The sequence below is a fragment of the Erinaceus europaeus genome, chromosome 12, assembly GCF_950295315.1.
Source record: "Erinaceus europaeus chromosome 12, mEriEur2.1, whole genome shotgun sequence".
In the NCBI taxonomy this organism is placed as follows: domain Eukaryota; kingdom Metazoa; phylum Chordata; class Mammalia; order Eulipotyphla; family Erinaceidae; genus Erinaceus; species Erinaceus europaeus.
Window position 1 is genome coordinate 51,554,046 of NC_080173.1, and position 71,795 is coordinate 51,625,840.

Consider the following 71,795-nt stretch of genomic DNA (forward strand, 5'->3'; position numbering starts at 1 on the left):
CACTAGCTCACTGTGGTTCATGACTATTCTGAGGAATGTTACAGTAAACACGAACAAGTGAGGGGCACACAGGTAGGGCTAAGGTAACTGATATCACCCATATCACCATATGCAATTTAGAAGTCAACGATGGGGGAGGGAAGCGTTCTACAAGTGAGAACATTCTCCAGTTTATGACTTACATTACAACCAAAAAAGGAATGAGTTCCTTTGGTAGAGTGTATTTCGGTCAGCGCTACACAGAACTGGTAAAGAGACAGTGCAGAGGATGATGGGCCAGCTGCTCCTGCTCCCTCCCTATTTACTCTAACCAGGCTAGAACCTCAGCCAACTGGCCCATCCCACTTTCTTCCACCACAGCTCCTAAGGGAAACTACTTTTCGTTTGTCTTATAGCCCATTTAACTGAAGAGGAACTGTGCTACAAACTGGGCTGTGACCACAGACATAGATGAACAATGTCTCCGGCAGAGAACAAGGACTATGATGAGGTTGGGTCACACCTCCTCAGCTGCTTTGATTTTGTACCTGAGCAAGTGTCTCCAAAGAAAAGCTGCGTGCTCTCAAGGACACAGGGTTTCTGCCTCCCTCACACAAGCTGTTCTGACATCAGTGAGGTCTCTGCCATGATGACTTTGGGACCCACTTCACTATTCTGATCTTTCAGCACGTAGACATACTTCATAACTAGAAGTTTTGGCCTAGCTCACTGGATAAAAGGATTCTTTGATGCTGCTGGACCATGCAGAAAGTCTCATTTATCTTTCTCATCGCACTGTCTTGCCCTGCATGTGATTCAAAGTGCCATCACTACAGAGCTTCCTAGACCATCTAGTCTTCCCTGGTTTTACTCACTCTGATTTCTGTTAAAGATAACCCTCTCTTGATTCTCTCAACAACAGAGCCACTCACCAACTGCTTCCTTTGTGACAGTCACCTTCGGCCAGCTATCATATAATCCACTCCTGTGTTTTTCACCATATCTAGACCAAAGTCAGGCAAAGAGACACTAAAAAATAACTTTGAAATTACAGGTGACTGAAATGGTTAAAAACAAAAAAGAAATATTCTAGGCAGCTGTATCCCAGCCACTTGAGGATCCAAACAGATTTCGGACTACAGCTCTATAGTACAGGGACACTTTCTGCAAGATGGCAAAGTTAGTCTACATCTTCAAGAGGCAACATTTACAAGTTATGCCCATTTCTGGAATCACAGAATCTTAACACTTTGGTGATACTACTATGACAGCCAAGGAGAGAAAAGGTACTTCCTCTGATAAATTTCAGAGATGGGTTGTGTTTTTGCCACAAAGCTCATTTTCTGGGCCAGCTCCTACAGTCAAATTTCCTCCCTCTTCAGTTATAAGGAGGAAGACTTACAAAAACCTTTCTATACTGAATTTATGGCAGCAGGCCAATGCTTCCAGATGAGGCAGACCTATAAATTACCAAGACCCTGGGGCCTCACCCAAAACCAGAAGGAAACCACAAACCTGACGATATCATTTATCTTTTGAGATGAGGCAGATATTTAAGCATAGAGGAACCAAAAAAGGCAGTCTTATAGAACACTTACTGCAAGAATAATCAAGCCCAAACAGCTCAAATTTCACATCTTAATAGCAAACCTCTCCCCAGAGTAACTCTACATAAAAGCAAATCCATGGTGTTACAGCATTTGATAATGGCTAGCTTCAGAAAAAAATCAAGACCACTGAAAAGCACTGGGGTTTTTCTCTTTCCTCCTCTACCCCCACCTAGAAGACAGGCAACTCTCAAACCAGCATCTGACAGACTTCTCAATGAAAGGAGGGCAATCAGGATCTGACTCAGGGAAGTGGCTGGGTTGCTAGAAAGATCTCAGGAAAATAAGACTCCTTTGCTACATCCCAATCTTGAAGTGAGATGACAATGATAAACTGAGAAACGTGAAATGTGATGGATGCTCTTCTCCTCTCTCAGCTGAAGAATCCCATTAAGGCTGAAGCACTAGAGAGCTTACTCTAGGAAGAGCACAACTACAGTAGCTTTTTTTTCTCGCCTTCCTCCATATTTCCTCTCACTAGATGACATATGGAGGTATGTAACATCGACTCCTAAGCCATGAATTTGGTTTACCATTAAGAATCTGGAAGCATGCTCCAATTACTTTAGCAGTCCATGATTGTGCCGAACTGCTCAGAAGATGAGAAAAACTACAGCCCTGACAGCTGGCAGAAGCAGGAGAAATGATGTTACCATGATCGGAGTGAAATGTACAGTAATCTCCTGGGGTGGGGGGGGTGTGGATGTAGGGAGAACGGGGCTAACTTGAAGTCAGAGAGCTTAGATATTCAGTAAAATTATCCAGTGATGACTCTACAGCCAGGTCTCCATGCCCTCAAAGGTCTCAAGGAGTGATACTTCTCACAGCAGAGGGCATTTGCCAGTTTTGTCAAGAACTCTATTCTAAAGACCACCTACTCTTTCCAGCTCCTTCTGAAGCCATCCATGCAGATACTCATCCCTCAGAAACTCTGCTTGATTTGCACTTTTGATTCCTTCCCCATGGTCAATAGTGACAACTGGCATACTTCTTTGGCACCAACTAAATGACCATCACTGGCAAGATCCCCTCCCATCCTCCATTTTGTACTTGCTCACCCTTTGTACCACGTCAATACAATGGGTACAAACAAACCCCAGCTGCCTTTAAGGTGAATTCTTCATACCAAGAAATATAAATATCCCAAATAAAACTTCTAGGGGAAAAAGAAAGAAAGAAACAGTGTTTAGACTTCTTAAAGTTTTCCAAGGAGCTCATCCAAGATAAAACAAGTGGAGCCCCCACTCAGAGTATGGCTGTGTGCTTCTTCCAAGCCCCAGGGTTTTCAGGGGAACCAAAGTCTTTGCACAGAGAACTATTCTCATTTCCTCTGGTTTTTTGTTTGTTTGTTTTTCACTTCTCTTTTCATAGTAACTTCATTTGGTTCTTCACAACAACTGGAGCTTAGCAACCAAATGCCTATAGAGAGAGAGAGGGAAAAAAAAATTAGAGTGGTTCAACAGAGTGGAACCGGAGTGAAGAGTAGCCTAGTTTCTGGAACTAGAGGAGAACAGCTCAAAAGGAAAAAGAAGTCAGGACAGCTGAACAATGTCATTGGCTGAGGATGGGAGCCTGAGAGCCCACAATTATTTGCACATGATGAAAAAAAAAAGAAGTCCTGAAACAGCTACTAAATGTATCCAACCACACTGCCTAATTTCTTTCTTTTTTTTTTTTTTTTTTTTTTAAGATTTTATTAATGAGAAACATAGGAGGAGAGCAAAAGAACCAGATAGATAGACACCTACAGACCTGCCTCACTGCCTGTGAAGCGACTCCCCTGCAGGTGGGGAGCTGGGGGCTCGAACCGGGATCCTTATACCTGTCCTTGGGCTTTGTGCCACGTGCACTTAACCCGCTGTGCTACCATCCGACTCCCTATTAAGTACTTCTTAAGGCCTTTATAAAACTTTTCTGCTTTGCATTAATCATTTGTTCCTTTAAAAAACATATTTGTATTATTATTGGATAGAGACAGAGAAATTGAGAAGGTAGGGGTAGATAGAGACGGAAAGATAGACACCTGCAGCCCTGCTTCACCACTTATTCCCACAGCAGGTGGGAACCAGGGGCTTGAACCGGGGTCCTTATGTACTGTAACATGTGCTGTGTAATGTGCTAGGTGTGCCACCATCCAGCCCCATTCCTTCCATAAAGTTTGGAGCCTTCCATCATCTTGTGTCTCTCTAATTGTGCTCCTGTTTGTGTGGATTCTTCCTAGAGGATAGTACCTACAACACTTAAGGATCCAAATTAGTCATTTATTTTACTTTATTTTATTGGGAAGTACAACCCCTCATCTCCTCATGATACCTGTCAAGGTGCCTGGGAAACACTTGCTCTCCCAACCTAGGACCCCTCCCCCATCATACACAAGGACTCCACTGTTCCTTCATCCATCCCATTCTCTCCTTCCCTAGAGTCCTTTGATTTGGTGTAATACACCACACCCAGTCCAAGTTTCACCTTACGTTTTCTCTTACTATTCTTTTTTAAGTTCCACCTACAAATGAGATCATTCAGTATTGGTCCTTCTCTTTCTGGCTTATCTCATGCAACATGGTACCTTCAAGCTCTGACCAAGATATTGCACAAGAGATGACCTCATAATGTTTTTTTTTTTAATATTTATTTATTTATTTATTTATTTTCCCTTTTGTTGCCCTCATTATTGTTGTTGTAGTTATTGTTGTTGTTACTGATGTCATCGTTGCTGGATAGGACAGAGAGAAATGGAGATGGGGAACACAGAGAGGGGGTGAAAAAGATAGTCACCTGCAAACCTGCTTCACCGCTTCACCGCCTGTGAAGCAACCCCCCTGCAGGAGCTGGGGGCTCAAACCGGGATCCTTCTGCTGGTCCTTGCGCTTCGTGCCACGTGCGCTTAACTGCTGCGCTACCGCCTGACTCCCAACCTCATAGTTTTTTTTTACATAGGCTTTTAAAATATGTATTTATTTTCCCTTACCGTTTTTTTATTGTTGTTGTTACTGATGCCATCGTTGGTAGATAGGACAGAGAGAAATGCAGAGAGGAGGGGAAGACAGAGTGGGGGAGAGAAAGATAGGTACCTGCTGATCTGCTTCACCGCCTGTGAAGTGACTCTACAGGTGGGGAGCCAGGGGCTTAAACCGGGATCCTTACGCCTTGTGCCATGTGTGTTTAACCCGCTGCGCTACCACCCGACTCCTGACCTCTTAGTTTTTATGGGGACTTCAAGCCAATATGGTGGCAAACTATTGCTCTTGAATGTCACCAACACAACAAAAACTACAGCATATACTGGAAAACCAACACAGAAATGGGTTTGAGGAAGCTGGGCGATGGTGCAGCAGGTTAAGCGCACATGGCATGAAGTGCAAGGACCGGCATAATGATCCAGGTTCGAGCCCCCGGCTCCCCACCTGCAGGGGGTTTGCTTCACAGGCGGTGAAGCAGGTCTGCAGGTGTCTTTCTTTCTCTCCCCATCTTCCCCTCCTCTCTCCATTTCTCTCTGTCCTATCCAACAACAGCAATAACAATAATAATAACAACAGCAATGACAATAAACAAGGACAACACAAGGGGAAAAAAAAAGAATTGTTGCTTAAAAAAAAAAAAAAGAAGTGGGCTTGAAACTCAGACAAATTGGGGGGGGGGGGCAGAATTCTGGTGGCAAAAACGAAGGGAATTTAAACCAAGGTAAAAATTTGCTATGACACTGGGCTTTCAACATGACTGGCTTCTGCAGCTTGCAACCTGCACCACCTCTGCCATGGTCACTCAATGCAAAATGGCTGCATTTGTGGTGGCTACTAGGTTGTGTCCTCTCCTAGTTCCAACCCATCCGCCTCACACCCTACTCTGGCCCATGCCCGACTTCAGATTTTAAGTAGGCCACCTGCTGCCCTCCCAGGTCCAGTCCAGTTGTTATGTTCAATCCCTGTTCAGCCTCTGCCTGGTATAGTTCACCTGGCTTCAGTTAGGCCCCCTGCCTCTATGGCTACTATGTGGTTCCAACTAGAGGCCTGCCACCCACTACACCTCAGGCACCTTTACAGAGAATCAAATATAATGACAAGACAACTAAATTCCCTGCAGTACTGGACCAAGGCAACAGTTCAAACAAAACTCCAAATTTAGTAGCTATATAGACCTCCTGATGAAGATGTCAAAGCTATGACTCTAGAGATGTTTACTAAGATACTCTATGGGAAAATAACTCAGTGTACCAATGGTAGAACGTCTCCTAGATACATTAATTTCCTGGGGCTAGGTGGTGGCGTACCTGGTTGAGCGCACACATTACAATACACAAGGACCTGGGTTCAAGCCCCTGGTCTCCACCTGTGTGGGTGTGTTTGGGACCTTTACGAGTAAAGCAGTGCTTCAGGTGTCTGTCTGTCTTCCTTTCTATCTCCCTCCTTCTTGATTTATGACTGTCTATCAAATAATAAATACGTAAAATTTTAAAAAGGTAATTAAAAATAAAAATTAAGGGAAAAAGGATTTTAAAAGTTCCTCATTTTATTTATTTATTGTAATGATTTTACTTCTCAGTGGCCTGACTGGTTCTCTAAGTAGAAGACAGAGCTGTTTTCCCACATCTCCGTTCCCCACTGTGAGAGAGGACACAGCACTCACTGAAGTGCACGCCTATTGTAATTAAAAGCATGATTGCTTTCCCTTTGGTGAAATTATTCCCCCCTCTGGTTTCCTGTTTTATGTCATTTGAGCAGCATCAGGAAGGTCAGTCACAGTAAGAAGGAAGGCTACATACCTAGCGATACTTATGTGTCTACTTCATTAATCTTATTTAATAATTAGCTTGCATATTGATGGGCAAATATTCTCCCACCTCTTACTTGTCTCTTTTCCCAATTATCTACCACCATCCCTCAATTCCATGGTTTTGTGGCTCTAGGAGTAGATGCCTGGATCAAAGGTACACAAATGGGGTGGGCGGCAGCAGACAAGGCTCAACACATGATGGTAAGTGCCAGGAAGACACTGGCCGAACAGTGAGGCAAAGAGCTCATACCCTTGGTGGTGACCAGCAGGGGCCCCTCGCTACGTGGAGGGCTCCACCTCTTGTTTCTGTTTGGAAATGAGTTGCGCTTCCTTTAGAGACAGGTATACCTCTTCTTGAGGATCATAGTAGTAAAATTTTCGAATATAAGAGATCAGAGGTCTGTGAAAAACACAAAAGAGGTAACACAAAGTGTTATTTATGTAAATTATAAAGAACACCTTTGTTCAACCTTTTCTTCTTTAATCTCTGTCTGACTGAAACTACACCAAGACTCTGAAGACCTAACGAATTCCTGTTTTCTTATTTACATAGAGTTCTAGATAGAACTTTACCCTTTACCATTGCCTCTCCCCACCACTCAAGAGACTGTAGAAGGCAGGCATACATACAAATACTCCCCTTCTAGCTGCCATGTGACAGTTGTAGAGCTAGATGCTAAGACACAGGAGAAGTGAAGGATGATGCCACTGGATATTGTCAGGCTTTGCTTGTGCAATCCAAGCACAGGCCTCACTAATAGTTGTTAACTAATGTCCACCCCCTCCTGCCCCAGTGCCAATGATGCCACTGTACTTAGGCAGTGGGAGATCTGGGATGTGATCAATCCGGACGAGCTGTCGAATTCGGAATCTGCAAAGGTGCTGGAGTGATTTGACATTGCTGAATCGGGACACTGGATAGAGCAGCTGAACTGGAGTTGGTGGCAGTCCTTCAAGAAAATCAAAATAAATATTCAGAGGGAACAATGTAACTAACTACAAATTTCCTTCTGTAGAGAATCCAGGGAAGAAAAAGAAATAAAAAGGATCTTTTCTTGTAGTTCATATACGTGCTCTGCAAAACTCCTTTCAAAAGGACTGATGATTTCTATTTGCAGAAGCATCACTGCCATATTTCACCTTCAAGGGAATCTATTTTCTCCTGCTGAGGACCTCCCCAGCATCACTCTTTTTTTTTTTAATATTTATTTATTTATTCCCTTTTGTTGCCCTTGTTTTTATTGTTGTAGTTATTCTTATTGTCGTCGTTGTTGGATAGGATGGAGAGAAATGGAGAGAGAAGGGGAAGACAGAGAGGAGGAGAGAAAGTTAGACACCTGCAGACCTACTTCACCGATTGTGAATCGACTCCCCTGCAGGTGGGGAGCCGGGGGCTCAAACCGGGATCCTTAAGCCGGACCTTGTGCTTTGCACCACATGCACTTAACTGGCTGCGCTACTGCCTGACTCCCCCCAGCATCACTCTTAACAGCTGAGTCTTGCATTTCAGAAAACCCAGTGAAAAATGCCAATTTGGAGATATTGCAAGTGACCAGCCATGGGCCAAAGGCTTTCAGTGAAGAATCAAAAGCAGCCTTGTTGAGAATGGGAGATACCTGCTCAGCACATCTAGCAATGCTGATGTGAAGGTGAAAAGATAAATCAATTCCTGCTAAGAGGATGGTAAATACAAGATAATTGAGATCAAGTTTATCTGCCATTTACTTAAAACCATAGGCTGTGGTCTGGGAAGTAGATAAAACATTAGACTCTCAAGCATGAGGTCCTGAGTTCAATCCCCAGCAGCACATGTACCAGAGTGATGTCTGGTTCTTTGTCTCTCTCTCTCTCTCCTCCTACCTTTTTCATAAATAAAATCTTTAAAAAAAAAAAGAGTTGATACTCACATGATTAAAGCCATAGGCTTTAAATAAAACAAGCCAGTCTAGCCATCTCTTATTTCCTACCCACTGTCCTCATTAGTAACCTTCTAGCTTCTGAAATTTTAGGCTGGGTATAGGCACACACAAACACAAACACAAAAATGACGCTCTTAAAAGACAAACAAACAAAACTCACTGCCTTCTGTACCCCAAAAGGAATTTTGGTTTATACTCCCAGGGGGGAGAAATGTTAGAGAAAGATGACTCTGAACCCCAATTTCATCAGGATCCTAAGAAAGAAGAAAAATGGATGGAAACCTGGAAGTAGTAGTAATAGATGTAGGTGTGACTTAGAAAGGAAGAGAAGGCAGGATCATGGGGAAAAAATGGGCAAAGATATATATATGGAGAGAGAGAGAGAGAGAGAGAGAGAAGAAAAAGGAGGAGGAGAGCTAGAGAAATAATAGTCAACTCATATCTGTGACCTTGGGAGAAGTACTGCAGTTTCCAATAGAGGGAATGGGGACACAGGACTCTGGTGATGGGAACGGTGTGGAATTATACCTGTTTATCTTATAATCTTGTAAACCAATATTAAATCACTAATGAAAGAGACAAAGTAAGAAAGAAACCTCACTGTAACTTGTTGGGCTAGTTGGAATTAGTACTACCCAGGGCAACTGACGCTAGCCAAGCCCAATGGTAGCCCCAGGCCCTCATGTTACCCTCAATATCAGCAGGCTCTGTAAGCAGGCTCTGTGCTAAGAAATTCTAGCCCTTTAAGATCAACACCACATAATGGAGACACCCAGCATGGCCTAAACACTGGAACTGGTTCACAGGAACAAGGATATCCTGGTTTCAAGAAACAAAGAGGCTATAGAAGGTAAACTGGCCTCCAAAAATATGTAAGTTGCCAAATCTTTGGAAGAATTCCCTTCTCAGCCATTATCATATCAAAAAAATTAATTTTTTTAAAAATATTTTATTATTTTTTTCTTTTTTCTTTATTTCCTTTTGTTGCCCTTGTTTTATTGTTGTAGTTATGACTGATGTCATTGTTGGATAGGACAGAGAGAAATGGAGAGAGGAGGGGAAGACAGAGAGGGGGAGAGAAAGACAGACACCTGCAGACCTGCTTCACCGCTTGTGAAGTGACTCCCCTGCAGGTGGGGAGCCTGGGGCTTGAACAGGGATCCTTATGCCGGTCCTTGTACTTAGCGCCACCTGTGCTTAACCCACTGTGCTACCACCTGACTCCCCCGCCCCCCCAAAAAAAATCTCTGTAGACAAAATTGTTGGGGGAAAAAGTATCTCCTATTTTTGGAACTTAATTTCAGTTTCTATACTTTTATGAAGGCATAAAAAGAAAAAAAATAAAGCTCACAAGTTACCTCCCAATAATTTGTCAGAGTCACTGATAATTGACTTTCTCCATTAAAAAATTTTTTTTTTAAATTTTAGTGAGATAAACACAGAGAAACAGGAAGGAAGGGCAGCACCTGGTGGTGGTGTACCTGGTTGAGTGCACATGTTACAACGCATGAGGACCCAGGTTCAAGTCCCTAGATCCCACATGCAGGGGGAAAGCTTCACAAGTGGTGAAGCAGTGCTACAAGTGTCTCTCTCCCTATCTTCCCCCCTCCTCTTAATTTCTAGCTGTCTCTATCCAATAAATAAATAAATAAATATAATTTTTAAAAATTTAAAAAAGAGAAAGAAACAGAGAGGGAGCACAAGACCAGAGCACTGCCTAGCCCTGGCTTATGGTGGTGCTGGGAACAACTGAACCTTGGACCTTGCAAGTTGGAGACATGAAAATCTTTTGCACAAGCCATTATGCTATCTCTCCAGCTCGACTTTCTTAATTTTTTTTTTCTTTCTTGTGACAGGTAAAGGTGTGTCTTAAGTGTAATGGCACTGGAGCTCTGGTAATAGGCATGGTCATACACAGATATATAGGTGTGAAACTCCACATCTAAATTTTTAATTTCTTTTTTTCTTTTCTTTTTGTTTTTTTACCTCCAGGGTTACTGCTGGGGCTTGGTGCCTACACCACAAATCCACTGCTCCTGGAGGCTTTTTTCCCTTCTTGTTTTAAACCGTGGTGGTTATTATTATTGTTGTTGTTATTGCTGTCGTTGCTGGATAGGACCGAGAGAAATAGAGACAGGATGGGAAGACAGAGGGGGAGAGAAAGATACACATCTACAGACCTGCTTCACCACCCGTGAAGTGATCCCCCCTGCAGGTGGTGAGCCGGGGGTTCGAACTGGGATCCTTATGCCGGTCCTTGCACTTCACACCATGTGCGCTTAACCACTGCGCTACCAGCAGACTCCCAACATATTTAGTCTTAGGATTTATACTTTAAGGTAGTTCATGTGAAGAATATGAGGATTATTTAGTTTAGGAAGCTTGCTTCTGCTTCAGGTTCAGCAAAGCTAGCCTGTCTGGAACACTAGCTATGTCTGAGGAAGAGCTCAGTCCAGAGAATCTTTTGTTGGGGGGGGGGGTCACCACAGAGAACCCACCCCTCTCACTGTCTGACAGGGAGGCTGTTTAGAACAGTCATAGCGCTCTGATTCATGATCAGCCTCTTAGCTTCTCCATCTCACTCCCACCGCTTCAAGCCTAAGGCAGATATTTTGAAGCACAGTAAACAGCCGCACTGCGTGGTTGATTCTCTCCTCATATACCATCAAAAAAGAATTCACACATGGATTTCTCTCTTGACTATATTTAAATTGAAGTTGTTTTAAAAAATGATTTAAGGTTCAAATGCCTTTTTGAATAAACCCTTTCATTATTTTTTTTTTTTAAATTTCTTTAGTAAATTAAACCATGGCAAACAGAAAGCATTTGGATTGGTGCACTGCATCAAAGTAAAAGACTCTGGGGTGGGGGTGGCGGGTTCAGGTCCTGGAACATGATGGCAGAGGAAGACCTAGTGGGGATTGTATTGATGTGGAAATGTTATATACATGTACAAACTATTGTATTTTACAGTTGAAAAATTGTAAACCATTAATCCCCCAATAATGAAATTTAAAAAAAAAAAGCTTTTGGAATTGGATTTAATATTGCTGAATTCAAGATGATGGTTCAGAGATAAAAGTAAATTATTTTGAGGCCTGGTGGTGGCACACCTGGTTGAGCACTCATATTACAATGCACAAGGACCCAAGTTCTAGCCCCAAGTCCACACCAGTAGGGGGAAAGCTTTGCAAGTGGTAAAGCAGTGCTGTAGGCGTCTTTCTTCCCCCCTCTTTTTTAAAAAATATTTTATTTATTTATTAATGAGAGGGATAGGAGGAGAGAGAGAAAGAACCAGACATCACTCTGGTACATGTGCTACCAGGGATTGAACTCAGGACCTCATAGCCCGAGAATTCAACACTTTATCCACTGTGCCACCTCCCAGACCACTCTTTCCCCCTCTCTATCATCACTTCCCTCTCAATTTCTATCTATCTCTATCCAATAAATAAATAAAGATAATTTTTAAAAAGCAATTTATCTCTTAATTATTCATTCCTAAAAGCACTGTACTATAGGACTTAAGCTTAAAGAGATCAGGACAATTAGCTACTTACAATTATCTGTTTACCTGCTTGAATTTTAGTGACTATATATACTTGCCTAAGTAACTGTGTTACTTTAGCTTTAGGTTCACAAATAGTGATCTGAAAGCTGCTACTTCTCTGGTATCCCCTCACCATTTACTGTTTGCTCCAAATACAGCAAATGATTGGGGCTCTGATATCCAGATCATGTTAACATGAGAGGTTAGAAATAGAAATAAAGGGAGTCGGGCAGTAGTGCAGTGGGCTAAGCGCACATAGCGCAAAGCTCAAGGACTGGAGTAAGGATCCCGGTTCAAGCCCCCGGCTCCCCACCTGCTGGGGAGTCGCTTCACAGGTGGTGAAGCAGGTCTGCAGCTGTCTATCTTTCTCTCCCCCTCTCTGTCTTCCCCTCCTCTCTCCAATTCTCTGTCCTATCTAACGATGACATCAATAACCACAACAATAAAAGAACAAGGGCAACAAAAGGGAAAATAAATAAATCTTTTTAAAAAGAAAAACAAAATAGAACTAAAGCCAAGATAAGGCACAGGGAAGCTGAAAGATCTAAAAGTTATGAATTTCACAGAACAGTGACCATTAGGAACTTTCCCCTGGTCTTTATGCCAGGAATCCTGGGCACAAATTCAGTTTTCAGTCACTTCACTATTTACCTCAATAGGGACTAAGTTAGGTATAACACTTTTCTTCCATATCTGAAAACTAACATCTTTTTTCACACAAAACTGCTGAAGACCAGAATTATGGATCCCAAAATGTTACTAGTGCTGAGCTGAAAAACCCTGGGATACAGAGAAGACATGTCACTGAGTAAGTTATTACAAGCTTAGTTTTGGTTATAAAAGAGAATGGTCCAAGTTCTTTAGAGTTGTCTGATTCAAAGTGTGATTAAAGTACTCAGGGAAGAGGCTTAGTACATAGAGCACATGCTTGTGGAAACCCAAGTGCCTAAGCTCAATAACCAGTACTGCATATGGCCACAGTGGTGTTCTGATTTCTCTCAGGCACCATCATATGCCAGATCCGAGCAGTACTCTGGTAAATAATAACAACAATAAATTAAATGAATAATACTTGGCATTCAGTAATCATCATCCTAAAACCTGAACAAACAGGCTTCCTTTAGAATCTACTACATTAAAATCCTCTTATTCCTCTTGCCAATTCTCTCCCCCAATAACATCAACCTCATACTTTAGGTCTTTGTGGTAAGCAAAGGATAAAGCAATAAACAATGATGGAAAAGAGGGGGGTTGGGTGATGGCCCACCCAGTAGAGTGCACACATTACCAAGCAGGAGGGCCCAGGGTCAAGCACCCAATCCCCACCTGCAAAGGGGAAGCTCCAAAACCAGCAAATCAGTGCTATAGGTATCTCTCTCCTGCTCTCTTGTCTCTCTCTCACTGTCATTACTAAAGAAGAAAGAAAAAGAATGGCTGCTGTAACAGTGGAGTCATGAAGGTAGTAAGCACTGCTTCATCACTCATGAAGCTTTTGCCCTGCAGGTGGAGAATAGGGGCTTGAACCTGGGTCCTGTGAATAGTAATGTGAACGCTGAACCAGATGCACCACTCTCAGGTCCCCAATAGTATTAATTTTTGATGTTGAGTCATAAAATAAATGTTTGCTAAATAAATATCCCTCCAAATCCAAAAACTTTATAATTTTTTAAAAATTTTTATTTATTTTTCAGGAAGATAGAAGGAGAGAGAGATAAAGAACCAGATATCATTCGGATACATGTGCTACTGGGGACTGAACTCAGGACCTCATGCTTGAGAATTCAATGCTTTATCCACTACCACCTCCCAGAACACAAACTTTAATTTTTTTAAAGCAGAGTCAACTCCTCCAAGAAATAATCCTAACTTTTCCCTTTAATCAAGTCAAGTGCAGGAGACCCAACTGTGTTGACAGCACCAAGGCAAATACTAAATGAAGTGAAAATTAATACAGTTCACACCCTGTCATGCCTTATTTAAATCACCAAGATTATAAATCACATTCCTGTAACCTGGCTCAATCCTGTTACTGATGTTCTGCCTGAGGCTTTGCTGTGATTTCTTTTTAGTGCAATTTCTTGGCACCCTGTTTAAGACTTTTAATTTGAGTCAATGGGAAAGCATGAAGTCCTAAATTTAGGTTCTATTTGTACCTTACAAATCCCTTAGTTAATATGATTTCTATTTTACTTTTCCCAACACTATAAACATATCCCTCCAAACCATCCCTTGTCTCCTTTTACATCTATTTTTACTTTTTCTATTTTTGTTTGTTTGTTTTGGATAGAGACAGCGAAGTTGAGAGGGACAGGGAGATAGAAGAGAGCAGGGAGAGACAGCTGCAGCACTTTCCCCTGCAGGTAGGAACCCAGAGCTTTCACTGGGTCTCTGCATACTGTAATGTGTGCACTCAACCAGGTGCAACATCGCCTAGCCCCCCCTTGTCTCCTTTTAATAGACAGTATACAGATACCTCTACAGTTAGTGCGAAGACCAGATAACCACATTGAAACATGGGAATTGGCCATTGTTCCCAAATTGAAAAAAGTCTCTATGCTCAACACTGGTAGGGATATGTGATACAATTTATCTGTCTTTAATAGCAAACTTATTATGACATGGACTAAATCCAAAGCAGACTGCCAGCCTCACTGACATTTATCAGTGCCTTCCTTTATATTATTATTTTAAATATGGAACACTTCATGAATTTGCATATTGTAATTGAGCAGGGGCCATGCTAATCTTCTCTGTATCATTCCGATTTTAGTATATGTGCTGCCAAAGCGAGCACCATCATTGCCTTTCTACTGAATATTCTTTTATTTCACCATGCCCTGTGGAAATGACCTGAAAGTCCTAACCTCTTTGTTTCACACATTTGTGTGAGGTGCCTGTATCAGGGACAAGAAAACATCTCTAAACGCTAAATAGTCACATGATACGTAGGCATTAAAAGCTGAATCAGTTTTTCCATTCATGTCATCAAAAAGATTCCTTTTTAATATCGTAAAGGACTAATGTACATGGGCAGGGGATTAACCACAGGACTCTAGGAAAGGTGAGTACTATGAAACTCAGGGGAAAAAAAGTCTCAAGAAAACATTGTGGGGGCTGGGCAGTAGCACAGCGGGCTAAGCACACATGGCGTGAAGTGCATGAACCGGCTCAAGCCCCCAGCTCTCCACCTGCAGAGGGGGTTGCTTCACAAATGGTGAAGCAGGTCTGCAGGTGTCTTTCTCTCCCCCTTTCTGCCTTCCCCTGTCCTCTCAATTTCTCTCTCTTATCCAACAACAACAACAGTAATAACAACAATAATAATATAATAACAACAAGGCAACAAGGGCAACAAAAATGAAAAAAAAAAAAAAAGGCCTCCAGGTGTAGCGGATTGATAGTGCAGGCACCAAACCCCAGCAATAATTCTGGGGGCAAGAGGGAAGAGAAGAGAGGAGAAGGGAGGGAAAAGGAGGGGAGGGGAGGAGAGGAGGGGAGGGGAGAGGAGGGGAGGAGGGGAGGAGGGGAAGAGGGGAAGAGGGGAAGAGGGGAGGGGAGGGGAGGGGAGGATAGGAAGAGGGGAGGGGAGGATAGGAAGAGGGGAGGGGAGGGGAGGATAGGAGAGGAGAGGATAGGAAGAGGGGAGGGGAGGGGAGGGGAGGGGAGGGGAGGGGAGGGGAGGGGAGGGGAGGGGAGGGGAGGAGAGGAGAGGAGAGGAGAGGAGAGGAGAGGAGAGGAGAGGAGAGGAGAGGAGAGGAGAGGAAGAGGGGAAGGGGAAGGGGAAGGGAAGAAAACATTGCTTAGATGGTGGAGCTAGGGGCACACAGTATGAGACTATCTTGAGCCATACAGTAGTACAGTAACTAATTAATGTAACTACAAACTTACCTGGAACTCTGGACCTCAAGAAATAAAGGAACTTCCCATTCTTGGAGTGCATGATGGCTCTCTTAATGAATTCTACCACTGATTGACAACGATCCTCAAACTTAGGATGACACCACAGGCTGAAGGTTCCTGGCATAGAAAATTAAGAAGAGTTAAGTCTGCAAAACTTAATTAGATCCAAGATGGTGGTTTGAACATTTTAATGATTTTTAACTTTTTGGAGGGCAGTTTGTGGGCAAGCTGAATTAGATGATGGTTCCCAGAGGTTACCTATGCCTGCTTGTTCCACAATTAATTAAAACATAGATCAGAATATCGCTACAGAAAGGGGCCAAGTGGTGGTGCACATATGTTACCATGTGAAAGGCCCAGAAGTTATAAAGACCCTGGGCCCTACCTGTGGGGAGGTAAGAAGGGGAGATCTTAGTCAGCAGTGAAGCAGTGCTCCTGGGTGTCTGCCTCTCTCCAACTCTATCCCCCCATTTCCCTTTTGACTTCTGTCTCTCTAAGATACAGACAGACACCTAGATAGGCAGACTGTCATAACAAAAAAAAAAATTAAGTAGTATCCCCTCAAAAAATATGTAGTTCAGGGCCTGAGGGAGGAAGATACTACCTGTCTCCAATGACCAGGTGAGCGAAATATAAGGCAGGGCTAGGGGGCTGGGTACCTGGTGAGCACACACATTACCATGTGCAAAGACCATACTCAAGCACCCAATCCACACCTGTAGGAGGTAAGCTTCATGAGTAGTGAAGCAGTGCTGTAGATGTCTCTCTCCATCTCTCTCTTTTTTTTAACTGATTTTTAAAAATCTTTATTTCATGAGGCACCCAGAAATTAAGAGGGAGACAAGACACCTGCAGCAATGCTTCACCGCCCCCTGTAGGTGGGGACAAGGGACTTCAATCCGGGTCCTTGCTCATGCGCTCAGGTGTACCACCACCCAGTCCTGTCTCTTTCCATTTCTATCTCCCTCTTGCCTCTCAATTTCTATCCATCCTATCTTAAGAAAAAAAAAAAAAAAGGCTACCAGGTGCACAAAATTTATAGTGCTGGCACCGAGCCCCAAGAATAATGCCAATGGCAGTAAGAAATTTTTTTAATTAATTTTTATTTCTTTAGGCAGTAATTTTTTTTTTTCTTAAAGATGTAGGTCTTCAAGTATTCGTAGAATAGTAGAGAAAAAGCAGAACTAGGAGGCAGGGCTATGGAGCAGCAGCGGTGTTTCTCTTCTCTCCTCTCCCAGGTCAACTAGGAATAACAAAGGAGACCACTTGGGACAGCAACAAGACAGGACTAGAACAACTTCAGGAACCCACCAAATCACCGGTGAGTGCAAACACATGTGGCTCGTGGACAGAGAGGAGCCTAGGGAGAGATTAAGTGGCTGGTAACAGTCCAGCAGTTTACCAGTTGAGACACCATCATCAGTCTGTTTCACCAACAAGAAGACAACTGAAGGGAGGAGAGGACTCCCTTGAGATTCACCAAGTGCAAATGTGAGTCTCCATAGCTACAGCCCTCAATCTGGAGCAGTGGCAGGGAGGCCCTATGCTGACACCAGGGGACAGAGAACTAACGAAGAAACTCACTAGAAGATCTATACCCTGGTGGCCAGTGGTGGGGCTGTGAGAGTCTCTTTGCATAACCACTGGATTATCTCTACCTCATGCTGCTTTATCTCTTGGTCAGGAGTCAGTGATTAAGCTAAGAAGCCTACTTATAGTTTAAAAGCCCTCAGGCTCCCATAGCCTACAGGGAAGAAAAAGCACAAAAGAGGCTTTTAAGGCAATGAGCTACAACTCAGGGATTAAAATACTATTGAAATAACTGTCAATTTCCACAACTGTGAACCGTTTTACTACCTTACTTGGACACAGGTCAATGCAGGCAAGAGTGATCAGTAATTTGAGGGGTACCGAGAGAGGGACCTCATAACATACTCTATAAAATGGTTAAACCAACAAAAAGAAATATTGGAGAAATGAACCAGAACAAGAGCCCAGCTAAATGCCCCCCCAAAAGCTTGAAGCACAAAAAGCCCCCCCCCCAAAGGCTGAAGCACAAAATAAGCTGAAAGATGAAATAGCTAAGAACATAACTAGCTGAACAAGCTAAATCAGTATAAGAACAGGGTAACAAAATAGATGAACTCCAGAAAACAGTACAGGAACGAAAGAATAGAATAAATGAGGCTGAAGATAGAATTAGCAAGATCAAGGACGAATTAGAGACAACTGAAAAAGAAGTAAGTTATTAAGAGATACTGAAAACAACAGAGACCTAAGGGATGACTTCAAAAGAAATAATATACACATTTGGCTTACCAGAGGAAGAGAGGGAGGGGATGAAAGGATTCTTCAGGATATAATAGCTGAGAACTTCTCTAGTCTGGACAAAAGACATAAAGGTTCAAGAAGCCCAGAGGGTCCCAAACAGAATTAACCCAGACTTAAAGACACCCACCAAGACACATCATATTTAGAATGGAAAAGAATAAGGGTAAAGAAAGGATCCTGAAGGCTGCAGAGAAAAACAAAGAGTCACCTACAGAGGAAAAACCGTAAGATTAGCAGCAGACTTCTCCACATAATCACTACAGGCCAGAAGAGAATGGCAAGATATCTATCGAGTGCTCAATGAGAAAGGCTTTCAACCAAGACTACTGTATCTTGCTAGACTGTCAATCAGACTAGATGGAGGCATAAAAACCTTCTCAGACAAGCAACAGTTGAAAGAATCAACTATGGGGGGAGGGTAGATAGCATAATGGTTATAGAAACAGACTCTCATGCCTGAGGCTCTAAAGTCCCAGGTTCAATCCCCTGCACCACCATAAGTCGGAGCTGAACAGTGCTCTGGTTAAAAAATAAAAAACAAAAAGAAAGAATCAACTTTAACGAGGCCTGCCCTGAAAGAAGTTCTGAAAGGTCTCCTATAAACAGTCAGACCACCATAAATATACCATACATCAGAACACTCTAAAAATCTACAAGAATGCCATTAAAATATCTTCAATCTATGATATCAATACATGTCAATGGCCTGAATTCACCTATGAAATGGCACAGAGTAGGAAGATGGATCAGAAAACACAACCCAACAACATGCTGTCTACAGGAAATCCACCTAACTCAACAAGACAAACACAGACTCAAAGTGAAAGGATGGAAAACTATCATACAAGTCAATGGCCCACAAAAAAGGGCAGGAACAGCTATTCTCATATCTGACAATAGACTTTAAAATCAATAAAATTTAAAAAGATAGGGATGGATACTATTTAATGCTCAATGGATCAGTCAATCAAGAGGACTTAACAATTATTAACATCTATGCACCCAAAGAGAAGCCATCTAAATACATTAAACATCTACTGAAAGAGCTACAGCAATATATTAACATCAACACAGTCATAGTAGGGAACTTCAACACCCCACTCTCTCAACTTGACAGATCATCCAGGCAGAAAATCAATAAAGACATGAGGGAGCTAAATGAAGAGATAAACTAGAACTATTGGATATTTTCAGAGTCATTCATCCCAAGAAGCTGGAATACACATTTTACTCAAGTCCACATGGGTCATTCTCAAGGATAGATCATATGTTAGGCCACAAAGACAGAATAGCAAATTCAAGAGCACTGAAATCATCCCAAGCATCTTATCAAGACCACAGTGGAATTAAACTAACACTTAACAATAAACAAAAGATTAGCAAAAGTTCCAAAATGTGGAAGCTCAACAGTACACTACTTAACAACTACTGGGTCAAAGAGGAAATAAAGGAAGAAATCAAAATGTTTCCAAAGTTCAATGAAAATGAAAACAAAAGCTATCAAAATATTTGGGACACAGCTAAGGCAGTACTGAGAGGGAAGTTCATAGCCATACATACACACTAGGAAAAGAGAAAAAGTACAAATAAACAGCCTGATTGCAGAAGAAGAAGGAGAAGGAGAAGAAAGGAACCCTAAAGCAACCAGAAGGACAGAAATCACTAAAGTTAGGGCAGAAATAAATAACATTGAAAACAAGAAAACCATACAAAAGATCAACAAAACTAAATGTTGGTTCTTCGAAAGAATGAACAAAATCGACAAACCTTTAGCCTGACTCACAAAATAAAAAAAGGGAGAAGGCCCAAATAAATCAGATCATAAATGAAAGAGGAGATATCATTAACAGACACCGCAGAAATTCAACATCTCATGAGAGGCTTCTATGAACAACTATATGCCACCAAGCTAGAGAACCTGAAGAAATGGACAATTTCCTAGATACCTACAAACTTCCAGAACTAAGTAAAGAGGAAGTGGATAACATGAACAGGCCCATCACAGCTAGTAAAATTGAAACAGTTATCAAACATCTTCCCAAAAATAAAAGTCCTGGACCAGATGGTTTTACAAATGTATTAGACAAAAACTCCAAAGAAGAATTAATACCTCGATTCGACTTCCGGAGGCGGAGCTACGAGCAGCAGATCGCTTTCTCTCCTCTCCTCTCCTCTCCTCTCCTCTCCTCTCCTCTCCTCTCCTCTCCTCTCCTCTCCCGGATCAACTAGGAATACCAAAGGAGACCACCCGGACCGAAACAAGACAGGACTAGAATGACCACAGGAACCCAGTAAATCACCCGTGAGTACAAACACGCGTGGCTGGTGACAGAGAGGAGAGAGGGGCCTAAGGAGAGATTAAGTGACTGCTAACAGTTCAACAGTTTATCAGTGGAGACACCACCTCCAGTCTGCTCCACAACAAGGGGACAGCTGAAGGGAGGAAAGGACTCCCCAGAGACTCACCAAGTGCAAATCTGAGTCTCCATTGCTACTACCCTCAGAATCTGGAGCAGCAACAGGGAGGGACACCAGGGGACAGAGATCTAACCGGGAAACTCCGGAGAAGACCTATACCTCGGTGGCATAGCTGAGGGGCTGTGAAAGTCTCTTTGCATAACCACTGGATTATCTCTGCCACACCCTGCTTTATCTCTTGGTCAGGAGTCAGTGACTAAGCTAAGAAGCCTATTGATAGTTTAAAAGCCCTCAGGCTCCCATAGCCTACAGGGAAGAAAAAAAAAGAGGCTTTTACACCACTGAGCTCCAACTCAGGGATTGAAAAAACTGTTAACTTCCACCACGGTAAACCCTTTAATTAAATTACTTAGACACAAGTCAATCCAGGCAATAGTGATCAATAATTTGAAAAGTACTGATAAAGGGAACTCATAACATAATATATAAAATGGTTAAAACACAAGAAAAAATATTGGAGACTCGAACCAGGACAAGAGTCCAGCTAAAAGTCCTCCAGAGGGTGAAGCACAAAACAACGAGTTCAACATCCAAACATTAGCTAAGGAAATAATAACAGGAGTGAGTAAAGAATTTGAAAAAATTGTAATCAGAAATGCAGGAACAACAAATGAGAATATGGAAGAAAATTCTAATAATCTCATGGTTATTAGAGAGCTGAAAGCTGAAATCGCTGAGCTAAGAAGTCAACTAGCTGAACAAGCTAAAACAGTATCAGAGCAGGGCAACAAAATAGATGAAGTCCAGAAAGCAGTAGAGGGCAGAGAGAATAGAATCTATGAGGCTGAAGACAGAATTAGCAAGATTGAGGATGAATTAGAGACAACTAAAAAAGAAGTAAGAAATCTCAAAAAGAGATTAAGAGATGCTGAAAACAACAACAGAGTCCTATGGGATGACTTCAAAAGAAACAATATACGCATTATTGGCTTACCAGAGGAAGAAAGAGAAGGAGAGGAAGAAAGCATTCTCCAGGCCATAATAGCTGAAAATTTCTCTAGTCTAGACAACACCAAAGACATAAAGATTCAAGAAGCCCAGAGGGTCCCAAACAGAATTAACACAGACCTAAAGACACCAAGACATGTCATACTTAGAATGGAAAGGAATAAGGATAAAGAAAGGATCCTCAAGGCTGCAAGAGAAAAACAAAGAGTCACCTACAAAGGAAAACCCATAAGATTAGCAGCAGACTTCTCCATACAAACACTACAGGCCAGAAGAGAATGGCAAGATATCTATCGAGTGCTCAATGAGAAAGGCTTTCAGCCAAGAATACTATATCCTGCTAGACTGTCATTCAGACTAGATGGAAGCATCAAAACCTTCTCAGACAAGCAACAGTTGAAGGAAGCAACCATCACCAAGCCTGCCCTGAAAGAAGTTCTGAAAGGTCTCATATAAACAACCAGACCACCACAAATAGGACATATATCAAAACACTCTAAAACTCTACAAGAATGGCGTTAAAGTATCTTCAATCTTTGATATCAATAAATGTCAATGGCCTGAATTCACCTATTAAAAGACACAGAGTAGGAAGATGGATCAGAAAACACAACCCAACAATATGTTGTCTACAGGAAACTCACCTAACTCAACAAGACAAACACAGACTTAAAGTGAAAGGATGGAAAACTGTCATACAAGCCAATGGCCCACAAAAAAGGGCAGGAGCAGCTATTCTCATATCTGACATGATAGACTTTAAAATAGATAAGATTAAAAAAGATAGGAATGGACACTACTTAATGCTCAGAGGATCAGTCAATCAAGAGGACTTAACAATTATTAATATCTATGCACCCAATGAGAAGCCATCTAAATACATCAAACTTCTACTGAAAGAGCTACAGCAATATATTAACAGTAACACAATCATAGTAGGGGACTTCAACACCCCACTCTCTCAACTTGACAGATCATCCAGGAAGAAAATCAGTAAAGACATAAGGGAGCTAAATGAAGAGATAGATAAACTAGAACTATTAGACATATTCAGAGTCATTCATCCCAAGAAACTGGAATACACATTTTACTCAAATCCACATGGATCATTCTCAAGGATAGACCATATGTTAGGCCACAAAGACAGCATCACCCAATTCAAGAGCACTGAAATCATCCCAAGCATCTTCTCAGACCACAGTGGAATTAAACTAACTCTTAACAATCAACAAAAGATTAGTAACAGTCCCAAAATGTGGAAGCTCAACAGTACAATTCTTAACAATTCTGGGTCAAAGAGGAAATCAAGGAAGAAATCAAAATGTTTCGAGAGTTCAATGAAAATGAAGACACAAGCTGTCAAAATATTTGGGACACAGCTAAAGCAGTCCTAAGAGGGAAGTTCATAGCTATACAAGCACACATTAGGAAAACAAGAAAAGGCACAAATAAACAGCCTGATTGCACATCTTAAAGACCTAGAAGAAGAACAACAAAGGAATCCTAAAGCAACCATAAGGACAGAAATCACTAAAGTTAGGGCAGAAATAAATAACATTGAGAATAGGAAAACCATACAAAAGATCAATGAAAGTAAATGTTGGTTCTTCAAAAGAGTAAACAAAATCGACAAACCTTTAGCCAGACTCACAAAACAAAAAAGGGAGAAGACCCAAATAAATCGGATAGTAAATGAAAGAGGAGATATCACAGCAGACACTGCAGAAATTCAACATATCATGCGAGGCTTCTATGAACAACTATATGCCACCAAGCTAGAGAACCTGGAAGAAATGAATGATTTCCTAGATACCTACCAACTTCCAAAACTAAGTAAAGAGGAAGTGGATAACATGAACAGGCCCATCACAGCTAGTGAAATTGAAACAGTTATCAAAAATCTCCCCAAAAGTAAAAGTCCTGGACCAGATGGTTTTACAAATGAAAAACTTTTAAAGAAGAACTAATACCTCTACTTTTAAAAGTCTTCCAGAAGATTGAAGACACTGGAATACTCCCTGCCAGCTTCTATGAAGCCAACATCACCCTGATACCAAAAGCAGACAGGGACACAACCAAAAAAGAAAACTACAGACCAATATCTCTGATGAACATAGATGCAAAAATATTGAACAAAATTCTAGCCAAATGGATACAGCAGTATATCAAAAGACTGTTCATCATGATCAAGTGGGGTTTATCCCAGGCATGCAAGGTTGGTTTAATATACGTAAATCAATCAATGTGATCCACCACATCAACAAAAGCAAGACCAAAAACCACATGGTCATATCAATAGATGCAGAAAAAGCCTTTGACAAAATACAACATCCCTTTCAAAAAATGGGAATAGATGGAAAATTCCTCAAGATAGTGGAGTCTATATATAGCAAACCTACAGCCAACATCATACTCAATGGTGAAAAACTGGAAGCATTTCCCCTCAGATCAGGTACTAGACAGGGCTGCCCACTATCACCATTACTATTCAACATAGTGTTGGAAGTTCTTGCCATAGCAATCAGGCAGGAGCAAGGAATTAAAGGCATACAGACTGGAAGAGAAGAAGTCAAACTCTCCTTATTTGCAGATGACATGATAGTATACAAGGAAAAACCTAAGGAATCCAGCAAGAAGCTTTTGGAAATCATTAGGCAATACAGTAATGTGTCAGGCTATAAAATTAACATTCAAAAGTCAGTGGCATTCCTCTATGCAAACACTAAGTTAGAAGAAATTGAAATCCAGAAATCAGTTCCTTTTTCTATAGCAACAAAAACAATAAAATATCTAGGAGTAAACCTAACCAAAGAAGTGAAAGACTTGTATACTGAAAATTATGAGTCACTACTCAAAGAAATTGAAAAAGACACAAAGAAGTGGAAAGATATTCCATGTTCATGGGTTGGAAGAATTAATATCATCAAAATGAATATATTACCCAGAGCCATCTACAAATTTAATGCTATCCCCATCAAGATCTCAAGCACATTTTTTAGGAGAATAGAACAAATGCTACAAATGTTTATCTGGAACCAGAAAAGACCTAGAATTGCCAAAACAATCTTGAGAAAAAAGAACAGAACCGGAGGCATCACACTCCCAGATCTCAAACTGTATTATAGGGCCATTGTCATCAAAACTGCTTGGTACTGGAACATGAACAGACACACTGACCAGTGGAATAGAATTGAGAGCCCAGAAATGAGGCCCCACACCTATGGACATCTAATCTTTGACAAAGGGGCCCAGACTATTACATGGGGAAAGCAGAGTCTCTTCAACAAATGGTGTTGGAAACAATGGGTTGAAACATGCAGAAGAATGAAACTGAACCACTGTATTTCACCAAATATAAAAGTAAATTCCAAGTGGATCAAGGACTTGGATGTTAGACCACAAACTATCAAATACTTAGAGGAAAATATTGGCAGGACTTTTTTCCACATAAATTTTAAAGACATTTTCAATGAAACGAATCCAATTATAAAGAAGACTAAGGCAAGTATAAACCTATGGGACTACATCAAACTAAAAAGCTTCTTCACAGCAAAAGAAACCAATAACCAAACCAAGAGACCCCTCACAGAATGGGAGAAGATCTTTACATGCCATACATGAGATAAGAGTTTAATAACCAACATATATAAAGAGCTTGCCAGACTCAACAAGACAACAAATAACCCCATCCAAAAATGGGGGGAGGACTTGGACAGAATATTCACCACAGAAGAGATCCAAAAGGCTGAGAAATACATGAAAAAATGCTCCAAGTCTCTGATTGTCAGGGAAATGCAAATCAAGACAACAATGAGATATCACTTCACTCCTGTGAGAATGTCATACATCAGAAAAGGTAACAACAGCAAATGCTGGAGAGGGTGTGGGGTCAAAGGAACCCTCCTGCACTGCTGGTGGGAATGTCAATTGGTCCAACCTCCATGGAGAACAATCTGGAGAACTCTCAGAAGGCTAGAAATGGACCTACCCTATGACCCTGCAATTCCTCTCCTGGGGATATATCCTTAGGAACCCAACACATCCATCCAAAAAGATCTGTGTACACATATGTTCTTGGCAGCACAATTTGTAATAGCCAAAACCTGGAAGCAACCCAGGTGTCCAACAACAGATGAGTGGCTGAGCAAGTTGTGGTCTATATACACAATGGAATACTACTCAGCTGTAAAAAATGGTGACTTCACCGTTTTCAGCCGATCTTGGATGGACCTTGAAAAAATCATGTTGAGTGAAATAAGTCAGAAACAGAAGGATGAATATGGGATGATCTCACTCTCAGGCCGAAGTTGAAAAACAAGATTAGAAAAGAAAACACAAATCGAACCTGAAATGGAATTGGCGTATTGCACCAAAGTAAAAGATTCTGGGGTGGGTGGGGAGAATACAGGTCCATGAAAGATGATGAATGACATAGTGGGGGTTGTATTGTTAAATGGGAATCTGGGGAATGTTATGCATGTACAAACTATTGTATTTACTGTTGAATGTAAAACATTAATTCCCCAATAAAGAAATAAATTATAAAAAAAAAAAAAGAAAGAAAAAGAAAATGTTACTAGCTTTGTTCTCCAACATTCTTTCAAGCTCTCTCATTTAGGAGACAAGATGCTGAGACTTCTTTAAATGAACACTTAACTCTCCTCTATACCCTCAACCAGTATTCTATAGTGATTGAAGCCAATGCTCAACAGTTGAATGACCCTGAGATTTCTACTCCTATTCAGAAGTCTATCTCTATGAATCTTTCCTATAAAAAAAGTTAGATAGCCAAGATACAGAAAGGCATTGGAGAGAAAAGGTTTTCTTCCAACACTGCACCTCTTACCTCTGTAGTGCTCCATCCTAGTGTGGTGGGTGATACCCTGTGATCGGAAACTGAGGCTCAGGATGTAACGAGGATCAGAGCTGTCCCGTACCAGGAAAGAACCATCTGGTTTTCCTTTCAGCTTCATCTCTGCATCTTCCCAATTCATCGGACCCCAATACCAACCACACTATTAAAGAGAAGAAGTAGTCATAACTAATAGGATAGGAAAATCTCTAAGTTTTCAACACTATCTTACCACAAAAGAAACAACCCCCACCAACTCCCATTTGTTAACACATTTAATAGGTAAAAGCTGCTAAGAGAATCTCAATGATTAGCAGCAAATATCAGAGTCAATATATGTTTAGCCCTTCAAAGTTAATAGAATTCACTACAGTTTCACTACCAAAATCTTACAAAGAGAAGAGGGGCCTTGGTCAGCTAATCTGTCAAAATCAGCTTAGACTATGTAAACATTTATTTGTTATAATATATATATATATGTTATATATATGTTATATATAATATATATATTTTTGACTTCATAATTTTTCTTTTAAAAAAATTTATTGATTGATTGATTCATGAGAAATGATAGGAGAGAAAGAACCAGACATCACTCTGGTACATGTGCTGCTGGGGACTGAATTCAGGACGGCATGCTTGAGAGTCCAATTAATGCTTTATCCACTGCGCTACCTCCCGGACCACAACTTCATAATTTTTCTTCACCCTGTTCAATTATTTTTTCCAAAATTCCACTATGAAATTAATAGCAGTATATGGTTTTGTCTCTAAGTATAAAAGCAAGAACCTAGTCATCCTCTACAAATAATAAAACAAGAGCCTAGAAGGAAAACAGGAGAGGAAGCAAGTCATTAGTAAGTTCTCAGGCACCACCTACCTTCTCCAACTCTCGAAGGCTGGCTGCAAAGCTGCTTGAGTCAGGTCGGTAGAGGGGGCACTGGAGGTGTTGTTGGGGCTGGCTGTGCAGGGATTCAGCTGCTCGGATAGGTGCAATCCGAGGAAATGCATCTGTAGGGCAAGACAGTGTTGGTCACACATTTACCTTCACTGCTCCCAACTACAAGTAGACCCTCCCCACAAAACAGAGATGCTAACTGAGGAGGGCAAGGCATTAGAAGCTAAGCTGGAAGGGGTGGAAGCCAAAGCAGTGGGAAAGAGCTGAATGGGCCAGAACAAAAAGCTGTGTGGGCTCGTGTAAGCTGTGAAGGATGAGTGGGGGCATTAAACCCCAGGAAGGGGGTAGGGGCGCTGCTCACTAACCTGACTAAGGTGACTACTTCAGGGACTTCACCAGCCTAGAGCGATTCCAACTTCTCCCACTTCGAGGTGAAGTGCCGGTAAAGCAGCCTTGGAAATAGTGACTCGCTTACTTGCCCAGGAAGAGTAACGATTTTGCCAGGCAAGCAGAAAAGAATGCCGATTTCACTCATTTTAGTCCTTGGACACTGGAGGCTGGCAAAGCAGGTATGGGCTACTAAATGCTTGGTACTTATTTACAAGGCTGCAGTAAATACTGAAAGTTTAGAAAAACCACAGAACTTTGAAACACCAGCAACATTTTAAACCTCATTACTATCCTGAAATAAAGGCAGTTTCCTAAGTGATATCTACTCAAGTATTGCAAAATGGTCAGCATCAAAGAGAGAGAAAATCAGTAGCTCTTTTATCCCTAATAAAAATCAGGTTCATCTCCATAAAGAAAACAGATTCGAAAAATCAGTTGTCTCATTTCCAAAGAATTCTTGTCCAGACAAGGGAATAAGATTTAAGCTTTCTCTTAAATTCTGTTATTTCCATAAACAGACTTTTCCCATCCTTCAAAAGTTTCCCATTTTGTACTCCCAACGTACAAGTCTTGCTTCTAAACTAAGCTAACCTGGGGCATGGGGTGGAGGAGGCGGAGGTAGGGGGAAAGACTGCAGGGAAGACCCCATCGGAGCCACAAGGACAGATGTAGGCAGCGTCCCACTGATATCATCTAGAAGAAAGAAAAAAGCAAGAGATTCAGAAACATGAGCACAGAATGAAGAAGTTGAGGCAGAGAAGAGGGGAAAGGAACAACTAGCTACCTTCATGGGTAAAGTAGCCTGAACTTCACCATGTCTTCTTGCAAACTGGCCAACACAATCATCTAGTCTGTCTTGCTTTGCTTGAGTGCATTTAAGTAAAGATATTACTGAAGCATTCTGTTAGCAGTAAGTAGACTGGGGGCAAGTAAATACAGATCTAGGGCTAGGGAAATGGCTTATTTGGATAGCACGTTGCTATGTGCATGACCCAGGTTCAAGCATAGCCCTCACCACATTGCAGGAAGCTTCAGTGTTGTGATTTTTTTTATTCTCTCTCCCTCTGCTTCTATCTCACAAATGAAATAATAATAACAACAACAACAGATCTAATTATGGATGATAAGTGTTAGAGTGTGAAGGTGAGAGACTGGTAATACCTTGGGAGATGTCAAGGGTGCTAAAAGGACAACAAAAAACAACTGGGTCATCATTAGAAATCCAAGAGCTCATTTGGTTCCTGGAAAAGAACATCAGGTCCATGGAGGTGAGCTCACCCTCCCACTAGGGCAAAAAGGCAAAGATGGAAGGAGACTATACCTAAGAGGCTGAGGCTTCTTCTTGGAGGAGGAGGGGGAGTTGGAGGGTGTGGAGAGGTCAAACCCCGCTGAGAGATGTCCACATCCACAAGCGACACAGTTTCACCTGAGGAATTCATGGAGCAAGCATGTTACAGAAGGACCTTGCCCAAAGCTAAGGCCAGAAGCAAGGGAAACAAAGGAAAAGCAAGGGATGCTAGAGACCCATAGCTTTCAAAAATGCTCCCCACATCTGGAATCATCCCTAAACATATAAACCCAATCATCTGTTTGCCTTACTTTATAAGGACTGGTCTATTAAATGACAGAGAAACACAGTATTATTCTTTTTAATTTATTATTGGACAGAGACAAAGAGAAATTAAGAGGGGAGGAGAGATCGAGAGACAGAGACATCTGCAGCCCTTCTTCACCACTTGTGAAAACTTTCCCCCTGCAGATGAGGACCAGGGGTTTGAACCTGGGTCCTTGTGCACTGCAGTGTGTGTGCTCAACCAGCTGTGCCACCACCTGGCACCCTAGTGTATTATTCTGACACATGTGATGCTGGGGATTATTTAGGACCTCATGCTTAAGAGTTCAAGGCTTTATCCACAGAAACCACACAGGCTGCTCTTTGCCCTGTTTAAAGGTCAAAGATTCTTTAGGACAAAAACAAGGACTTGACAGTGGAAATGTCAACTTTAATTCAGGTTCTGTCACTGAAAACATAATCTTAAGCAAAGCATCCTTTCTGTTTTTTTAATAGTAAAGAGGAATATATTTTAGCTCTGTAGTTGTTTTTACATTTTTATTTACTTATTATTGGATAGAGACAGAAAGAAATTGAGAGGGGGAGATAAAAAGACACCTGTAGCCCTGCTTCACCACTCATGAAGCTTCCCCCCTTCAGGTAGGGAGGGACCAGGGCTTGAAGCTGGGTCCTTGTGTACTGTAATGTGAGCACTTAACCAGGTACACCACTGCCTGGCCCCTCTGTACTTTTTTTTAAGAATTTATTTTTTTCTATTTATTATTGGATAGAGACACGGGAGAGAGAGAGAGGATGAGGTAGGTAGCATAATGGTTATGCAAAGAGACTTTATGCCTGAGGCTCCAAAATCCCAGGTTTAATCCCTTGTACCACACGCCAGAGTTAAACAGTGTTCTGGTTAAAAAAAAAGGGGGGGGGAGTCGGGTGGTAGCACAACGGGTTAAGTGCACATGGCACAAAGTGCAAGGACCGGTGTAAGTTTGAGTCCCTGGCTCCCCACCTGCGGGGGGGTGTTGCTTCACAAACGGTGAAGCAGGTCTGCAGGTATCTATCTTTCTCCCTCTCTGTCTTCCCCTCCTCTCTTCATTTCTCTCTGTCCTATATAACAATGACGACAACAATAATAACTACAGCAACAATAAAAAAAAAACAAGGGCAACAAAAGGGAAAATAAATTAAAAAAAATTTTTTTAAAAGAGAGACAGAGACAGAGAGACACCCACAGCCTGCTTTACCACTTTTCCTCATGCAGGTGGTACCAGGGGCTTGAACTCAGATCCTCGCAGACTATGTGTGCTTAACCAGGTGTGCCACTGTCTGGCCCCTTCTGTATTTTTTTTTTTATGGCATGAAATTATATTCGTTTTAGGTGTACAACAATTTTATATTTTTATGTTACAAATTGATTGCTAGAGTAAGTCTAGTTAATATCTATCAACATAGAAACAGCCTAGTAATGAGGACTTTTTTTCCCCCTTTTGTTGTCCTTGTTTTTTTTTTTTTTTTGTAGTTATTGTTGTTACTGATGTCATCATTGTTAGATAGGACAGAGAGAAATGGAGAGAGGAGGGGAAGACAGAGAGGGGGAGAGAAAGATAGACACCTGCAGACCTGCTTCACTGCCTGTGAAGCAACTCCCCTGCAGGTGGGGACCTGGGGGCTTGAACTGGCATCCTTAGGCCAGTCCTTGCGCTTCGCGCCACGTGCACTTAACCCACTGCACTATTTGCCAGACTCCCAGTAATGAGAATTTTTAAGCTCTATTCTATTAGCCACTTTGAGATATGGATATAGTACTATCAACTAAAGATATCATGCCAAATATTAAATTATAAGTAGTTTTCTTTGTTCAAATGAAACTAACACTACTCATTTTTACAGATTTATATACTAATTTCTATCACAGGGAACAAGGCAAGTCATTTATTTGTTATGAGCCCAAATGGACATGCAAAGCAAGTGCCAGAAAAATACAAAAAGGTATGGTTAGCTACATACAAATGAAAGTCCCAATGTTAGTTCCAACTTCTCCTAGCCTAATTTTCCACATCTAGATTTTTCCAGAATATCTACTCATAAGAGAATCAATCATTTTCAGATATCAACTAGTAGCTAAGGCTACAAAAGTTGAAAAGTTCATTTACAACCTAATAATTAAGTGCTTCCATAATCAGTCAAAAGTCAGGGAAGGCGAGAGGAAGCTTGGTGGGGGTGCCACATGGTTTCTCTCAGTTCCTAGTGTGTCTCACAGTTCTGTCTCTGACAAATGCACTCCTTCTTGCCACCCATCTCATTTACCCAATCTCCACTTGAGTCACCAGAAGATGAGGTAGTTTATTAACAAAGGTTGATAGCCACAAACAGGTTCGTTTAGTAAGTCTGATCTACAGGTCACATTTTTAAACATGGCCCTTAGGGCATTATTTCCAATACTCTTTACTTATTTAGGAAGATGAGTTTGCCTCTGAGTTAGAATTTTAATGTTTCCCAGTTAAGAAAATAATGTAATATGGTCCAGAAGGTGGTGCAGTGGATCAAGCATTGGACTCTCAAGCAAGAGGTGCTGAGTTCAATCCCTGGCAGCACATGTACCAGGGTAATGTCTGGTTCTTTCTCCTCTTATCTTTCTCATTAAAAAAGAAATAAAAAAAAAATAAAATAATGTTGCCACTAACTCTAAACAGTCAGGAGCTGGGCTTTTAGAATCTAGTACAGTTTTCACAAAGGCTGAACACTAATCAAGATAACAAAAAATTCTTCCAAAAATCATCAGTGGAAGTTCTAGGAAGCTACTATTAGACTTAGCACATCAACGGCTTAGTAACTAAGAGTCTAGCTCTGCTTCCTGAAAGACCAGAGAAGTCTAGATTGTAGAAACAGCATTTTAAATATAAAGAAAGTAGTGCCAGGGTAAGACAGGTGAGCTCAGTGGTAGAGGTGAAGACCTGGGTTTGATCCTCGTCACTGCATTAAAAACAAGAGGAGGTCGGGCAGTAGCACAGTAAATTAAATGCACATGGCAGGAAGCGCAAGGACCCATGTACGGATCCCGGTTCAAGCCCCGGTTCAAGCCCCTGGCTCCCCACCTGCGGGTGGGAGGGTGCTTCACAAGCAGTAAAGCAGGTCTGCAGGTGTCTGTCTTTCTCTCCCCCTTTGTCTCCCCCTCTTCTCTCCATTTCTCTCTGTCCTATCCAACAACGACATCAAGAACAATAACAACAACAACGATAAACAAGGGCAACAAAAGGGAAAAAACAGCCTCCAGGAGCAGTGGATTCATAGTACAGGCAAAACCCTGGAGGAAAAAAAAAAAACACCAAGAAGGGCCAGGGTGTGGCGTGCCTGGCAGAGTGTACACAGTGTTCAAGGACCTGTGTCCAAGCCCCTGCTCCCCACCTGCAGGGGTGAAGGAAGACAAAAGCAAACAGAACACCATAAGTGGAGGAACAATGCTTTTGTCTCACTCACAATAAAAACAATGTGATTCTAAAGAACTAGCATGTCTGAAACAAAAACATTGAGCCTAAAACTACTAGATTGTCAGAAAAGTCATGATGTATTTTTTCACCACTCCCATCACCAAAGGTCTGTGAGCCCATCCCCACCACCATAGATAACTGCTATAGTTCTCCCACAATCTTACAATCATGCTGCTTAAAAACAATTTGCTTTTTCACATTCCTATACTCATTTCTCTAGATTCCACATGAGTGAAGCCATTCTGTCGTTGTCCTTTACCTCCTTGCCTGCCTTCACTAAACATGATCTTTTCCAATTACATCAACTTTATCCCAAAGGGCACAATACCATCTTTTTTTTTTTATTCCCTCTTTTTGCCCTTGTTGTTTTATTGTTGTAGTTGTTGTTATTGATGTCGTCGTTGTTGGATAGGACAGAGAGAAATGGAAAGAGGAGGGGAAGACAGAAAGGGGAGAGAAAGATAGACACCTGCAGACCTGCTTCACCGCCTGTGAAGCGACTCCCCTGCAGGTGGGGAGCTGGGTGGGGAGCTGGGACCAGAACCGGGATCCTTAAGCCGGTCCTTGCACTTCACGCCACCTGCGCTTAACCCGCTGTGCTGCTGCCCAACTCCCCAATATCATCTTTTTTTAAAAAAATTTTTTATTACTGAAGGTATTTTTCTATGCAAAAATGTGTCAATACTTTTCCAATAACCAATACCAAATGAAGTTGTTGCTTAAAGAGGATACAATAACTAGAAGGACATGTTGTCACAGGATAAAATTCTTTAATTCTGGACTTAGATAAGAGTACAGACCCTGGGGGCTGGGTAGTAGCATGCCGCACCTGGTTGAGTGTACATGTTATAATGTGCAAGGACCCAGGTTCAAGCCCCCAGTCCCCACCTACAGGAGGAAAGCTTCACGAGTGGTGAAGCCGAGTTGCAGGTGTCTCTCTGTCTCTCTCCCTCTCTATCTCCCCCCACTCAATTTCTGTCTCTTATCTAATAGAGATAATAAAAAAATAAAAATGATTTTAAAAAAGAGTACAGACCCCTTCTCATTAGCTTTAAGAGTTCATATCAGGGTACCTAGTAAGGAAAGGGTGTTGGTTCCACAGCCCTCCTCAACATCCTCCTGAAAATGCTCATTCCCAAATCATTAAGTCTTCCAATCAACTTTCTGCATATCCAGATACTGAATAATACCCAATATCCACAACATCTCAGGAGTTTGAAATTGGGTTATTTTTAAAGTTTCTCAATCACAACCAGTGAGAAGCACTCCATTTCTGAGACCTGAGGCATATTTTCTCCAGCATATTAAGTAAGTCTCCTAACTGACGGGCATAACAGAAGGTCTCCTTCTTAGAAAAAGTTCCCTGGGAAAGCAGTTGCCCAAAGGGTCCTCAACTGCTCTCCTACTTTAGCAACTGTGTTCCCTTCTACAAGAGACTGAAATTAGATACAATGAAGAAGTCCAACAGCTGCAAGAACTGCTAGCCCCTAAAATGGATGAGTTCATGTAAGCCTCTTTGCCCAAAGTCTTTAAAAATAGACTAGATATATGAATGCTTATTAGATAATCCATGAACTCCCTTGGAAGTAGGGATAGGAATTGCATGACTTCTAGAAAGTCCTTTATACACCACAAAATATAATGCCAACTTTAACTCCTATGTGATGATTCTGAACTAAAGCACTACATAACTGCCAGAGCAATCTGATTATTACCAAGCATTCTTTACCTCAGAGTATAAAGCATCTAAACATTGGGCTGGGAAGAGAGCATAATGGTTATGCAAAAGACTTCATGTCTGAGGCTCCGAGGTCCCAGGTTCAATCCACACAGCACTACCATATGTTGAGAGTTGAGCAGTGCTCTGGTCTTTCCCTCATTATCACTTGCTCATTCAAATAGGATAAAAAAAAAATTTTTTTTAAATCCAAAGGCATTCTATAACACAGAAACAGCTTCACTGCAAAGCCAGAGGATATGAAATGAAGAAAGTACCTGCAGACATATTGAAATTCACTCTGATGCATCTGGAAGTCTTTCCTGACAGGTCTCAGAACACACTTGTTATTAAATGTTAGGGGAAAAAGAGAGAGAACCCTTACCTGTGAACAGGGGGCTGAAGGAGACCGGGGAAAAGGCACTTTGAGTTCTTGTCAGTCTGGGTTTCCTAGGGGGCAAGAAAGCACAGAGAATAAGGGGAGGAAGAGAGAGAGAGAGGTATGAACATATAGGCACTTAAATCACTAGAACACTCAAATTCCAGGTTGAGTGTTCTCAAATCGAGCAAACCCTAATCACTGTCACCGGCACTTTGTAATAAAGACCTAAATTTAAAAGAAGAGAGTAAAATAATTTAGGCAATTCCTTAAATAGGTTTGGCTACAGAATCTACCAGACTACAAAGCAAAGAGAAATCCCTTTGGGCATCTCCATATCCTGAACATTAAAAGAGTAAAAAACTGAAGGGGGTGAGATATAGAACTCTGGTGGGAGGAATTATATGGAATTGTACCCCTTTTATCCCCCACAATCTTGTCAATCATTATTAAATCACTAATGAAAAATTCTTTAAAAAAAAAAAAAAAAAAGACTAAAATACCCTGGGCTGGTAATCAGTGAGTTCATTTCCCAAGGAAGTCAAGTGTAGAGTTGACTTTCATATGAAAGTCAAGAAAGAAAAAGAGAATTGGCCAGAATAGACGACCAAGCAGCAGCTCTCTCTTTCTCTCCCTCTCCCCTGGCCTACCCCTAGAAGCAGGAGGTCCCCAGGGAACCAGTGGACACTTTCAGACTTGGGAACAGAACTAGAGAATGCACAAACTTCAATCACTAAGATCTTTAAGTTTTGCACAAAGAGTCAAAGTTATCAGTTAAAGAAAGAGCTTCCTCAAATTAGGAGCTCTGCTTGGAACCTAAAAAAGATGACCCTTTCCCCTCTCTAAGCTACCATGGCATTTCCTGGATACTGATCCAGGCAATCAATTTGAAAACTCAGTAACTTCACTTTATACCGACTTCAACAGTTTTCAGCGAGAAATGAAAGAAATTCAAAAACTCAAAGACTTTCTGACTAGGAATGTGCTGTTCAAAAAGCTCACTTCAAATGATTAAATTGACTACAAGGGAAATAACTTATGGAGATGAGGGAACCATGCTGTATTTTGGTTATGACTAAAGTTATGATAACTAGATACATGCACCCAAACTGATAGAACTAAGCACCTAAAACAATGAATTCTGAATGGTATATAAACTATACCTCAGTAAACCAGACTTTAGCCAAAAAAAAAAAAAAAAATTCACTTAACAATTGAGAGTGCTGGGGAGTCAGGTGGTAGCGCAGCGGGTTAAGCGCATGTGGTGCAAAGCGCAAGGAAGGGCGTAAGGATCCGGGTTCGAGCCCCCGGATCTCCTCTTGCAGGGGGCGTTGCTTCACAAGCAGTGAAGCAGGTCTGCAGGTGTCTGTCTTTCTCTCCTCCTATCTGTCTTCCCCTCCTGTTCTCACCATTTCTCTCTGTCCTGTCCAACAACAACAACATCAATAATAGCTACAATAATAAAAAACAAGGGAAACAAAAGGGAATGAATAAAAAAAAATTTTTAATTAAAAAAAAAAGAATTGAGAGTGCCATTGGTGGTGGGAGTGATGTAGAATTATATTCCTATCATCTTATAATCTTGTACAACACTATTAAATTACTATAATTAAATAATTTTTTTTAAATTCCAAAGCTGGGCTGGGGAGATAGCATAATGGTTATACAAAAGCCTTTCAAAGCCTGAGGCTCTGAATTCCCAGATTCAATCCCCAGCACCACCTTAAGCGGTGTTCTAGTCTCTTTCTCTCTCTTGTTATCTTTCCCACTGTATATACTCTCTATCATTAAAATGAACTAAATAAAAATATTTAAAAATAAAATAAAAAATTCCAAAGCCTATAGAGAGAAAGAGAGAGAGACAGAGAGAATGAGAACCAAGTGCCTGACACCAGGAGATGCAGCTGGCTCAACTTTCAAAATCACTCTGGGTGGTGGTGCACTTTCTTGAGAGCATACATTACAGTACAAGGACCCAGGTTCAAATCCCTGTCCAAACCTGCAGGGGGAAACTTCATGAGTAGTGAAACAGTACTGAAGGCATCTCTCTACCTCCTCCTTCCCTCTCAATTTCTCTGTCTCTATCCAAAATAAATAAATTTCAAAATCACTCTTACCTATGGGACTAAATAAAACTCAGGAATAGCTTACTCATTAAAGCACACCCCTTATCATGTACAGGGATCCAAATTTAAGCCCGAGCTCCAAAAGGGAACATCACAGATTATACCAGCGAACTCCACAGAACTCTGTTTTGTGGGGTAGAGGGTATGATGTCTCTCCTTCTCTCTCTCAAATAAAAGAATGGAAAACAGGCCCAGGAATAGTAGATTACAGAGATGTGAGGGCCCAGCACCATCAAGACAAACAAACTTTTCAATTATCAATTGTATCAATGGGAAGAAGGACAGAAGCAAAGAAATAAAACCCTACTTAAAATAATTCAACTTTAGCAGAGGGTAGATAGCATAATGGTTATGCAAAGTGACTCTCATGCCTGAGGCTCCAAAGCCCCAGGTTCAATCCCCTGCACCACCATAAGCCAGAGCTGAACAGTGCTCTGGTTAAAAAAAAAAAAAAAAAAAAGGGAGCCGGGCGGTAGTGCAGCGGGTTAAGCACGCGTGGTGCCAAGCACAAGGACCATAAGGATCCCGGTTTGAGCCCCCGGCTCCCCACCTGCAGGGGAGTCGTTTCACAGGCGGTGAAGCAGGTCTGCAGGTGTCTATCTTTCTCTCCCCCCTCTGTCTTTCCCTCCTCTCTCCATTTCTCTCTGTCCTATCCAACAATGACGACATCAATAACTACAACAATAAAACAAGGGCAACAAAAGGGAAAATAAATAAATATTTTAAAAATTCAACTTCAGAAGCTCTTTATGTTTTAACACAGAAGTCTGAAATTCTCAGATTTCAATTTAAAAAAAAAAAAAATTAAATTGTCCCATGAAGACCTTACTCAGAATTAGACACTGCATTTCCTCTCTGACCTTTTGCACAAGTTCTCTGTAACTCCCTCCCACCCCCACCTCAACCCTTGCAGAGACTTGGGAAGTCTAAGGGTACCGACTGTGAATACCCACACAGAGCTACACCAAAACAAGGCACAACCATATGCAATTCCCAGTTTACAGAAGTTGCTCGTGACAGTCTGAAGCTTTGTTCCAAGACTTTATAAAGGGATAGAATGGAAAGTTAATTCCACTGGACATGAACTTTAAGACTAAAGAGCTTCCAAACTGATTTCTATTTGATAACTTGTGGGTACAACATTAAAACTCAGCAAGTAGAAAACTGAAGCAATGGCCTTTCAAAAGGTTCACACCTCAGCCATTTGGCTGTTTGCCTTTTTTCAAAGGAAGCTGCACTACTCTGCCATCTGCCCATGCTGGGGACAAGTCTCTTCAGTGCCAAGCACTGAAGATCGGCAGTTTCAAATGCACACATCTTGCGGAGGCCTTCTCACTCCAGCTCATCTTCTCCCCGCCCCCGGCATTTTGAAGAAGAAAATCAGTTTCTAGACTCTAGAAAAAGAAATATATACAATTTCTAAACCCAGGCAGAACAGTTTGAGAGGCCTGAGGTTTTATTTATTTATTTATTTTTCCTACCAAAGGGGGCCTAAGAGCCAGAAGCCTAGAGAGGTAGAAGGTCTAAGTGGCTGAAAGACTAATAATAATTATGAGTGTTTCCTTCTCTCGTTAGGGAGACACTAACTGAAAATCTGAAACAGTTTCTGTCTCGAGGATCCTGAGAGTACTCTAATGGCAGTCATTCATGAAAAGACCAATCTAGACAACTATAAAAAAACAAAGCGAGGGAACGATTAACATAAAACTGAAGATAGTGGTTACCAGGGGGAGGGAGATATAATCAGAAAATAGCACTTGAGGGTCTTCAAAAGATACTAATAACATTCTATTTGCTAGGCTTATGATGAGTATATAGGTACATGTTTCATTATTATTATAACACATACATTTTCCATATTTCCTTTAATATATATGAAACATTTAAATTATAAAAAGCCCATTCTAAGATGTTTTTAGGAGAGCACGTTGAATGATACAGTTGTAGATAACATTTTAAACTAATCCTTTGATGCCATGCTATTTTATTTCTCTCAAATCACCTTGACAATCATTAGGGTTTAAAGTAATGCCACTGGAATTTTGCCAATGGACTATTTATATCTTAGCCACAGAATCACGTAAGTGGTGGGATGGGTAGAATGTGGTAAAATATGGCAGAAAAAGACATAAGCAACAGAAGACCTCAGGCAAATGTCTTCTTTGAGACTAGCAGTCCTTTGTGTCTGGTATGTATTACCTGTGCTACAGGTTAACAGAGATACAGTGCCTCTGTCCATTACCACTCTGCAAATTACAGCAGCAGATCTATAGAATAAAAGGAGTTGAAAGTATTAGACTAGACAGGGAGGACAACACACTGATATAACTGTCGGCCATTTTTCAAACTCACTGAAACCTAAAATAAATAAACAATGAAAATAGTAACTCTGTCCCTCTCTTGTCCATAAATGCCTCTACTGATGACCTCAGACCTACATGTCATCTCTTAATTTCCAGACTAATATGTCCAAATACCAGGTCCTAAATATATATAAACAATGAAACAGTAACTCCTTCCCCTTGTCCATAAATGCCTCTACTGATGACCTCAGACATATATGTCCTCTCTTAATTTTCAAACTAATATATCCAAATACCAAGTTTTATGGCCCCAATGTACCTCTGTCCCTGCTAAGACACACAGAGCCAAGACAGCCAGCCTGTGCCATTTCCAATACATCATAAGCGAGTGTCTGTTCGTGTGATACAGGCACAAAAACCATGTGTTCATTTTTAGTTCCAATACACAGACATCTGCGCAGCAAGGTCAGATCCAAAACTTCATAATAAACTGAAGAACCTATGGAGGGAGCGCTTCCAGGTTAAAGTCAACAGGCAAAGTGAAAAAATCTAAAACCTTAGAATGGAGTTAGTCAAGAGAAATGTTAAGCAGCAAAAGACCTTACAAGATTCAAATGGCCAGATCAATTGCTGAAGTTATGTTGCTCATTCTAAAGAGAGCTGTCAACCAAACACCACTTGGTGGAAAAGCAGTTAAAAGATCAATGGAGGGAGTCGGGCGGTAGTGCAGCAGGTTAAGCGCACGTGGTGCAAAGCACTAGGACTGGCATAAGGATCCTGGTTAGAACCCCCGGCTCCCCACCTGCAAGGGAGTTGTTTCACAGGCTGTGAAGCAGGTCTGCAGGTGTCTATCTTTCTCTCTCCCTCTCTGTCTTCCCCTCCTTTCTCCATTTCTCTCTGTCCTATCCAACAACAACATCAGTAACAATAACAATAATAACTACAATAATAAAACAAGGGCAACAGAAGGGAATAAACAAATAAATAAAGATCAATGGAGTATGAACCCAAACCCCAGATAAACCTAGAGCCTTCTCACCTTATTATAAAATCATTTTGCTCTCAGCATGTCATGCTTTTTCTCAAAAAAAGACACCCTTATTTCTGAAGACTCAAGGATAATAAAAGAGGGCTTCTCATGTCTGTCAGGTCTATCCACAACAGCAGGGCCTCAAAGTGATGCCAAGGCACGCTGCCTCTTTTCCAGAATTGTATCCTTTTCTCCCCAAAACAAATACATAGGAAACCACTACAGAACTGTTCCCTATTTTTCCATCTCCCAGCTAAGAAGACTGCCAATGGTAGCATTTAACTTAATAAAAAATAAATACATAACTAAATAAAATTTGGAAAATGAACCAGGTACCCATTTCCAAGCAAGAAGGGGACATTGTGTGATAATTCAAAACAGTCAGATCAAGTGTTATTTTTCACCAAATACAAAGGAAGGCAATCAGTTCAACATATGTGAAACAGACAAGGGAACTTCACTGGCTTTCCTGAAATAGCAATTCTATATTACATAGAGGCCCACAGGCATCAAGCCCAGCTCCCTGAATTCCAACATATGTGTTACAAGGCGTAGCCCAATTCTCCAGAAGAGAAATCTGATTAGCTGGTGAACCTACTTCTTTCTTTACTTGAAAAGAGTCCTCTAAGCTAACTCACAGTAGTCTTAAGATTCAGTACAACCAGGCAGGCCCATTTGGCAGACTATACAGCATTTAAAAGCAACTGCAGGTTTGCATAATGTTCAAGTGTGGGAACTGGTAAGCCTTGTAAAATGACTGTAGGAAGTACTTTCTAGTGACAGCTGTGGGAAAGGTAGATGTTGGCAAGAGTGAAGAGATTCATGCCCAGAGGTTACTATAAAAGCTGCAAATTATATTCAAAGACTTGCAAGAAACCTATAATTAACTCCACAACAATAAGAGAGAAGGCATATACCTTCTGGCAAAAGACTGACATTTCTCATGTAAGAAGGCATGATTCTCGCCAATCAAAAGGAGATAGTAAAAGTCCAAACTCATCCTTTCTCCCAACAGAGCGGACTTACTTAGGAGGTGTAGAGCCACAGAAATCACAACTACCCTGACCAGACTTACCAAGTTTCTCACAGCTATGAAGCTGCCAGAAAGACTGGCACATAGTAAGCTGTGGGAAAGCTAACAAGCACATTTAACAGCACCAAATCCTAAGCATAGAAAAAAAAAAAATTACCAGTTCAATTTTGTGCTTCTCCAAAAGCACAAAATAATCCATCATTAGATTTCACCTTTCTTCATCCTATCCCTATAAGAAAAGGAACAAGACAGGGGTCACTCCCATTTTACAGATTTAAAAAAAGAGGGAGCATGAAGACAATTTGGCCTGCATCCTGCTGATGTCGGCATTCCAAACAGAATCTACAGGTTCACATTCTCTGAACACCATGCTAACCACCTAATAGCAGTCAACCAAATGTTCATACACAAATACCAAGCTCTTCTCCAATTCATCAGGAAAAGCCCTTGGACCAAAAAATGTAATTCTTCAGTGCCCTGCACTAAGCTTCTTTGCAGAGCTATAGCCCAATTTGCTCTGCAGCTGAAATCTGTATTGTGCTTAGTGTGAGAGCTGGTGACGGCAACCAATGACCATTAAATTCTGCTTCCAAAGGCAAAAAACCGTGTAATGTTATATGCTTTCCCTTTCCCTAATCTATTAGACGTAGCAGCTAATTTCACGCCACACCTCATATCTGGCATCTCTAGAATCTTAGACCAAGTTCTGGTCAATATGGAACAAAGGCAAGATAAATCACAAGAAAATTAGCAATCTATCCTATCATTACCCAAAGCTTCAACCCTGCCTTTCCTTCCTGATGAAAATTTCATACAGACTCTTATACTGAGCATCAAATACAAAATCTACAACCACAAAAAAAAAAAAAAAGAAGAAAAAAGCTGTTCCAGCAATCACACTTTTTTAAAAAAATTGTATTTATGAAACGGAAACACTGACAAAAACCATAGGATAAGAGGGGTACAACTCCACACAATTCCCACCACCAGAACTCCGTATCCCATCCCCTCCCCTGATAACTTTCCTATTCTTTTTTTTAAATTAATTTATTAAAAGGAAACATTGACTAAACCATAGGATAAGAGGGGTACAGACCCACACTCCCAGCGTGAGTTCACTGGAAGATATATCCAAACACAAGCCTACCTGCAGGTGCAACTTGCACCAACCTACAGCTTTCTTTAGGGAATATGGATTCAGTCTGATGCCCAAGAAGAGTCCCTGCACCGCTGTTTTGAAAAGCAGCAAAATGAACTCCTCGCTTCCTTTTGAAAAACCTATGCTACTCTGAAAAGAGACCATCCATGTCCAGTGGAGAAGCAATTACAGAAGCCAGACCTTCCATCTTCTGCAGCCCATCTTCTTCCACCCCATCAAGAATTTTGGTCCATACTCCCAGAGGGATAAATAGAAAAGTTTCCCATGGAGGGGATGGGACATGGAACTTTGGTGGTGGGAACTGTAAAGAATTATACCTCTTATCTTATAATCCTGTTAATCATTAAGTCCCTAATGAAAAATAAAAATAAAGAAAGAGAAGTCCATGGATGAATGGTTCCTGTTCCAGATCAAACTTCAGGATATTTTGGGGAACTTAAAAAAAAATTTTTTTTAATTAGACATACCAATATATTTCCAAAAGTTCTCTACGTGATTTTGGTGCACAGTAAAGTTCTCAAGTTTGACACCTCCCACCCCTTCCTTCTGTCTTGGGTTGTAACTGCCAATGTGTCATAAGAATTCATTACACAAGTCATACCAAAACCAGTTCCAATCTAAGTAACCTCTAAGCAACACAAGCCACAGTGGCAGTGACTACAAGCAAAGTCTCATTTAATTGACACACAAGTTGACTGATTACTTTTGTCAGTCTTTGGGCTTCACTGCTCTAGGATGACTTCTTCAGACAGAAAGGCACTACAGCACTGAAGCTTCCTTCAATACCATGCAGAGAGGGCTCAAGCCCATGACCAAGCAAGTGGCCTATAGCTGACTGCTCTATAAACCAGTATTATAGATCTAACACTGTGTCAGAGCAGTTCACCCTTTATAAATACAGAGGGAAGGGGAAAAAAAAGAAAGAAAGAAACCCTGGGAGTCGGGAGGTAGCAGCGGATAAGCGCTCGTGGCGCTAAGCGCAAGGACCGGCGTAAGGATCCGGGTTCAAGCCCCCGGCTCCCCACCTGCAGGTGAGTCGCTTCACAGACGGTGAAGCAAGTCTGCAGGTGTCTATCTTTCTCTCCCCCTCTCTGTCTCCTCCTCCTCTCTCCATTTCTCTCTGTCCTAGCCAACGACGACAACAACAATAATAACTACAACAATAAAACAACAAGGGCAACAAAAGGGAATAAATAAAAATATAAAAAAAAAGAAACCCTAAATACCTAAGGCTGAAACTCATGAATTGGCCTAGAATTATGCACCAATGTACCTGATATTTACAAATACCATATATTTAGAATTTGTAATTTCACAAATTATAATTTCATAATTTGTATATTTACAATACAAATATATTTACAATTTAAAATACCTTATATTTACAATTCTCACCTTAGCTTGAAAGTATAAACGGATTTTCTGTTCTCACAGACAACAGCACACAAGCTTGAGACAACCAGTATATCTAAGGGGCCAACCTTACCACTTTGAATACAGATGTTCCACTGACTGCTGGCCTACACTTACACAACGTTGTCAAATCATTTGTATGTGAGTGTGAAGGGGGTGATGGTGCTAAAACAAAAATAAAACGCGAGGTGGTCAAACTTAACACCAACTCTCTGCCCCAAAGGCCAAGCACTTCTAGTAACCTCTCTCCCTGCCAGGGGTGACAGTAGGCAGACACCATGAAAAAACTTCAGAGCTGGACCAGGATGAGGGCTACGAGGGGAGGGAGGTGCAGATCGGCGGCTCCCAGCTAGAGAAATGCTAACAGCTGAGAGGTGTCACTGCCAGTGAACTCCTGACTGAAAGCGGTTCCCGCATTTAGCTCTGACCTAATCTCTGCCTCCCCGTGAAGACCACATCACAAGAACTGTCGAGACCATGTTGGCAGCAGAGTAAGAGAGAAATGGAATAGTGAGTGAGGTTTTCAGCCAGCTCCCCGGCGGGGCTCACCTCCCCGCGTCCGGCTCCCGGCGCGCAGAGCCGCCCATGTCCGTCAGGCTCGCAGCTGAAGCAGCCAGCTCCCCAGACGGCTTCTTGGCCGCCCCATCCCCACCGCCAGAGCTCCCGTTGCAGCTCTTCGTGCGGAAGAGGCGACTGAGACGGATTTTGAGGGAGCCCTTCCGAGACGGGCCCGCGAGCGGCCGGAGCGGCCCCGGAGGCGGCGGGGGCGGGGGCGGGTGCTGCTGCTGCTCGCCTCTACTCCAGCGCCCCGGCGGGGCCGAGTCCTGCAGCGGGAAGGGCACCGGGGGTAGTTCGGGGCCCGGGGGCTGCAGCACAGGCCGGCCGCCGCCTCCTCCGCGGCCCGGGCTGCTGAGTTCCTCTTCCGAGCAGCTGTTCGTCTCCAGGCTCTCGGCCTCCGACTCCAAGCCCTCCAAGACCAGCAGCGCGTCGCTCGTTTCCGTGGGGTCCTCCCCGGCCTGCGGGGCGGCAGCAGACGGCTGGGGCTGCGGAGGGGGCGGCTGCGGGGGGCACGGGCACGGGCACGGGCACGGGCAGCAACCCCCGCCGACCGTCTTGACGCCCGGCCCGGCCGGCTGCCCGAGCCCCAGAGCCGCCAGCTGCGCCTCCAGCCCAGCTGCCGGGCCCCAGGTCCGCTCTAGGGCCAAGCCGGGAGGCAGGGCCTTGGGGTCCAGGGCACAGCGGTGCCGGGGACACAGCAGTTCCGACGGTCCCGGCTCCGGGGCCGCCTCCGCGTCCTCCTCCTCCGGCGGCCGACCCACGTTGCGGAACACCATCAGCTGGGGCGGCCGGGAGCCCCGCGAGCCGGGCCGCGCGAGGAAGGGTGGCGGCGGGGGGCCATGGCCCGGGGGCGGCGGCGGCGGGCCTGGCTCGGGGGCCGCCTCTCCGTAGCCAAGCAGGCGGCTCAAGACGCGGTACGAAGCGGCTGCCGCCGCCGCCGCCTCACCATCCCGGAGCTCGGCCCCCTGCATCGGGGAGACGGAGAGGGGGCGGACGGCTGAGAGCCCGGCTGGGGTGGGGACTAAGCCGGGCCCTACCGGAGCCCCGCCCGCCGCGGCCCCCGGAGCTACAGCGCTAACGGCTGCCGCGGCCTCGGCCTCATAGAGGGGCGGGGGGCGCGCGGAGCCCAGCGCGAGCCCAGGCCGCGCGCCGACGCAGCCGAGGACCGCCCCGATGGTGTCACTTCCGGGAGACTTCGTCACGCCCCTTTCCCGGGGCGTTCTCGCTCCGCCTCCTTGGCCCTCGACGTCATGCGCGGCCCGAGCTTCTATTGGTGGAAAGCTGCTTCTCTACTGGCCGTTGGTCCCCTGCCCCGATCCTTGCTTTTTCACTTCCCGGGCGCCGAGACGGAGTCCATCCCTCCCGGTAAAGGGCTGCGGTCCTTGAAAGCCTCATCCGGCTCTGGTAGAGAGTCACTGGCCTTTGGGATACTTCTGGTTCTGGTCCCTCCTGTGCCGCTTCAGTGTGTGACCTTGGTTGAGTCATTTCTTCATTGTCTAATCTGAACCACACCACCCCCAGCATCCACTGGGTATTTCAGGAAGGACACGGGATTAATGTGTTCCTAGACCCCGGTGGGCTGCTGGGAGGAAGGGAATGTGTGCAAATTAGATCCAGGCACCTAAATCTTACCGAGAGTGTGTAGCACACAATTTACAAATTACAATAATAGATAATTGCAAATTCATATAACTTAATTGATTTTCAGAATGCTTTTATTGGCTTTTTCCAGACAGCCAGGCTGTGGTTTCAGTTGACCAAGGTGTGTAATTGCAATGTGAATGTTGGTTGATACACTCCTCAATATTAATGTCAAAACAAAGGCAGTCTTAGCTATCAATGATGGGAGCAACTTCTTTATTTAACTGGAAAACAGTTTTGTAATACTGAAAGAATACCTCCTCAAATGTTGTGCTTTCCACAATGTAATTGCTACAAACATATTACATTTAAATGAACGTTTAATCACTTTATTAAATTTAGGTAATCATCAAAACAAATTACTGCCTTATTTGTAGCATTTGTCTTTTTTTTCATGGTATTAACACTCCCACCGTGGTTGATTTCAATAGACAATACTAACAAAAAAAAAATAATAATAGGAAGGAATCCTGTTATTATTAGGTAATAATAATATACATAGATAGGAAGGAATCATCAGTAGCACACTATCATGTAGTACTTCCAACATGCAGATAGATTAAACAGCCCAATGAGCACTCAGATAATAGTAAAATAACTAGGACTTGATAATTAATTATATTTGTTTTTAGCTTTTTTTTTTTTGCCTCCAGAGTTTTCTCTGGAGTTCTGTGCTAGGACTAGGAATCCATCATTACTGGCGGCCATTATTTCATACCACCCCCCACCTGTTTTATTAGCTAGGACAGAGAGAAATTGAGAGGGGGAGGGGAGACAGGGAGAGAGAAAAATAAACACCTTCTAACCTTGTGAAGCTGACCCCTTGCAAGTGGGGAGCTAGGGCTCCAACCTGGGTCCTTGTGCAAGTCCTTTCGCATAGTATGGTGTTCACTTAACCCGGTGCCCACCACCCAGCCCCCAGCATCACTCCTTTATTTATAAGTTTATGTACTGTAACTTTGTTGTTCATCACCAGGGTTTCACTGCTCCAAGCTGACCTTTTCACATAGAAAGACAGGGACAGACATGAAGACAGAGAGAGAGACAACACAGCACGAAAGCTTCCCTGAGCGTGATGGGGTCTGGGATTAAACCTAGGTGTACAGAATATTTTGTTTAAGATTCATCCTTATTTATTATTGAGAGAAAGAATCAGAGCATCTCTCTAGGACATGCAATGCCAGGGATTGAACTCGGGACCTCATACCTGAGAATCCATATGCTATCTACCCCCACCCCAAGAATCCAATTACATCACCCCTAGGTACTTATCTATACATAGATATATCCTCATGATTGAGATACCAACACTTTATCCACTGTGCTACCTCCGTGATTTATATTTTAATTTTTTAAAATTTTTTTATTTAGTAATGAAAAAGATAGGAGGCAAGAGAGAAAGAACCAGACATCACTCTGGTACATGTGCTGCTGGGGACTGAACTTGGGACCTCATGCTCAAGAGTCCAATGATTTATCCACTGTGCCACCTCTGAGACCACATATATTTTTGACAGTGACTATGTCTAACAGCTAATTTGAAAAATTTATGAAATTCTAAAATGGACTGTTACAAGCTTATACAAACCAACTTCATAAGACCTCAGTTTTCTCATCTATAAAATAGGCATAAAGATTGCTATCTTGCTATTTGTAGTCATGTTGTAAAGATAAATAAGACCAAGCTTGTTATGTAGAGGAGGTGGAACTGAGAGCAGAGATACCAGTCAGGAAAACATTGCAGTCATCTCATGAGAGATGTTGAGATTAAAAAAAAAAATCACCAGCCCACAGAACTTAGCAACTTTTGTTCCTGTTGGTGCACTGAGAAGATTGAAGGTTTTCTATGAGTCCTGGAGCTTTTTTTTTTTTTAATATTTATTTTATTTATTTATTCCCTTTTGTTGCCCTTGTTGTTTTATTGTTGTAGTTATTATTGTTGTTGTCGTTGTTGGATAGGACAGAGAGAAATGGAGAGAGGAGGGGAAGACAGAGAGGAGGAGAGAAAGATAGACACCTGCAGACCTGCTTCACCGCCTGTGAAGCAACTCCCCTGCAGGTGGGGAGCCGGGTTCGAACCGGGATCCTTATGCCGATCTTTGTGCTTTACACCACCTGCGCTTAACCCGCTGCGCTACAGCCCGACTCCCCCATCCTGGAGCTTTTTATAAATGAATATTTGTGTGGGGGTTCGGGGGAGATTGAGAGATAGCTCACCCGGTAGCATACATGCCTTGCTGTGCATAGGCCCTGAGTTGAAGCTACAGCACCCATAAGAGCACCATGGACAGCACCAGGAGGACCTCAGGGATGGTGGAACAGTGTTACTGTGTCTCTGTCATTCTGTGTCTGCATCTATTCTCTTTCTCCTTAAAGCAAAAATAAAAGGAAATTTAGTGTGCTTAGAGAAGTAGCTCAGCAAATAGTGTACTTGCATGGATGAGGTCCAGTGTTCAAACCCCACATCACAAATGCTGGAACAGTGTTCTGGTTTCTTATTTGTCTATGTGTGTCTTGTAAAAACATGTACGTCTAAAAATAAATAAAATTGTGGCTCAGTAGATAAAACATTACACTTGCATCCATAAGGTCCTGAGCTCAATACCCAGTACTGTACATGCTGGGGTAGTGCTCTGATTCCTCTCTCTCTCTCTCTCTCTCATAATTAAAAAAATTAAATAAAAATAAAATAAGTAAGATATAAATTTCTCCATAGCCTGTGACTAAAACTATTCATGGGGGTTCGGGCAGTGGCGCAGTGGGTTAAGCGCATATGGCGCAAAGCGCAGGGACAGGCGTAGGGATCCCGGTTCGAGCCCCCGGCTCCCCACCTGCAGGGGAGTCGCTTCACAGGCGGTGAAGCAGGTCTGCAGGTGTCTGTCTTTCTCTCCCCCTCTCTGTCTTCCCTTCCTCTCTCCATTTCTCTCTGTCCTATCCAACAACGACCAACATCAACAATGGTAATGATAATAATCACAACAAGGCTACAACAACAAGGGCAACAAAAGGGGAAAAAAATGGCCTCCAGGAGCGGTGGATTCATGGTGCAGGCACCGAGCCCAGCAATAACCCTGGAGGGAAAAAAAAAAAAACTATTCATGGGAGTCGGGCAGTAGTGCAGCAGGTTAAGCGTACGTGGTGCAAAGTGCAAGGACCTGCATAAAGATCCTGGTTCAAGCCCCTGGCTCCCCACCTGCAGGGGAGTCGCTTCACAGGTGGTGAAGCAGGTCTGCAGGTGTCTATCTTTCTCTCCCACTCTCTGTCTTCCCCTCCTCTATCAATTTCTTTCTGTCCTATCCACCAACGATGACATCAATAACAACAACAATAATAACTACAACAATGAAACATCAAGGATAACAAAAGGGAATAAATAAATATTTAAAAAATATTCATGAGTCTCAATTATCTTATTATTATTTTAATTTCTTTATTGGGTGGTTAATGTTTTACATTTGACAGTAAATACAATAGTTTGTACATGCATAACATTTCTCAGTTTTTCCACATAACAATACAACCCCCACTAGGTCCTCTGTCATCTTTTTTCAGGACCTGTAGTCTCCCCTCCACCCACCCCAGAGTCTTTTACTTTGGTGCAATACACCAACTCCAGTTCAACTCCAGTTCTACTTGTGTTTTCTTTTCGATCTTGTTTTTTCAACTTCTGCCTGAGAGTAAGATCATACCATATTCATCTTTCTGTGTCTGACTTATTTCACTTAACATGATTTCTTCAAGCTCCATCCAAGATGGGCTGAAAATGGTGAAGTCACCATTTTTATAGCTGAGTAGTATTCCATTGTGTATATAGACCACAACTTGCTCAGCCACTCATCTGTTGTTGGACACCTGGGTTGCTTCCAGGTTTTGGCTATTACAAATTGTGCTGCTATGAACATAGGTAGACATGAATACATGAATAGGTATACATGAATCTTTTTGGATGGGTGTGTTGGGTTCCATAGGATATATCCCCAGGAGAGGAATTGCAGGGTCATAGGGTAGGTCCATTTCTAGCCTTCTGAGAGTTCTCCAGATTGTTCTCCATGGAGGTTGGACCAATTTACATTCCCACCAGCAGTGTAGGAAGGTTCCTTTGATGCCACAACCTCTCCAATATTTGTTGCTGCAACCTTTTCTGATGTATGACATTCTCACAGGAATGAAGTGGTATCTCATTGTTGTCTTGATTTGCATTTCTCTGACAATCAGAGACTTGGAGCATTTTTTCATGTATTTCTCGGCCTTTTGGATCTTTTCTGTGGTGAATATTCTGTCCATGTCCTCCCCCCATTTTTGGATGGGGTTATTTGTTGTCTTGTTCTTGAGTTTGGAAAGCTGTTTATATATTCTGGTTATTAGTCTCTTGTCTGATGTATGGCATGTAAAGATCTTCTCCCATTCTGTGAGGGGTCTCTTGGTTTGGATAGTGGTTTCTTTTGCTGTGCAGAAGCTTTTTAATTTGATGTAGTCCCATAGGTTTATACTTGCCTTAGTCTTCTTTGTAATTAGATTTGTTTCATTGAAGATGTCTTTAAAATTTATGCAGAAAAGAGTTCTGCCAATATTTTCCTCTAAGTATCTGATAGTTTGTGGTCTAATATCCAAGTCCTTGATCCACTTAGAATTTACTTTTGTGTTTGGTGAGAGTCTCCATTATCTTAAGATAAAGATAAAACTCTTTTTTCACCAGGGCTTTACTGCAACTTTTTCAGATAGAGAGAGATAGAGGGAAAGATATAATGCAGCACCAAGGCTTCCTCCAGTGTAATGGAGGTCAGGCTTAAAGCTGGGTTACACGTATGTCAAAGAAAGAGCATTATCTAGGTCAGCTATTTTCTGATCCATGAAGTGCTGGACTTGAACACAGAGCCCTGAGCACGCTAAGGTGTGCACACTAGAGATGGTAAAATAGCCCACTTGTAGAGTGTGCTACTTTGAAGTGTGCATGACCCAGGTTTGAGTCCAGTCCCCCTGCACTGAAGGAAGTTTTTCTTTTACTTTATCTCTATCTAGTTTATTTTATACTATCTATCTATCCATCATCTATTTATTGAAAAAGTGCACTCTACCAGATGACCTATCTCCTGATCCCTGAAGTCTGTCTTTCCTACTAAGCTATAAGTTCCATTAGAATAAGGGCCACCTGGGCTGGGGAGATTGCACGATAGTTGTGCAAGACATTTGTGCTGGAGGTACTGGGGTCTCAGGTTCAGACTGCAGCATCAATATAAATCAAATATGAACAATGCTCTTTTTAAAAATTATTTTCCCCCTTTTGTTGCCCTTGTTGTTGTAGATATTATTGTTGTTGATATTGATGTCGTCGTCATTGGATAGGACAGAGAGAAATGGAGAGAGGAGGGGAAGACAGACAGGGGGAGAGAAAGACGGACAGCTACAGACCTGCTTCACCGCCTGTGAAGCGACGCCCCTGTAGGTGGAGAGCCGGGGTCTCGAACCAGAATCCTTAAGCAGGTCCTTGCACTTCGCTCTATGTGCTTTTAACCCGCTGCGCGGCAGCCCAACCCCCAGTGCTCTGGTTTTTTTTTAATAATAATAATAATAATAATAATAATATCGCCGTTGGTACTTGTCCATCATGGGCTCTCCAGTGCCAAGGATTAACACCACGTTGGCCAGGATAATCATGGAATTGTTCAACCTCAGGTTTTGTAGGCGGTCTTGATGTATATGCATCATTTATTTATTTATTCCCTTTTGTTGCCCTTGTTGTCTTATTATTGTAGTTATTATTGTTGGATAGGGCAGAGAGAAATGGAGAAAGGAGGGGAAGACAGAGAGGGGAAGAGAAAGATAGACACTTGTGAAGTCACGCCCCTGAAGGTGGGGAGCCTGGGACTCAAACCAGGATTCTTACACCAGTCCTTGCGCTTTGCGCCACATGTGCTTAACCCACTGTGCTACCGCCCGATTCTCGCATAGGCATGTCTTAAATTTGCACAGCAATATTAGTATCCTCCCTTTGCCTATAAAGAATCAGAAGCTTAGGGATTTCTTTCTTTCTTTCTTTCTTTTTTTATAACTTCTCTCCCCTTTTTTTAAAAAAAAAAGATTTTATTATTTATTAATGAGAAAAATAGGAGGGAAGAGAGAAAGAATCAGACATCACTCTGGTACATGTGCTGCTGGGGATTGAACTAGGGACCTCTTGATAGTCCAATGATTAGGGGTTTCTAGGATCACACCACCTTTAATTCATCCAATCTTGTCAATAATTTATGAAGTTACTTATCTGAGGTCACATAGTTCAAAAAGGTGCAGTGGAATTAAAAAACAAAAACACAAAAGCAGCTGTCTGGGGCTGGGCAGTGGTATACACAGTAGAATGCACCTATCACCCTGAGTAAGGAACTGGTGGGAGTTTCATGAACAGTGAATCGATGCTGTAGTCACTGAACCCCAGTAATAACTCTGATGACAATGAAAAAAAATAAAATAAAATTGACCTGTCAATGTTCATTTTCAGCAAAGAAGCTATTGCAGAAGCCAGACCTTCTTCCTTTTGCACACCATAAAGAATTTTAGTCCTGTGGTCCGGGAGGTGGTGCAGTAGATAAACATTAGACTCTCAGGCATGAGATTCCATGTTCAATCCCTGGCAGCATACTTATCAGAGTGATATCTGGTTCTTTCTCTCTCTCCACCTATCATTCTTTATTTTTATTAATTTTTTTCTTTATTGGGGATTAATGTTTTACAATCAACAGTAAATACAATACTTTGTACATGCATAATATTTCCAATTTTTCCACACAATAGTGCATCATTCTTTATTAATAAATAAATAGAATTTAAAAAAAAGAATTTTGGTCCATACTCCCAGAGGGACAAAGAATAGGAAACCTTCCAATGGAAGGGATGGGATGTGGAACTCTGGTGGAAGGAACTGTATGGTATTGTACCCTTGTTATCCTACAATCTTGTTAATCATTATCAAATCACTAATAAAATAAAAAAAGAATAAATAAATAAAATTTAGAAAACAAAAACCAGTGCCTGATTTCAAAAACTTAGCTCTCTATCCTCTGTCACTCAACTACGTTGCAGTTGTCACACAGGTTTCCAGAGAAAAGGTGAGCTGTTGATACCGAATTATAGAACAGAGACATAAGACCACCTAAAATCCCTCAACTCTGACCTCCAAAGTAGTGAATGCGAAGTCCTCAGCTCTGAAGCGCCCTCTACTGTCCAACTACTTTGTTGCCTCCTCGGAGAGGCTGTGTTTCCACCTGGGGTATCTCTGTCTCAAAGCACAAAAATAGAAACGTTCACATGCGCTAAGGCAATTTTTAAAAAGTCTTTATTTTATTTAATTACTAATTAGTGAGAGAGCGATAGAAATCCAGAGCATCACTATGGTACATGTCATGAATGGGGATCAAACTCAGGACCTTAGAATTATGAATCCAATGTTTCATTTATTTCACTGCCTTGAACAACACACAGGCAATTCCTAAGATATGGTGAAGAATGCTGCCTTTCCCCTCACCCCCTTAAATATCTAAGCCTGAAACTCCATTTCTGGAGAAAAAAACATTAAAAATAAGTTTAGAAATGGGGGTGGCAGAGAGTCGGGCGGTAGCGCAGCGGGTTAAGCACAAGTGGTACTAAGCGCAAGGACCTGCGTAAGGATCCCGGTTGGAGCCCCCAGCTCCCACCTGCAAGGGGGGTCGCTTCACAGGCCTTGAAGCAGGTCTGCAGGTGCCTATCTTTCTGTCCCTCTCTCTGTCTTCCCTTCTCTCCATCTCTCTCTGTCCTATCTAACAACGACGACATCAATAACAACAATAATTACAACAACAATAAAAAAGACAAGGACAACAAAAGGGAAAATAAATAAATTAAATAAATAAAGGGGAGGGTGGCAAACATTTCTTCAGCTGGGGAATGACAGAGCATAGGACTTGCATGACTGAGACCTCAGGTTTGATCGACAAATCCACATATTCTAGTCTCTGGTGATCTCTGTGTTCTCCCCCTTAAAATAAGTATTTGCAGTCCAGTCTAGAGGGTTGGACTTTAAAAAGTATGAGGTGTTGAGTGTGATCCCTAGCATTACATGTGCCAGAGTGATATTCTGGTTCTCTCTCCAATTAATAAATATAAATAAAGTGGTCTGGAGGTGGTACAGTGGATAAAGCATTGGATTCTCAACCATGAGGTCCCAAGTTCAATCCCTGGCAGCACATGTACCAGAGTATGTCTGGCTCTTTCTCTCTCTCCTATTATCATTCTCATGAATAAATAAATAAATAAATTCTATAAAAATAAATAGATAAATAATTGGGTAATGGGCTACTTTGCCATGTGTGAACAGGTTTGAGCCCAGCCCATCACATTGAAGGAAACCTCATTGATGGTCTCTTTCACCACTCACTCTATTGGGAGTTGGCTTAGTGAAAGAAGATATACTTTACATAAGTGAGGCCTTGGATTCAGTCCATAGCACTGCATATGATGGATTCTCACATAGATATGACGGGCCTAGACCTCTAACAGATCTCTTTCACTGCTCATCTCCATCAGGAAGATCATCAAAAACCCTCTTGTGGGCCTCTCCAGGACCTTGCCTTCACTGTAGAGCAGCAATGGACTGTCCCTTATGCAGATTTTGTAGACCTTCCTTTATCTGACAAGGTTAAACTTAAAGTGATTAAGAGGGAGTTGGGCCGTAGGGCGGTAGGTTAAGGGCACGTGGTGCAAAGTGCTAGGGCCTGAGTAAGGAACCTGGTTTGAGCTCCCGGCTCCCCACCTGCAGGGGAGTCACTTCACAAGTGGTGAAACAGGTCTGCAGGTGTCTATCTTTCTGTCTACCTCTCTCTCTTCACCTCCTCCCTCCATTTCTCCCTGTCCTATCCAACAACAACAACAACAATAACTACAACAATAAAAAAGGGCAACAAAAAGGAATAAATATTTTTAATATTTATTTATTTTCCCTTTTGTTGCCCTTGTTTTTCATTGTTGTTGTAGTTATTATTGTTGTTGTCGTTGTTGGATAGTACAGAGAAAAATGGAGAGAGAAGGGGGAGACAGACAGGGGGAGAGAAAGACAGACACCTGTAGACCTGCTTCACTGCCTGTGAAGCTACTCCCCTGTAGGTGGGGAGCCGGGAGCTCAAACCCGGATCCTTCCGCCGGTCCTTGCGCTTCGCGCCACCTGCACTTAATCCACTGCACTACCACCCGACTCCCCATAAATATTTTTTTTAAATGATTGTGGAAGACAGGTGGTAGCGCAGTGGGTTAAGCGCACGCGGTGCGAAGCGCAAGGACCGGAGAACCCAGTTCGAGCCCCAGGCTCTCCACCTGCAGGGGAGTTGCTTCACAGGCGGCGAAGCTGATCTGCAGGTGTCTTTCTCTCCCCTTCTCTGTCTTCCCCTCCTCTCTCCATTTCTCTGTCCTATCCAACAATGACGATATCAATAACAATAATAAGTACAACAACAATCAAAAACAACAAGCGCAGTAAAAGGGAAAATTAAAAAAAAGTGATTGAGAGAAATGAAGTAGGAGGTAGGAGAGGAGTGTGTCCAGGCCTAAGTAATAAATATTTGAATAAGTATTTTATGGTCTCTTCTTATGTCTTTCTACTTGCTTGCTGAACTTGCAGACTATTGAGCACTTTTATTTTGAGGTATATATTTTTTCCTAACTTATAGATACATGTGCATTTGTACCCTGTCCCTTGGGCCCTGGTCTATATCTAGAACCTGTAACTTTGTTAGGGAATGGGGGGCTGGGCAGTAGTGCAGTGGGTTAAGTGCACATGGCACAAAGTGCAAGGGCAGGTGAAAGGACTGGTGCAAGGATTGTGGTTCGAGCCCCTGGCTCCCCACATGCAGGGGGGTCGTTTCACAAGTGGTGAAGCAGGTCTGCAGGTATCTATCTTTCTCTCCCCCTCTCTGTCTTCCCCTCCTCTCTATTTCTCTCTGTCCTACCCAACAATAACAACAGCAATGCCAACAATAACAGTAACAGCAAGAACAACAAAATGGGGAAAATGGCCTCCAGGAGCAGTGGATTTGTAGTGTAGGCACTGAGCCCCAGTGATAACCCTAGAGGCAAAAAAAAAAATTCGTTAGGGAATGCATCATCTGAAATGGAACTAGAGAGTCTTATGTGTTAGGAGAAGTCTCACCAGACTATTGGAGTTGGAGAGTTGACATCTCAGGCTTGGTGCCTTTGGATACAGTCTGAAATAAAACATGGTGTGGTGGCACTGGTTGCAATGATTTAGTTGAGGTCAGCAGAGGAAGTATCACATGGTAGGTGATCAAGATGGGAGACATGAAGAAATACAAGCAAAGCCCCAGAGGTTCCAGGACTGGGAGAAATGTGGACCTTAAAGTGAATAAGGAAGGTTTCTTGCTATGTTAGAGTTTAAGAATTCAATAGATTAATTATTACTATAACCACATAATTTGGGAGTTTGGTTTACTTTTAAAATCTCATTATTAGGATTTACTGTACCATACATGACCTCACAATGATTTATGTCATTTAATGCTACTTACCAGTAACTATATCTTAGATACTGACAGGACCGGCTGCTTCTGATCTACATGGTGAAAGGTTATCGGTGATTCAGTATTTTAAAAAATTATTATTAGAAATGCTTTAACAATTAAAGCTCATTGTACAAATTCATTCAGTTTACAAATATGAAATATTAAGTGTTTAGACTAGAGAAATATATTCAGAACTGAAATCTATGCATTTAAAGAACTTAGGGCATTCAATCTATTTCCCCTATCATATTGAATAAGTAGTAATTTATAATATATAAGTTAATAAGAGTATAGATTAGCATCATTCCCATTGCCAGAGATCTATGTCCCTACCCCCACCCATCTACAGTGAAGCTGAAAATCTATCCTTCCTCCCCAGAGTCTTTGATTTTGGTACAATACTCCAGATGAAATAACATTTATAAAAAAAATTTTAAAAAAGGAAGAGGAGGAGGAGGGAAAAGAGGATAAGAAATATCCACCAGGACCAACGCAACGAGGGCCACCCCAGCATGCTTCAGCTCAGACTGTGTCCAGAGACTTGACGTGTGCAATGACAACCCTTCAGCTTCATTACTCAGGTGAGACCTTTCCTTTCATAGTATACTCTAATTTCATCTCAGGTGGTTCACTTTCTAACAAAGTCCCATAACCTAGATATACACCAGTTTCTGTGAGAGAGAGCTTATGTGCACATGTATCCATAAACTACTGCAAAATATATACCTGAAAGCAGAAGTGCACTAGAGTTTGCAGTGAGTACCTCCCTAACACTTCCTCTCCACTATTCCAAGCTTTGGGTCCATGATTGCTCAACAAATTGTTTGGCTTCGTATGTTAACTCTTTTCAATCACCAGGTTCCAGATGCCACCAGGATGCTGGCCAGGCTTCCCTGGATTGAAGACCCCACCAATGTGTCCTGGAGCTCAGCTTCCCCAGAGACACACCCTACTAGGGAAAGAGAGAGGCAGACTGGGAGTATGGACCGACCAGTCAACGCCCATGTTCAGCGGGGAAGCAATTACAGAAGCCAGACCTTCTACCTTCTGCAACCCTCAATGACCCTGGGTCCATGCTCCCAGAGGGCTAGAGAATGGGAAAGCTATCAGGGGAGGGGGTGGGATATGGAGATTGGGTGGTGGGAATTGTGTGGAGTTGTACCCCTCCTACCTTATGTTTTTGTTCATTAATCCTTTCTTAAATAAAAAATTTAAAAAATAAAAAAAAAGAAATATCCACCAGGACTAGTGGATACAGCAAATCCCAGTGATAATGCTGGTAGAAGAGAGAGAAGGGAAATTAGTATAATGGTTATGCAAAGACTCTCATGCCTGAGACTCTGAGGTCCCAGATTCAGTCCCTCACATTACATAAGCCAAAGCTGAGCAGTACTGTGGTTAAAAAGAAAAACAGATAACAAAAAAAAAGTTTTTAAATCTTTTTAAAGATTTATTTATTCTCTTTTGTTGCTCTTTTTATTGTTGTTGTAGTTGTTGTTATTGAAGTCGTTGTTGTTGGATAGGACAGAGAGAAATGGAGAGAGGAGGGTAAGTCAGAGAGGGGGAGAGAAAGATAGACACCTGCAGACCTGCTTCACCGCCTGTGAAGCAACTCCCCTGCAGGTGGGGAGCCGGGGGCTCAAATCAGGATCATTACGCCAGTCCTTGTGCTTTGCGCCATGTGCGCTTAAGCCGCTGCGCTACTGCCCGACTCCCGATAGCAAACCTTTTTAAACATGAAAAGAAATGGAGGAAGAAAAGAAGGAGGAGAGATTAGATAAGGCCCTCAGGAAGGAAGGAAGGAAGGAGGAAAGATAGGGTTAGTTTGACAAAACGAAAATGGGTAAGTGTTGGTGAAATGTAACTTCCTTGATTCTTTTTTTTTTTAATTTTCTTTATTGGATAGAGATATCCAGAAGTCGAGAGAAAGGGGGAAACAGAGAGGGAAAGAGACAGATGACACCTGCAGCATGCTCCACCACTTGCAAAGCTTTCCCCCTGCAGGTGGGGACTGGGGGCTCGAACCTGGGTCCTTGAGCATTGCAACATGTGCTCTCAACCAGGTGCACCACCTCCCTTTTTTTTTGAGGGGGGTTAATGCTTTATAGTGCAATCATTGACATATGCATACACTTCCATTATGTAATAGGCCTCCAGAGTTTTCTTCCTATCTACCCTTTTCCTCCCTCCTTCCCCAAAGTCCTTTGCTTTGGTGGAATACACCATGTTCAATCCATGTTTTGCTGTGTGCTCTCCCTCCCCAACTTCTTCGGTTCTTGTTGTCCCTATCCCCTACCCTGTGGTGAGGTCGACAGAAGGCCTCAGGATTGGGAGGTGGAGACCTGCTATAAGCACCTGATTTCTCACAAACAGCATGATCCTAAGAAGTTCCTTTGCCTGTCTGAGCCTTGATTCATCCCACCGTAATGAGATTTGATCAATGAACCTGTAGCTGAGTGACAATGTGATGGTGTTGGCTAATGAGTCAGTGGAGGGGCTTGAGTCCCATCAAAGCAGTTACATGACTTTGAGTGAGTCTCTGGGCCTCATTGTCTGCAACTTCTCGTGGTGCATCCTGTGAGTACCCATTCATTGGGGAAACTGACGATCCTTCCTAGCCGACTGAATCCACATGGATCCCAGTCACTTTCAAAGCCAGCAACAAGCAGCTCCTGAAAGCTTTCAACCTGACCTGTTGACTGGCTACAGAAGAAGGGCAAACGCTAGAAGAAGAATTGTCTGCAACTAAGAAATGAGCCTGAGAACGTCCTCCTTCAAAAGACTTTCATGCCTGAGACTCTGAGATTCCAGGTTCAATCTCCAGCACTACTGTAAGCCAGAGCTGAACAGTGGTCTGGTCAAAACTAACAAAACAAAACAAAAACAAACAAACAAAACATTAACAGCTACTGTCCACAAAGATCAGTTCTGACAACATTAGGCTCCTTGTGTGTGTGTGTGTGTGTGTGTGTGTGTGTGTGTGTGTGTTGCTCTCTGTCTCGCTCTCGCTCCCTCCCACTCCTCCAGCCCCAGTCTCAAGTGCAGCCCTGCACTGTGGTGCCAAGGTATGCAAACAGCTGAGCAGACTACAAGGAGGGGCAGCTTGGCCCTTTATCATATGCCCGCTGAGTGGAGCAACGGGGTGGAGAGAGGGTCATGGACTCATCTGCAGTTGCTATGGTGCCCCATCCTGGATTTACCAGCTCTTCTAATGCAGCAAAGGGTAGAGGGAGAGAGGGGGGGAGAGAGAAAAAGAGAGAGAGAGAATATGATCCTTTCCTCTCCCCTAGCTTTCTCCAAAGCAGATGTGTGTGTGTGGGGGGGGGGGGGGCGGTAATGCTGTATAGGTGGGGGAGGGAAGTAGCAGGCCTGCTAAGAGGGTTTTCCATGCCCCCCCACCCCAATGAAAGAGGAGGGAACAGATCCTACATGCCTATGTCCAGAAGCCAGCTGATGACGTTACAGAGAATAAAAACCAGGCAAGACAGCAAGTGAGCATGAGAGAGCAGGGAAGAGAGGAAGAAGCCTGGGAGACTAGAAACTGCAGACTACGGCCAACTTCTCCTGGGCTCTCTGAGGAGCTATCGACCCTCCTCTCACCTCAAGAATCCAGAACCCCAGGATCCCTAAAGTCTGCCCCAGGATGAGCATCGGGGTGGTGGGCATGCCCTCTCCTGTGTGGGGGCTGCTAGGGTGCTGTCTGCTCTGCAGCTGGGCACCGGGGGAACCGAGGCCTCTCCGCTCTCTGCTTCCAATGTCCCCCCAAGTCAGGGTGGGGTTTGTGCCCACTCAGGTACCCTCAGAGAGGGTTGAGGCCGCCCTAGCTTTTCTCTACTCTGGAGATGCCCAGCAGCTGTCGGGGGCTAATTGCAGCCAACGCTACGAAGCCCAGGGGGCAGGAGCCAGACCAGGGCTCCCCCCAGTCCTCCGGAGGGCAGCAAACACCCTCACCCAGGCTGTCAATTTCCTCAACCTGCTGCTTCAAGCGAACGACATCCGGGAGTCCAGCATAGAGGAGGATGTGGAGTGGTACCAGGCACTGGTTCGTAGTGTGGCCGAGGGAGACCCCAAGGTGTACCGGGCTCTGCTGACCTTTAACCGTCCTCCAGGGGCCAGTCACTTGCAGCTGGCCCTGCAGGCCACCCGACTGGGGGAGGAAACCGTTCTTCGGGACTTATCACAGAGCCGAGTGCAGGAGGAGAGCCCAACAGGAGCCCCGGAAACTCTGGCTCTACAGAAACGGGTGTTGACCAATGACTTAGGGAGCCTGGACAGCCCCAAATGGCCACGAGGGGATGGCTATGTGAGTGACATGCAGCATGTGAGAGTGTCTCCTCCCTTCCTGGAATGCCAGGGTGGACAGCTTCATCCCGGCTGGCTCATCACACTGTCAGCCACCTTCTATGGACTCAAGCCAGATCTCACCCCGGAGGTTAGGTGAGTGGGTCTGTGCAGGAACATGTACATTTGTAGATATGGGATGAGAGAACAAGTCCAAGCAGCTGGGCCATAGCCACATGGCACCCACACTTCTGTCTTGGTGGCACAGATGTGTGTGTTTGCACTCAGTTGTGTGTATTTGCAGTGAGCTCGGGGAATCTGTGACTGAGTTAACACATGCAGGTGTGGGTGGGTGTGCCTGGTGTGGGGGGATCGATCCACTTACATGTACCCACACCCATGTGCATACACAAATGTGTAGGTACAGGTGCAAGTCTTGGTCTCCAGGCCTGAGTAGTGGACATAAAACAGGAGAGGGCTTGGTGTGTATGACAGTGGCAGCCCAAGCACCAGCTGTCTTGGAGGAGCCAGGTGGGCTGTCTAGGAGTTAAACCCAGTGCTCCTCAGCAATCTAGAGGTGTAAAGGAGGCTCCTCCAAGGGAGGGGAAAGTCTCAGGAAAGGGCATAAAGCCAATGCCCTTCTGTCCAGGAGCTGCTGGTTACCCAGGGTCATTCCCAGTGACTACTGCTGTAATGCACCTCTAGCTCGCTCTCTCTCTGCCTCCATTTCACTATATAATAATAAAAATAATAATAATAACATTTTAAAAACTGCCCCTCCCTCCACCAAAGTAAAGAGACAATTGAGAGACCTGGTGGGTAAGGGGCAGCAAATGAGCACAGCACTGTCCTGTTCCTGACTCCCCACATTCACTGTCCCCAGAAGGGCTCCCATCATGCTGGCAGGTCACCTAGCTCTTTGCCAGACCTCTTCCCAGAGCTCTGGGTGTCTCCATTCTGTAGCTCCTTGGTTGTCATCAATTCTGATCTGACAGACTGTGGGGTTGGCTAATAGCCAAGCTCAGTGTGTGTGTGTGTGTGTGTGTGTGTGTGTGTGTGTGTGTGTGTGTGTGTGTGTGTGTGTGTGTATGTGTGAGAGAGAGAGAAAGAGAGAGAGAGAGAGAGAGAGAGAGAGAAATTCATTCAGATAGCTGCTCATCAGAACACCAACTCATGCATGTCTTTGCATGCCCCTTCCCTATGCCCACTGGCAGGAAAGATGAAATGTTGAAAATTTAAAGGGGGCAAGTGGGAGGTAGATAGCATAGTGGCTATGCAAAGATACTCTCATATTGGAAGCTCCAACATTCTAGGTTCAGTCCCATGTACCACCATAAGCCAGAACTGAGCTGCGCTCTAAGAAAAAAACAAAAACGAAAAAACTCCAGTCCTTTCTCTCTCCCTCCATGCTCATTCATAAATAAATCTGTTATTATAAAAGAAGAAGAAAGAAAGAAAAAAGAATAGTTAGGAAGTCGGGCGGTGGTGCAGCAGGTTAAGCACACATGGTGTAAAGCTCAAAGACTGGCTTAAAGATCCCGGTTCGAGCCCCTGGCTCCCCAACTCAGGGGAGTTGCTTCACAAGCGGTGAAGGAGGTCTGAGGTGTCTATCTTTCTCTCCCCCTCTTTGTCTTCCCCTCCTCTCTCCATTTCTCTCTGTCCTATCAAACAATGACATCAATAACCACAACAATGTTAAACAACAAGGGCAACAAAGGGGAAAATAAATAAAATAAATATGAAAAAAAAAGACTAGTTAAAGGGTGCTGCAAAACAGCTTGTTTGGATAGTGCACTGCTTTGCCTTGTGTGTGACCCAGGTTGGAACCCAGCCCCCACTGCATTGAAGGAAGCTTCAGTACTGTGGTCTCTTTCACTCTCTCTACTGCTCTATCTTTATCAGAAGGTAAGAAAGAAAGAAAGAAAGAAAGAAAGAAAGAAAGAAAGAAAGAAAGGGAAAAGGGATTGAGGGAGAGAGAGAGAGGAAAGGAGAGAGGGAGAGAGAGGGGAGGAGAGAGGGAAGAAGGGAGAGAGGGGTGGAGTGAAGGAGGAAGGACAAGAAAAAAGAATAATAAATTGGGGAGACAGGCACCCTAGGAAGAGGGATATTGTTGCATAGAGTCAGTGAGGGTCAATAGCACTGGAGAAACTGTGGCACAGTGTATGTGTGTGTGTGCGCGCGTGTGTGTGTGTGTGTGTATGTGTGTGTGTGTGCACGTGTGTGTGTGTGTGTGTGTTTGTGTGCGCAAGCGACCTGTCTCCTATCATGCTTTGGCCACTGTGCTGAAGTTCACAAAGTCTGTGTTTTCAGGGCCCAAGGACACATGTATACCTTGGCATCCTTCATTCTATCTTATTTTGTTTTACCAGAGCACTGCTTAGATCTGGTTTATGATAGTGCTGGGGAATGAACCTGAAAACTCGGAAACTCTAAAAGTCACTTGCATAACCATGAATTAGGCTGTCTCTCCAGCCCTTCACTCTGCCTCTAACTGTTAATTCACTGCTGCAGGGGGCAGGTGCAGATGGACATAAATCTGCAGAGCGTGGACATCAATCAATGTGCCAGTGGCCCAGGCTGGTATTCTAACACACACTTGTGTGATCTCAACAGCACCCAGGTAAGGAGGATGGGGCGAGGCCTCTATAATTCGGCCCCTCCCTCTTTTCCACCACTGCCTCCACCCAACTCCTAGCTTTGGGGGTTTGGATGGTCCCTAGTTGAGACTAAGATCAAATATCAGGCTTATTAAGTTATTTTATTTTACTTTATTTTCAGATATTTTACTTATTTATCAATGAGAGATAGAAGGAGAGAAAGAGGAAGAGAGAGAAAGAGAGAGAGAGAGAACCAGAGCATCATTCTGATGCGTGTGCTCCAAAAGATCAAACTCAGGACTTGATGCTTGAGAATCCAACACTTTACTCACTGCACCTCTTCTCTGACCACAGATACCAGGATTTTAAAAAGTAAGGACATTTATAATCTGCCCTTCCTCCCCTCTTGAGACAGATAACCTTACTCCTTTAATATCTCACTGTGTTACTGGCTGCTCCAGGACTCTTCCTGAACCTCTGTGAAATATCCTGGTCCCTTTCTCCTTGACCATATTCTCCAGGCAACAGAGTCCTCAACGTTCCTTGGTCCACAAGGACCAAGTGCTCTGTTGGTGATTATCCAAATAAGTGGAGTTGCTGGATTGGGACTGGGAGGAATCTAATCAGAGAAAAAGCTTGAAGAGCTCAAGAGCTGGGGAAGGGATGGAGTTCAGGCCACATGCTGCCAGACCAAAGCCATGAGTGCAGGAGAATCTGGTTAATGGAAAACAGTGTCTGGTAATCCAGCGAGCCCAGGACTGGGAAACTGGGTGCCAGTGAACTTATCCACTCCATGGTTACACTGTCCGCATACTTGTTTCTGAGTTGAAATGAAGCCAAAGCAGGCCCTGCAGCCTGCAGGATGAGGGAGGCAGGGTGATTTGGGCATCTGCTGCTTTTCAGGGCATATGTATTTGAAGTTTAAGTGCAAGGACAGAGAAACACTTCCATTGTCCGGTGCACCTTTTGCTTATTTATTTATTTACTTGGTGTCTTGTTTTGTTTTGTTTTAGATAGAGAGGCAAAGAGAGAGTGGAAAAGATCAGAGCACCAAAGCTTCTTACAATGCATCGGGAGCCAGGCTCCAACCTGGATTGTGTACATGGCAAAGCAGCATACTGTCCAAATGACCTCTTGCACTGGTTCACTTTCTTTGTTTGAATTTTGTTTTTTAATGAGTTGGGGTCTCATGCATGTGCAATTTCATCACTCCTAGATTGTTTTTTTTTCATTCAGAAGGAAAGGAGAGAGAGAGATATATTAGAGCTGCAACACTATTCCACCGCCTGTGAAGCTTACTCCCTGCAGATAGGGATAGAGGGCTTTATATTGCATCCTCTCACACAGTAATTGTAGGCTCTACCAGATGAGCCACCACACAGCCCCAATAAGTGCACTTTTACTTATTTTTTTATTTTATTTACAAAAAGGAAACATTAATAACCATAGGATAAGAGGGGTACAACTTCACACAATTCCCACCACCAGAACTCTGTATCCCATCCCCTCCCTTGATAGCTTTCCTGTTCTTTATCCCTCTGGGAGCATGGACCCAGGGTCATTGTGGGTTGCAGAAGGTGGAAGGTCTGGCTTCTATAGTTGCTTCCCCGCTGAACATGGGCGTTGACAGGTCGATCCATACTCCCAACCTGTCTCTCTCTTTCCCTAGTAGGGTGCGGCTCTGGGGAAGCAGAGCTCCAGGACACATTGGTGGGGTTGTCTGTCCAGGGAAGTCTGGTTGACATCATGTTAGCATCTGGGACCTGGTTGCTGAAAAGAGTGTTAACACATAAAACCAAACAAATTGTTGACTAATCATGAACCTAAAGGCTAGAATAGTGCAGATGAAGTGTAGATAGCTAGTAGGCATAGTTTAGTTATATTCCAAAGGGCCTGTGGCTATACTAGTTTTTTCTTTTTTATTTCCCTGAGCCTGAAATCCGGTATGCAGGTGGATTCAAGTTATTGTCTGGGGAGATGATTTCATGGCTGGAAAAAAGACTAGAAAGCTGGATCAGGGAAGAGAGTAGCTCTGAAATATGGGAAAGGTGTATAAATATTGTTGACTGTAACCCCATCAATTTGATGTGATCTGGGGCCCATATTCAGCTTAGGAGCCCATGTGACCTCTGTATACCTGTAGATATGAGCTCACATTCTGTGGTCATGAGTAGGAACATTCCAAGCTGCCCCAATTTCAGGACCCATCTTCCTCAGATGTAGCATAGAATATGTTGTCCATCCTCCCTTCAGAGAATGGAGTATTCTCTACCGCTGTTGATCCAAGTTGAGGGCAAGGTTCTATGGGGGCCCACACAGGGGTCTATTTTGTTGCCCCTGATAGAGATGACCAGTAACAATGGAGAGAGGGGTTTATTTGAGGTCTAGGCCTATCATGTCTGTTTGGAAATCTCAGGACTCCCCCAAATAGGGCCCCAACTGATGGGCCGGTCTGATAGTGACTAAAGAGCCATTGTTAAAATATGCCAGTCTCTTGCCCTTATTCGGCTTTTGCAGTCCTTGCTTTGATAAAGTTAGCTTTGGAGTGTAATAGGAAGTAGGTGAGGAGTGTATCTATGTCTAAGTAGACACTATTTCATTATGAACTTTATTCTGACTCACTGCAGACTATTGTGTACTTTTGCTTCTAGGTGTATATTTTGCCCTAATTTATGGATACATGTGAACATGTGCTCTATCTCATGGGGCATGGTCTATGTCTAGGTTTTAGGACTTTGTTAGGAAGTGAGCCACCTGGAATGGAATTAGAGAACACTATGAAAGGAAAGGTCTCACCCGAGTAATGAGGCTGAAGGGTTGACATTCCATGCCTGACATCTCTGGACACAGTCTGAAGTGAAGCATGCTGAGGTGGTACTCGTTGCATTGATTAGGTTGGAATCGGTGGATGTAATATCATTTGGTATGAATTGAGAGAAGCATGCAGGAAAGTGAGCCCCACCATAGAGGTTTCATGACTGGGGGAAATATAGGCTCTATAGAGGAAGCGGGAGGTTCCTGCTTTCTTAGGGTTTGAGAAGGCAATAGATAGTGATTGCTATAATCACATTATTTGGCAATTGGGTTAACTTTGGAAAATCCCTTTGTTAGGATTTGCTGTATCGTACACAACATCACTATAATTTATGTCCTTTGGCATTATTTGTATATAGCTGTGCCACTAGTTGCTTCTGTTCTCCCTGGTCTAAGCTTCAAAGACTCAGCTTATGGTCTGTACATTAAAAAGTTTGAGACATTCAATCAATTTCCCCTCTCATATTAATTAAATAGTGATTTATATGACTACAAATTAATAGGAATGTACATAAACACCATTCCCACCACCAAAAGACTGTGTCCCATCCCCACCCCACCCCCGCCATCTCATGAAGCCAAACATCCACCCTCACCCTCAACCCAGGGTTTTTACTTTGATGCCCTACTCCAAATAAGTGCACTTTTTAAAAATTTTTTTATATTTATTTATTTTCCCTTTTGTTGCCCTTGTTGTTTATTATTGTTGTTGTAGTTATTGTTGTTGTTATTGATGTCATCGTCCTTAGGTAGGACAGAGAGAAATGGAAAGAGGAGGGGAAGACAGAGAGGGGGAGAGAAAGATAGATGCCCGCAGACCTGCTTCACTGCCTGTGAAGAGACTCCCCTGCAGGTGGGGAGCCAGGGGCTCAAACCGGGATCCTTACACCAGTCCCTGTGCTTTGTACCACCTGCGCTTAACCTGCTGTGCTACCGCCTAACTCCCATAAGTGCACTTTTATACCCAGCCTCATTCAAACCTCTGAATACACATTTTTTAAAATTTATTTATTGGGGAATTAATGTTTTACATTCGACAGTAAATACAGTAGTTTTTACATGCATAACATTCCCCAGTTTTCCATATAACAATACAACCCCCACTAGGTCCTCTGTCATCCTTCTTGGATCTGTATTCTTCCCCCCCTCTCCACCCCAGAGCCTTTTACTTTGGTGCAACATGCCATGAATACACATTTTTTAAAAAAAAACCAGTACACTGTTCATCTCTGACTTATGGTGATGCCAAGGATTGAACCTGGACCTTCCAAGCTTCAGCATGAAAATCTTTTGCATAACAACTATGATATCTCTCCAGCCCTCTGGATCCACATTCATCTGATTGTACAGGCTAACAAGAAAAGAGCTCATTCCAATGGTCTGAGCAAGAAGGGAAGCTGGGCCAGTTTCATAAACAACATCCTGTAATCTTTCTGGGTGAGAGACAGGAGCTGGGATGGAATCTTCCATAGTTAACCTCTTCTGCCCTGCAGATGTCTGTACCTCCCCTCTCCCTACAGCAGATCTGGTCTCATACTCACGTATGTCTTCCCTGCCTGGCTCTGAAGTCTGCTCTGTCCCCTGTTGGGAAACATCAGTGGGTGGAGGTGGAATAAAGAGCTGGCCTTGGCATCCTACCAGCCTGGCATTAGCCTGGCATTAGAGCTGGGGGAAGCAGTCCTGCACCAAAGCCAGATGGCCCCTGGTGGAGGAAGCTGCTCCTCCATGGGGGCCTTTTCAACTCACCTGTGTGCCAGAGAGGGAGGCTGAGGGGCCCCTTTGAAGCAGGATGTAGGCACACAGGTGTGGTCAGACTCCGTTCTCTTGATGTGCATGCCACTCCCGACCACCATCTCCACCCTCTCACTCTACCTAGGAAAGGGGGCCTATCTGGTTCCTGTCACTGCTGGTTTGAACAAAAGGGTGATCACTGTCCTAACTCAGCTTGTGATCTCTTTGAGAAGACAAGCAGTGATGAGGGTAGGGTTTCCAGAGAAGGGAGACTTCCCCAAAGCCAGAGAGAGCCTTGTAAGACCCTGAGAATGGCCAAGAAGGTAGAGAATCTCTCCTTTTCCTCCCAGGAGAAGAAACCCCATATAAATGCCTCTTCTGTGTATTGTTCCCACAGTGCATCTCCCTGGAGGGCCAGGGCTTTGTCCTGGGCCACTACCTCTGTCACTGCCGACCCGGCTTCTATGGGGCAAGCCACTCTGGGGGTATGTAACCATGGTGAGGGTCGGGCAGGGGGGTTCCAGGCTGGGCTGACCGAAGGGGGTACCTACCGGAGAAAAACAGGTCAGGGGAGTGGGAGGGGAGTGGCACACTCAGTTGAGTGTCCCTATCACCATCCACAAGGACCCTGACTCAAGTCTCCAGTCCTCACCTGCAAATGGGAAACTTTGCAAGTGGTGAAGCAAGGCTGCAGTTGTCTCTGTATCTTTCTCCCCATCTCCTCCTTCTGTCTTGATTTCTCTTTGTCTCTATCAAATAATAAAATACTGACGAAGAAAAAAAAAAAGTAGGTTAGGGGAGACACAGGGAGGAATCTTGTAGGGCAAGGGCAAAAAGGGGTCCAATTTGGGAGTGTCTGCACCTTCTAAAAATGAACCTCCAGGGCTGGGCAGGTGACTCACCCAGTAGAGTGCACACATTACCATGGAGGCTCCATGAATGGTGGAGCAGTGTTGCCATGTTTCTCTCTCTCTCTCTCTCTCTCTCTCTCTCTCTACCTCTGTCTCTCATCCTCTATATAGACGAAAGGAAAAATATAACTAACAATAGTGGTGAAGTCATGCAGGCACTGAGCCCCAGTGATAACTCTGGTGGAGAGAAAGAGAGAGAGAGAGAGACAGGAAGACTCTCCAAACTTGCTCATGCCATAAGCCCTGGATGGCATCATCTCGTCCTATTACCCTGCCCTCCCCCTGTTGTGACCCCCCACTTCCTCTTGCCCCGCACCAGCCCTAGCCTGGGGACCACAGGAGGGCAGGAAGAGGGCTGCAGTGACCAGGTGGGGAGAGAGAACCCTCCCCCAGCTCCATCTTATTTTTTGTAGGCTTAGAGGAGAATGCTGTCTGGCTTGCAGGGCAATTTGGGTCAGCACTGGGTGGACCCGGGAGACTGCTGCGGTGCCTGCCATGTGCCGAGGGCTGCAGCAGCTGCATGGATGGCACACCATGCCTGGTGGAGGAGGCCCTGGCTCTGCGCGCAGCAGTGCTGGCCTGCCAGGCCTCCTGTATGCTGGCCGTCTTCCTGAGCATGTTGGCATCCTACCGCTGCCGCCGGAGCAAGGCAAGGAAGGCCTACACTTCTCACCTATTCATCTGTTCATGCCATCTGGGGTCTCTAACAGCCACTGGAGGAGGGACTATCTAAGACTAGAGCTTGGGATCAGTGGGTCCTGATCTTGAATCTTGATGGAAGTCACTAGGCAAGTGACAGCTATATCTGCAACCTATTTGCTTCCTCTCCTGTGAGATGGAGGCATTAGACTTGATTCAAGGTGCAAAATAGACAGACACTCAAGGCAGTGCTCCAAATCCAGTGGATAGAGGAAGCAGACACATAAATAAATTATTATTATTTGTGGTCTGGGAGGTGGCGCAGTGGATAAAGCATTGGACTCTCAAGCATGAGGTCCTATGTTTGGTCCCCATCAGCACATGTACCAGGGCGATGTCTGGTTCTTACTCTCCTCCTCTCTTTCTCATGAATAAATAAATAAAATCTTTTAAAAAATTATTATTATTTTATTTGATAAGATTGAAAGGATAGTAGGGAAAGAGAGAGACAGTCCTACCTACAGCACTGCTTCACTACTTGTGAAGCTCCCCACACCCCCACACCCTCCTGCCGCAGGTAAAGACCAAGGACTTGAGCCCAGGTCTTTGTGCATAATAAAGTATGCACTTAACCAAGTGTGCCACTACCCAGTCCCTCAGACACACAAATAACAGAACAGCCAGAAAGGGGCAAGGAGGGAGAGCTGTCCATTGCTGTGGAAGCTCAGAGAAGGGACCTAGTTGTGCTTCAGGTGGTGAGGAAAAAGACTTTCTGAAGAATATGACATCTGAGCCAGGCTTGGTTCACTGGACAGTTATACAGATAAGGAGCAGTCTAACCTGAAGCTAGAAAAATGCATGTGAGCCCTTCTGACTCTAGCAACCTGATTGGAGCCCAGGTCTTTGGCAAACTCCTGACTGGAGTTGGGAGGGAGATAAATTTGGGGTTATAGGGAGCCATGTGAAAACTGGTTTGGTATCAGTGGCACTAAGAACCAGTGGGGGGGGGGTGAGGGTGTGGCTATGACTAGAGAAGGTGGAGCTAATTGTCTGGGTTACTGAGTGAACCTTAAAACAGGTCTGAGGACCCCCCCCCATTGTCCAGCCTCTGGCCACCTGCTGCCCTGTTCACATGTCTCTCATTCCGGGGTTCACAGATGATCCGAGCATCTGGAGTGGTCCTGCTAGAAACCATCCTTTTTGGATCTCTGCTGCTATACTTCCCTGTGAGTTTGTGAACAGAAGCTGACCCACTTCCCAAGACTACCCCCCACCATGGTCCCAGTTTGCACCCTCTAAACCCTTTAACCCTTTAATCCTTCCACATTTCTGCCCTCTCAGAAGTGGGGGGGGGGGATTCAGAGACCACAATGTCCACCCTATGTATATCCACAAATGACAACCTGGTTTAGTGAGCTTTGGAATCACACAGCCCCTCCCTTAAAAGAGCTCTGTGCCTTCTGTGTGATGTAGGACAAGTTGCTTAGTCTCTCTGATGTTGAAAATGCTCCTATGCTAGATGGAGGCATTAGGAGGATGCCTCTGTTACAAGGCAGTTAGAGGGATTATCAAGGTGCTTAACAGGGGCCTAGCACAAGGGAAAGAGCAGTGCAGAACAGCTATGTCTGGTCTCTCCCCACAGGTCTTTATCCTGTACTTCAAACCCAGCGTATTCCGCTGCATCGCTCTCCGCTGGGTCCGGCTGCTGGGTTTTGCCATTGTCTATGGCACCATCATACTCAAGCTATATAGGTACAGTCTGGTGCTGGAGAGACAGCATAATGGTTATGCAAAAAGACTCTTATGTCTGACATTCCAAGGTCCCAGGAACCAATCCTTAGCACCTCCATAAGCCAGAGTTTTAACCAGTGCTCTGGTTAAAAATAGATAAATAACTAAAACTGGGAAATGTTATGCATGTACAAACTATTGTATTTACTGTCGAATGTAAAACATTAATTCCCCAATAAAGAAATTAAAAAAAAAATAGATAAGTAAATAAACGCAAAGCTGGGGTAGGCTTTGTTGTCTTATAGCTCCCTCCAGTCCCCACCTCAGCTCATTTAGAGGTTGGAGTTCTTCAGATCCAAGACCCACCCTGCTCCTCCAGGTCCCCAGTGTCTCCCCCCCCCCATCTCTATAGTTCTTCCCACCATGTGATATTTGAGGGCGTGGGAAGAGGGGGCAGCAAACCATGGAGGAGACGCAAGGACAGATACATGTGAAGGGGTAGACTGCAATGGACAGAAGCCCT

General features: G+C 43.3%; 2 protein-coding genes and 1 non-coding gene across 5 annotated transcripts in view; 1 reads left to right on the forward strand and 2 right to left on the reverse strand.

Annotated features, from left to right (window-relative positions):
- Positions 1 to 201: 201 nt before the first annotated feature.
- On the reverse strand, positions 202 to 45,805 carry SOCS7 (suppressor of cytokine signaling 7). Of its 3 annotated transcripts, XM_060203609.1 has the most exons (10): positions 44,381 to 45,805; positions 34,774 to 34,838; positions 28,941 to 29,045; positions 28,211 to 28,312; positions 27,212 to 27,342; positions 26,326 to 26,494; positions 15,711 to 15,839; positions 7,171 to 7,306; positions 6,607 to 6,756; positions 202 to 3,005 (listed from the first exon to the last, which is right to left on the reverse strand). In XM_060203609.1, the coding sequence occupies exons 1-9, from the start codon at positions 45,358 to 45,360 to the stop codon at positions 6,636 to 6,638; spliced, it is 1,938 nt and encodes a 645-aa protein (XP_060059592.1). In that variant the 5' UTR covers positions 45,361 to 45,805; the 3' UTR covers positions 202 to 3,005; positions 6,607 to 6,635. The 3 variants fall into 3 exon arrangements, with proteins under 3 accessions (XP_060059592.1, XP_060059593.1, XP_060059594.1); XM_060203610.1 differs by lacking the exon at positions 28,211 to 28,312 and having other exon boundaries at positions 44,381 to 45,803; XM_060203611.1 differs by lacking the exons at positions 28,211 to 28,312; positions 28,941 to 29,045 and having other exon boundaries at positions 44,381 to 45,804.
- LOC132542248 (U6 spliceosomal RNA) lies at positions 14,513 to 14,619 on the reverse strand. Its single transcript, XR_009553353.1, has one exon. It is a non-coding gene; the product is annotated as a U6 spliceosomal RNA (small nuclear RNA).
- Positions 45,806 to 60,232: 14,427 nt separating the features above from the next.
- The window catches only part of GPR179 (G protein-coupled receptor 179), a 21,877-nt gene continuing 10,314 nt past the window's right edge, over positions 60,233 to 71,795 (forward strand). The window contains exons 1-6 of the mRNA XM_007530953.1: positions 60,233 to 61,005; positions 63,361 to 63,469; positions 68,389 to 68,476; positions 69,316 to 69,551; positions 70,699 to 70,767; positions 71,184 to 71,293. Coding sequence (XP_007531015.1) covers positions 60,233 to 61,005; positions 63,361 to 63,469; positions 68,389 to 68,476; positions 69,316 to 69,551; positions 70,699 to 70,767; positions 71,184 to 71,293 — 1,385 coding nt within the window. The remainder of the gene's footprint in view (positions 61,006 to 63,360; positions 63,470 to 68,388; positions 68,477 to 69,315; positions 69,552 to 70,698; positions 70,768 to 71,183; positions 71,294 to 71,795) is intronic.

Bases quoted from the DNA above. Each gene is read 5' to 3' on its own strand.
- SOCS7 (XM_060203609.1), bottom strand. From the start codon at position 45,360: ATGCAGGGGGCCGAGCTCCGGGATGGTGAGGCGGCGGCGGCGGCAGCC. The intron at 15,840-26,325 runs GTAAGAGGTGCA...TTTCTATGCCAG, and splicing joins TAGGATGGAGCACTACAGAG to GAACCTTCAGCCTGTGGTGT. The intron at 6,757-7,170 runs GTACAGTGGCAT...TGTTTTTCACAG, and splicing joins CCAGATCTCCCACTGCCTAA to ACCTCTGATCTCTTATATTC.